We start from the raw sequence: 72,089 nt of genomic DNA, 5'->3' as shown, positions 1-72,089 counted from the left end.
CAAGTTATGGAGGTTCAAGAGTCTCTTCATTAAATTTAAAAAAAAAGTGTAACCTTAATTAGTTCCATAAGTTACAATAAAAAAAAGTTATTTCTTTTTATTAATTAGTTTAAAGTCTTCCATAACTTGTCCTCAAGTTATGGAACTTGAAGAGTTTTTTTTTTTAATTAAAACTACTTTAAACTCATAAGTTATGGAATTAATTAGTTTTGAATAGTTTCAAAACTTGCCCTCAAGTTTTGGAATTTGAAAAGTTTTCACTTATGAATACTTTAATTCCAAGTTAGCCCTTAGAATTTTAAAAGTTAAAATTCAACCCTTATACTTTATAATATTATAAGTTAATAATATTTATATATATGTATAACAGTAAAGTCAGTCTTACCGTTAGTAGGCCTCATTCACGAAGCCGGTCTATAAGGGGGGTATAAGGTTACTGCCTATAAAATGGCAGTTTAATGGGTGTCCACTCTCACCCACCGCTTCCTTGACTGGTGGAGGGTCGTTAGCCGAACGGGTAGGACAAGGACTATAATTCTCCTTTCATTAAAAGTATTAATGATAAATACTAAGTAACTAAACTCTTATTAATACCCAATCTTAGTTACTTAGGAAAATGTGAATTTGGTGCTAACCCATGAAATTACACTTTGCACTTTGCTTAAGTCGTTAGTGGAGCGTGTGTGGTTAACCGGCACACTAACCTGGACTTAACAAGGTAGGCAAAGGGTAACTTAATATTTATCATAGTATCGGTGGAGCGTGTGTGGTTAACCGGCACACTGATTAAGGGGTAAATATTAAGGGTACCAAGTATATTTGCATGGTTATTCACACCTTGTTTTGTGATCCTCGGCATCCCAGTCACAAAACCTGAAGGGCACACTCGAGATTCAAACATGTCTTTGAACAGTTCAATGAATCTTAAAGATCTAGGACTTTCAAATCCAATTAAAACCTAATAAATTATTTCGTTTTTCATGGTGGAAATTGGTGAATCGTCATTCACCTACCTTCAAATATTTTATAGCTTGGATTACGGCATCCCTCTTCTAAGTTATAAAATAGTTTGTTGGGTCCTAGCCTTAATATTTCATATTGGGTGTCATATTAAGGACTTTAAATCAACTATCTTGAATATCTCCCAAAAAGATGTATGGTCTAGACATTTATGATCTTCCCAAATCTCTTGAAACAAGCTTTCCTAAATGAAGATGATGTCCCATGGATATCATACTTCTTTCACCTCCTCCAATTATTCTCCCTAACCCACAAGTTCCTAAAAAGTTTAAGGTCACTCAAGCCCTATTGGCAAGGCAAGGTCTAGGTGTGATCACATCTTGGAGATGTAGTCACATATTGACAAGCCGGGAGAGTTGGGTGTCAAAGTCTTGAGAAAGTTGGTGGCTCAACTACTTTCTAAGTCACATAGTGAGTTCTTTTGGGAATCCTATGAAACAGACTAAGACAAGACCCTTAATGATCTTATCTATTTGCTAAGATCAACTTCCTAAAACGCTATGGACATTGACAATGATGACATTGGATATCCAGTAAAGCTCTCTCTTCCCAATGGAAAGGGATCGGCCATAGTCAACTCGGTTGACCCAATGGTAAAGAGAGAGGCGAAGTCTGAGATAGTCCCATTATCAAGGGTCCATAGGTAACTATTGCCAAAGGAAGGGGCATTGGTTACGAAGCTGCCAAATTTACCTAAGGATGTTAAAGTCAATAAGTTTGGCTCTACTTCAGGTAAAGTCCATTGTCTAACTCTATTAAGTACATGCTGATTCTGATCGCGAAGATGGATTTCAATCGCATGGTTCGGTGATCAGAATTTTGGGCTATTACTTAAGAGTTATGATATTTATATTGCTTAGGAATAGATAACAACAAGGTTTTCATATGGATTGTAAGGATAAGTTTTTCCGCAAAGTTTTAAAATAAAAGAAAAAGGTTTTGATTTTATTTATTTTAAGTATCCTTACAATGGCATTTGTGAAAAGTTGTTGCTTATAAGATTCCATTGATAGCAATATTGGAAAAATGGATTTGATTCTTTCGGTTGTGGCAGTGTCTAATATTACCAAATAAGGAAAGATTCTCATCACCCAAAGTTCAATTGGACCGAAACTTGGAATCATGCAAGTTGTATAGTATGATGAATGAGAACTTTCAGCTTGGAAAATTAAGACTAATTCCTTATGTGAATAAGGAAAGGACTAAGGGATCGAGTACACATTCTTGTGCACTGGTCAAGTCCACCACAAAAGATCAAGAAGACTATTCGTCATGATTTACTTAAGTTCAGTAAATATGGTTATACTTATAAGTTAAGTATAAGTCTGTAGCATTGGAGAAGTTTCAATGTGAGACAGAACGAATAAGAAGAATCAAAGTATGGCAGAAAGATAAAAGTTTCTCAAATCTGAAAAGATGGGAGAGTACTTTAGTATCATGTTTATGATCATCTTAATGATTAAGATACCATATCACAATTGGTCCTCTAAAGTCATCTTAGTGCATTCTTATGACTAAGAAGAGGAGTCATGAATTGTTGAAATGGTTAAATTAAAAAGATGAGTCATACTTCGTTCCAAAACAATTCTTAGAGTCATACTCCAAGATTGTAACTTGAGTGACATATCTTAAAGAGGGTTTGTTAACACTAGTCAAATGTAAGAGTAAAAGGTTATCTACTCTTGTACATTTGAAATTGGTAAGTTGTGATGTTTTGGATAAAACAGAGACCAACTTAGGCCAATTGTGTAAAGTGTTAGTCTTAATAAAGAATCCGCACTATCTCTTGAATATTTGACAAGGGAGTCTTATATGTCAAGAGGACAGTGGGAGTCTTAAAGCTCTTGAAAGTTTCAAGACTTAATCAAGAATAAAACCTAAAGTCCTTCAGTAGCACACGACTTGAGGTTTATAACCTATCGTGTTGAAATTTTTTGTGCCTATTCAAGTTGGCTTTGCATAGGAGTTCTGAGAGTTCTTAATTGGTTGCACAACTACTTGGAAGCAATGGCAGGCACCTGAGCTGCCAAATGACAAGAATTTAAGATTGCACAAGTTTAATCAATATGAGTTTGGATTTGTCACTAACCTTGTCTTGTGATTATGGTTTTGACAAATTCACATGGATAAGAACCCATACACTATTAAATCTAAGTGTCATAAGGTTTCTCTCCGATTCATGAAAATGATGGTGAGGAAACACTTTCACTAAGTAGATTTTAGCTAGATAGCAATTGTGATATTTGCATTCTCAAAGTCGTTAGTGGAGCGTGTGTGGTTTACCGGCACACTAACATGGACTTGTGAGAAGTGGCAAAGGTCTAAACAATTGAGACTATGATTACGGCATCCCTTTTCATAGTTCTAAAATTGTTTAGACACACATGTGAGCTATCTAAGAGAGGTGTATGATTTTGATAAAGTTTTATCAAAACAATCTAGTATCAGAAATCTGAACTTTGGTAAGAAAGTCAGCTGATTTCTGAGTATATGTCAAAGCTAGTGGGAGCATAAGTGTTATGCTAATAATCATCATGTTAGTGGGAGCATGATAATTATGACAAAGGTTGCAAGTTAGCAATGTTAATTATAGAAAACAAAAGTTTCAATTCGTGAGGTTGCAGGGGTTGAAAAAGTTGTTTTGCTATAATTAAGGGAGAGGAAATTATACTTCATTTCAATTCTAAAAGCTTAGATTGAGATTTTAATCGTATTTAATCAAGGATATATATATGAATTTCATGTTGGAATGGCTCAACATAAGGAAATTCTATATATGGGTCCATTATTTGCGTTCTAAAATTCGATTATGATTACGGCATCCCTTTTCATAATCTGAATTTTGAGAACTTGGCAAATTGAAATGGAAATATTATAGCAAAAGACTGGTTTAGTCTTTATGTGAGACATCATGAATCGTGTCCCATATGCTTCGGATATAGGATCGATTACATGTGCTATATTCATCCTTTCTAAACTTTTCCAAATGCCTGGGGCATTATGAAGGGAAAAGGTCTAGAATTGGATATGACTAAAATGATTAAGCAATTGTCGAGGACAATCTAAGGTTTACCAAAGATTGGTTGCTCAAGGACAGTTGGAAGTATAATGTTAATTCTGGAAGGACCATATTGACATAATCTGTAAGGAGGCAACTCTTGTTCAGAAGTGATAGTCAAAATGGAATATGGAAATGTTTCAAAGTTAGAAATTATTCAATCTGTGTAAGATTAGGAAACTTAATGAAAGAAGGATGTTTCCAAGGAGCTGATCTCCTTTGGAATGCTCTGTAATGATTGTTGTCAAGTCTTTCTGACTTCGTGCATAATCATTAAGAGGATCAATGCATATAAGTTTAGAATCTAACAGATTTCAGTAAATGGCATGAATTTGGGATTCTTGCATTTGCAGTAAGGATTTGGGACTGTGAAAAGATGATCATTGGAGTGATGTTCAATTGATCTATTTTACAAAGTAAAGATCATAGACAAACATAGTATGCATACTTGGTGTATGGCATGACTAGTGTTTAGAAAACATAGTGTACATGGTTGGAGCATGGGACAACTATTGTTTTAAATTCAAGTATAAAGTTGATAAAACCGAAACAATGAATAATGAGTAATCAGTATGGTGATAAATAAAAGTGTTTATTTATATTCATAGGGTTTGATACCATATTTGATTCATTTATTCTTGTGTTTCACTTTGCATGTTTTGACTTCCAGAATAACTAAGTCGCTCTTCCTAAATGATTAAGTTATTTAAACCATCCACAGTCGGTCATATGTTGGAAGTAGATATGAATCAAGACTGTCATGGGTTGGTTTGTAGAGGTCCAAGTTGGTGGACAAAGTGGTGCTACAACACTCATGAGTGCTCATAAGTTCTGAGTATTGGATTCAACCCGCGCTCATTTGAATCACTTCATGGATTTTATCACGAGTGATCATGAGACGATAATATCTTATATTCTTCAAACCTAGAGATATGAGTTGTTACTATGAGTTGGTTATACATTGATTGCACGAAAACGCATTGGTAACTCGATGTTATAAAACGTGCCTTTGTGTATGATTCAACAAGTAGTAGAACAAGCCATATGAGTCGAAGTTTATCCATTCCTTTTACCTTCGGGATAAAAGCGATATCTGTGGGCCCCTCGATGATTTAAAGATGATACATGTGAGTGCTTGGCCATGCCAGGACTGATTTGATTTGTTCAATCAGTCAGTCATCATGAATCGGAAATCGGGAAACAACAAATGGACAGAGAGAATGATTGATAATCCATGTCTCAGTCCATATGATATCTAGAATGGAGGAATATATGATCCCTTATCTAATGGACAAGTCATTGACAAAGGTCAGAGTTCATCGACAAGGTCAGAGTTCGACAGAAGCTTTTGAGAGCTACGATTGCTGATCGGTTCCTGAAGTCATACACAATAATAGTTTTAGACTTATCCAAGTGGGAGACTGTTGGATTAATGTCTAAGTCCATAACTATAATTGGTAAGACTTGACCCGACCCGGCATGGTCCATTTGGGTTGCATGGCATCATGCATTTGGATAGACTATAATGAGAGAAATAACACTTAAGGTTGGTTAATATATTATAAGTTCTAATATATTTAATTAGTATTGATCAAGAATTAATTTGGGATTAATTAAGTGATCAAAAGGAGACTAATTAAATATATGGGTTGATTGTGTAAATCATTCATTCTTATATATGTGGGCTTGTGATCCAAGATTCCTTATGTTGGACTAAGTCCATGGGGTGACCCATGGATACTCCATGGAGGTTAAAATCCATGGAGCATAAGGAATGGGTAAACTTATGAGTTACATGGTGTAACCCTAATAGCCACCGTATAAAAGAATCCCATGGCTCAAGAAATCGTGCACTAATGTGTGAGTGTGAGGGCTAGACGATTTCAAGGAGTGTTCAAGTTTCTCTCAAGTTATTCCAAGTGTATTTGGTGTTGTGTGAACCATTTGAGGTGTCACACTTGGGGCACTAGGCACTCAAGCTTCATGAAGACATTCTACATCAAAGAGGTATGTATTCTATCTTGTTATATTTATTATTTTGTATGCTAGATTAGGATAATACCTTGGATGTTCATAATTTTATGTATAATAGAGAAAACATAGATCCAAGGTATTTAGGGTTGCATGTACACTTAGGAGTGTTAGAATGCTCATAACCCAACAAATAGTTGATAGGTTGACAAAGTCCGCCCATTTCCTGCCAATAAAGGAGACATACAAGATGGAGCGACTGACAAGAATCTTAATCAACGAAATTGTGAGACTCCATGGAGTGCCAATATCTATCATCTCAGATCAGGATAGTAGGTTCACTTCACGCTTTTGGTAATCACTTCAAAAGGCTATGGGAACACAACTCGACATGAGCACTGCTTACCACCCACAGACGGACGGTCAAAGTGAGCGAACCATTCAAACGCTTGAAGATATGCTTCGAGCGTGTGTGATAGACTTTAGAAGGTCGTGGGATACCCACTTACCTCTAATTGAGTTTTTGTACAACAACAATTATTACACAAGCATCAAAGTTGCTCCTTTCGAAGCATTATATGGTCGTAAATGTAGATCACCGTTGTGTTGGGCTGAGGTAGGTGACACCCAGCTAGCAAGAGGACAGACACCAAACAATGCGTTAACAGGACCAGAAATCATACGTGAAACGACAGAGAAGATAGTTCAAATCAGAGCTCGACTTCAAGCATCACGAGACCGACAGAAGAGCTACGTTGATAAACGGCGAAAGCCATTGGAATTTCAAGTCAGGGATCGGGTGTTGTTAAAAGTCTCTCCCTGGAAAGGAGTGATTCGTTTCGGGAAACGGGGAAAATTAAACCCACGGTACATTGGGCCATTCAAGATTCTTGACCGAATCGGTCCAGTGGCCTACAAGTTGCAGCTACCTAGCGAGCTCAGCAGTGTACACCCCGTGTTCCATGTTTCCAATTTGAAGAAGTGCTTATCCGACGAAACTCTCGTCATCCCATTGGAAGAAATCGAAATCAACGAGAATCTCCTGTTCATCGAGGAACCAGTTGAAATCATGGACAGGGAAGTGAAGCGTACTAAGGAAAGTCGCATTCCGATTGTGAAAGTTCGGTGGAACGCCAAACGCGGACCAGAATTCACATGGGAACGCGAAGACCAGATGAAGCAAAAGTACCCTCACCTATTCTCGCATTCTCAAATCTAGCTCCAAAAAGAATTTCGGGACGAAATTCCCTCTAACGGGGGGATGATGTCACAACTAGCAAATTGGCTAGGAAGTCTATCTTTATGTAAGCATTATCAATAATTGTAACCATGACTTGAAAACATGATGTTTATTCAATAACAACAAAATTCCATCAAACACTCTATACAACACTTCAAATAGTCAACAAAAGATTGGAAACCCTAAAAATCCCGGTTTAAGTCCAATAAGGACTAGGATTTTCTTATTGGGCCTAATAGACCAATAAGTCTCCAATTTGACTAGTTTGGGCTTAGAACTTGTAATTGGGCTCTAATTCAACCCACTTTCATGAAACTTAACTTTTTGGGCCATAATGGGCCTAAAATGGATTGGTTTACCTTTAATGGGCCTTGTTGGGCCATAACAAATCTAATTAGCCCTAATGGGCCATAAACCCATTCTTTTATTCTTTTTGGGCCGTGAATGCTTCCAAGGGCCCAATGGGCCGAAAAATTCTATGTTTAGGATCCAAATATCCTAGCTAAGGTAAATGGACCAAATCTACTCTATCCTTTCTTCTTGGCCCAAAATCTCGGCCCATCATCCAATAAATAAAAAAATGAGAAATGAAATGGAAATAGAGGAGGGGAGTTGACTTGGAGATGTCACCTCCATTTTATACACCATGTATCCATGCAAGATCCTTCATGTATCCATGTTAGTCATTTCACCACCTCTCTCTTCCCTCTCTTCTTCTACTCGGTCGAGAGCCCCAAACACACACACACATATTACACCAAACTCTCTCCAAACATCTCTAAATCATCCTCCTTCTTCCTCCAAAAATTCTCAAGGTTTTTGCTTGTGCCTCAAGAGGATTTTTACAAGATAATCATCACTTTTGGTAAGTATTTACACATCCAAGCTTCATTACTTCACTCTCTTGTTAGATCATTCTTTTAAACAAAGTTTTTGGTGTTTATACTCCTAGAAATCTTCCTAAACTTGAGATATACATCAAAGGTGTGCTAAGACCAAAAATCCTTCCACTTCTTCTTCAAAACTGAAACAACAAAGCAAATGTGAGTTCATACCCCTTTGTTTTTGGTTTTTACATGATTTATGGGGGAGAATACAAGTAAAATGTGTAGATCCATGTGTTTTTGGTATGATATGTGTGATTTCTTGAATTTATTTGATGATTATGTGTTAGAAACTTGATCTATTCATGATTCTTAACCTTGTTAAGGAAATATGTGACCTAAGATATCTTATACATATTATTATCAAGGCAAAAGTATTATACAAGTTCAAACTAAGTAAAACAAAACACAAATTCTATTTATGAACCATTTTTGACAAATAAGCAAAAGATGGAGGAAATGATGTCATTTACGGTTTTTATAAGGGTCAAAAGGGCCAAATCACTTAAAATATGAGTTATTATGAAGATCACGGGTTTTAAAGGACTAAAAGTGTAAATTTTAGCCTAATGGGCTAAAGTTTGGGCTTTTCGGCTTTTAGGCCCAATTTGCGAAAAATATGAAACTTAAAGGACTAAAATTGCAATTTTATCAAAATATGAGTTAAAAACATAAATAAACAAATTTCAGGGGCTGAAAAATGTCTTTCTTACCAAATAGGACTAAAAATGCAAAGTTTTTGGATTTTGGGCTAAAATTGTAAAAATTGCGAAAATTTGGACTACAAGTGTAAATCTTTTTAATTAAAGGGCTGAAACTGTCCAAAACCTTATTTTGGGCTGAAATCATGATTTAAATGAGTGTTTGGGCCGAAAATGTCAAGAAACATAACCTAAGGACCTAAAATGTCATTTTTCATTAAAAAGGGGTAAAAATTTGTCATTTTTACTAGAAAAGGGGCTGAATTGACCAAACAATTATTTCTGGGTCAATTATGTTAATATTAAAATAATTGGGTCAAAACTACATAATTTTCAATAACTTATGGATTTAAATAGAAAAATATATATATTTTTTTTATATAAATCTGAATATCATTATAAAGCAACTTGGCGAATGTGGTGACTTTTCGATTAAACAATTCGTGTGAAACAAACCTTACGACATTAATACTATACAAAACAAGTAAACATTATATCGGTTGCGCTTTAATACTTCTAATCATGCTTATTGGGCCATCGTGACCCATTAACATGACTATTGGGCCCAACATAAATAATACATGTTTATTGGGCCTCAGGTGACCCAATTACATGTCTAATGGACCCTCAATGGCTTTTACATCCTATTGGGCCGTAGTGGCCCATTTGCATTGCTAGTAAGGTCCAAATCAATCATATGTGTGATGGGCTAACGTGTCCGTCGCATACTCGACACCCTATAATAACATGCGTGATTAGTGGGCCCCCGTAGTCCTGTTCTCTTCGTCTGTTAGGCTTACCTCTTATTCAAGTAAACATAAATCATGTCGTTAAACAAGGTTATTCAATTTCATTTGGATTTAGTGAGTAATAACGGGCGACACCAATAAGTGTCGGTCGTAGTCTGTAGTTATAATCAAAGTCTCCTGGAGGGAGAGCGAGAGTTTGTGTATAGATCTATACGGGGGTGATTCCCCCACACCTAAGTTGTTCGCTACAGTTAGACTCGGCCATTCTAGGGTGACAAAATCTTAATTTCAATACCGGCTTTCACTAGAATGCCAAGACAAACGAAATAGTCATTATTATGCATGGTTATAACGACTCACATAGAGATCCAAATACCCTCTAAGTAATCATGGGAAATCATATTTATTCGTTGTGATGATACAATAATACAAAACGATCATATTATTTATATCGGAAAACATCGGGTTTTCCGGGGAACAACATTAATCACTGTCACTTTCGATAACTATAATGCAAGAATTCATGCTACTTTTACACGTTTGAAATCATTCACGCATATACTTATGGATCATCACACCTATTTCGTAAACAATTGTCTTTTCAGAAAATATCGGATTTTCTGGGTTTTACAACTACACAAAACATTTTCATATCAAACCTGCTTATGAACTCACCAACATTATATATGTTGACCGTTTTCAAAATAACTTGTATTCTCAGGTAACAGATAAGCTGAAGAAAATTGCCAAGTGTGTTAGGATGTTATGTTTTGTGACTCTCAAACAATTTATGTTATGGATTATGTAATGTAAACAATGTACTGGATGTGAACAATGACGGTTGAAATGTATTAATGCATGGGGATGTTTATGTTATGTTTCATGTATATTCATTGTGATGATATTTCAATTTAAGTCACACGAGCCCTCAGACGTTTCCGCCGTCTGGTTCGGGGGTGTGACATTGGATCTCTAAGCTCCACTCTAAGGGATGAGTCTTCAATCTACTTCAACTACTTCAAAATGCACAAGAATACACCAAACTCAATCTACGTATGTCGTGCGTACTCCACGTACGGCCAACGTACGTCGTTTAGTTTCACGATCTGAAATGGCCTAGTACGCCAAGCGTACTCCCTTGTACACCCCACGTACAAGGCTAGCCTTAATCCCTGCCAACTTCCGAAGGGCATAAGTCCTTCGTTATAAGTCCGTTTTCGATGATCCTTATATGTACGAAGAGGTAACAAGAAGCTATACACTTTTATCAACTCATCATTGCCTTAAAACGTTCTGAACAAAAATCCAAAATTCATAAAAGGTCCAACTTCCACTTTACGATTATACCCTTGGGTTCCAAATCACAAACCGAATTCCCAAATCATCTATCCTATCTTATCCACACCCAAATGGGTCTAAATCTCCCTATCTCAAAGGCCATAGGCCTTATAATAACCAATCTTCGGGTCACGACCCCACATTAGGAAATGATTCAGAACAGGGTGTTACATATGTTATTTTACAACTAAAATCAACTGTCATAGTATTCTATTTGCGTTGCTTTTATAGATTTTGAATTACTTTGATCCGTAATTTCTAAGTAATGGCATCAAATTTAATTTTTCATAGGAATTCTTTGATTTTTCATAGGATTCAAAATGTGAACAGGATGTATTTTAGAACTACCCAGATGAAGAACCTATATGATTGCATGCCTAAGAATTATTATATTGTTCAACCGAAGAACACACATGATGAACACACACACACACACACACACCTGCAAATCACTATCGAACACACCCACACATAATGGTGCACACACATGCACACCTACAATCATTTGCATTTGGATCTTTGAGGAGTTCATGAAAAAAGAGACAGTAAAAGTGTTGATACGTTGGTGTTGGTTACTAAATCCAAACAAGAAATCAAAAACACCGGTGGTGGTCTCCGCCAAAACAAAACAAGAATTCAAATCAGTTTCCAATGATTCTGGTCACGCATGAAAATAATATGATTATGAAAGCCAAGAGTCCAGTTTTTTAATGCGCCTTTGAATCCTTACATGGTCGATATTGCATTTTTACACCAAATTCAACTGATTACCTTTGTTCGTCTCAATCTATACTTCGGTTCAATGATATGGCTTTGTCGTATCCAAACATGAGTACTTCATTCTCATCCAGTTCACTTACTGTTTGAATCAATGAAGACGGAACAACTGAAGACAGTCTCATGGAAATTATTGAATCGTTTGAGTCGGAGATGCAACAGGAAATCATAGTTGTTTTCGAAACTAATTATTTTCTTTCTCTTCAATATTATAATAAAAACAAAAACGGGTTGCGGGGTATAATTGTCTAGGCATTAAATTTTCAATGGATTAATAAAAACACTATGTGTAACACCCCATTTATTAAATAAATAAATTAATGAACGAATAGTAACCCTAAAATCAATAATTATATAATAAGGGTTGGTCTCGAGGAGTTAACTGTCACAGTTTTAGAAGTTAGGGGTTAAAAGTGTAAGTTCTAGGATTTACTTTGTAAAGATTTTTAGAACACAGGGGGGTGTTTGGTATCATTTGGACCTAATATGAAAGGATTTATGGAAGAAGGGGCTAAAGAGTAAATTCTGGACCTAAATTGAAAAGGATTGGTAGAGGTAGGGGCTGTTTGGTAAAATTCAGACTAAATTTGTAAAGGATTTCAGGAGGCAGGGTTTAAATGGTAAATTATGGGCTCCCTTTGAAATAAAATGGGAAGGGAGGGACTAAAGGCGTCATTATGGGAAAAAGACTTATGGGGCGGTGTATATAACCCTCAACCGTCCGTAACCCTAACCCTAAATTAGTTAGCAGCCGCCACCCTTATGCCTCCTTCGCCGGCGCCGTCATCACCCCGTTTCCGATAAGCCAACGACCACAGCAACCACCAGACTTCCACCGTTCTCCTCTTTCTCCTTCTTCATCTGCCACCTTACGAACCTCCAGCCGCCACCACTACCGGGAGCAGGAAGTGATGGTGTGGGTCGTGAACCACCGAACGTTGCTGCCCCTATTGCGTTGAAACGGTGGAAGACGTAGTCGTCAGCGCCATGTGTGACAACCCGAAATTTCCATTCGTACAAACTCTACTGTCAAGCACTTCAAATAGGAGTCAAATACTTTCTGCTAAATTTTGGCCGGTTTAAAGTCCGTTTGAGTGTTTTAAAGCTTAGTGCTTCAGGAGATAACTAGAGAGAGGATACCTTAGGTTTTATTGTGCATCAATAAAGTCCCAAAACTCCAAGAGTTTGGAGTTTACGGCCCAAACATGGTGTTTACGGCCGTAAACCCCAAGGAGTATAAATGTGACACTTAGTCATTTTTATCACTTTTTCCACCTTCAAGCTCAAGAACACTCCCTTTTCTCTCTCAAGTATCATCCGACTTTTCTTCAAGATCTTCCAAAATGTAAGTGTTTATTCCCTAGATTCGTTGATATAACACTTAATCTAGTGTTTATACACGATTTCATCCATGAAATCTTGTCTTTTTCATAGATCTTCAAGTGTTCTTCAAAACACCAAGAACACACACTAGTGTTCTTGGGCTCTAAACACTCTTTCAAGCTTCATATAAGTAAGTATACTCCTCCTATCTAGTTGTTTGCTTAGTATACTTGTTAAATCATGGAAGAACACCAAGAAAACCTCAAGAACACATGGGTTTACGGTCAAGGGATCTCCTTGAACCGTAAACACCATCAAGTGGTGTTTTTATGCCACTAACACCTTCTAGGGCTTGGATATTGGACTAGAACCTTGCATGCATGAGCTAGAAACCCCAAATCACGAAATGGTTGGAGAGACCATTAGTTTACGACCGTAAACTCATGGGTTTACGACCGTAAACTCAAGGGTTTACGACCGTAAACTCCCAAGGGTGGTCGAAGGACCGTAAACTCCAAAGATGAGCCATTTCGAGCCCTTGTCCCTTCCTAAGCCTTTGATACAAACCTAGAATACTTCCTTGAAGGGTATAAGACCTTAAAAAACACAAATGTACCAATTACCATGAGTTTACGGCCGTAAACTCATGGGGGAATTGACCAAAAACCGTAAACTCATGTATTGATGCCAAATGGGAAGTAAACTCCAAAGTGAGGCCATACTCTCTTTAGATGCAACCCTTTAGTACTACTAGCACTTGAAACAAAGTGTTTCCATGTATTAGGGTGTCCTTACTTGATTAATTAGTTGTTAAATGACTAATTAGATACATTTATGTATCACTACATGTTACATAGGATCCGTGTGTGTGTTCAAGTCCTCACTTGACACCTTGCATCCTACCCGGCACATCCATCCAAACCACTCACTGCAGGTGAGTTCATACCCCTTAATTAAACTTTTAAATGTTTTTAAATGCTTTTATGGGGGGGGATACAAGTTGAATCATGATAGTTATCATATCAATCACATATGATTGATAACTATCAAACTATGGATTTACTACATTTTTAGCTGTTTTATCAAGCAAACTACTTGAAAATGATTTCTCGAATGTTTTTACACGTTAAACTCTTTATCAAACTTGTTTCTAAACTACGCCTTTCCTTTCAAATCCTGTTATATCTATGTTTCAAACAAAGGTTTTCATGTACTTCAAACTGTGTTCCAAATAAGGGATTTCTTATACTTTAAACTGTTTATATCAAACCAACTGCTTTTAAATCGTTTTATAAATTGACACCAAGTCACTCATTTCTTATTATTAAACTTCTCAAATGTTTTACAAAACTTCCTTTAAACTTTTATATTATCAATTGCGTGCCTCTATATGTATAGTTATATAAGTAATGTTTAAAGGACTTAGGACTGCTAACTCGCCTTACTTCCTGTTCCTTGTTTGGTTGTGGACTTAGGGTACCCCGTTATTTGTCCGAAGGTCGTCTAAATATTAGTTATATATTATGTATACATATATAGACATAAAAGTTCTATCAGTCAGTTCAGTACCTTTGGGTAGCAAAGGCATCCTTCCACTTATTCATATACATATATTACTAGTAACTATAATGGGTATAGTTAGGAGATACTATTTACTATTATTAGTACAATAAATCACACAAGAGTCAGTTCATTCATGAGTCTATACGAATATATTATATACTATATAAAGACACACTTCATTCATATAGACTTTTCGAGGCGTATTGTTCATTCGATACCACCTGGAGTCTACACTTCATTTAGACTTTTCGAGGCGTATTGTTCATTCGATACCACCTGGAGTCTACACTTCATTTAGACTTTTCGAGGCGTATTGTTCATTCGATACCACCTGGAGTCTACACTTCATTTAGACTTTTCGAGGCGTATTGTTCATTCGATACCACCTAGAGTCTACACTTCATTTAGACTTTTTGAGGTGTATTGTTCATTCGATACCACCTGGAGTCTACACTTCATATAGACTTTTCGAGGCGTATTGTTCATTCGATACCACCTGGAGTCTACACTTCATTTAGACTTTTCGAGGCGTATTGTTCATTCGATAACACCTGGAGTCTACACTTCATTTAGACTTTTCGAGGCGTATTGTTCATTCGATACCACCTGGAGTCTACACTTCATTTAGACTTTTCGAGGCGTATTGTTCATTCGATACCACCTGGAGTCTACACTTCATTCATTTAGACTTTTCGAGGCGTATTGTTAATTCGATACCACCTGGAGTCTATGTTTCATTTACTTTATAGTCAGCAGTGTAACTGCTGAGGCAAAATATTATTTTCCCTATTACAATTACTTTGTGATTTTATCACATACACGTCTATGTATAGTTATATTTAGATAATAATAGTTATACTAGGGGAAAAACCTTCATTTTTTGCAGAGGTGCAAACCTTCAAAACAGTCGGGTCTTGATAGAAGATTGCTTTTATACTAATAGGAAATATGGGATTTTCTAGGGTTTTTCATACTCATATAAAGTTTTCATAAAACAATTACGAGTCTTTCTTTACAGTTTTACAAATCAATGACACAAAAATACTTATGATCTCACCAGCTTTAAAGCTGATACTCGCTTTCAAAATAACTTGTATTCTCAGGTCACCAGTAGACAGGTACGATGACCAGGTTTTGAGAAGACGGAGCGGTCAAGACTTGTCTTTTATTTTGATTTCTTATTATCATGGCGTATATTATGAAAGAACACACATGTATTAAAATTTTATTATTAATGCAATGGATGATGATGTTGCTTGTTTACTACTTTACACTGTTGTGATACTTTACATGACGTCCTCCGCCCCATAACGTTTCCGCCGTTCTTGGTTTTGGGGTGTGACAGATTGGTATCAGAACATTGTTGATAGTGAATCGAGTATATCAACCCATAAAAGATATACAGACTATAAATACAATGGGATTAAAATACTTTGACCAAGAGTTTATACTTTTAAATAATAAAATATTTAACTAAGTATACATGCCTGCATTCATATTAAAATCAGTATCACAATGACAAAAACAAAAGTATTACGATTGTTGAAATATCTCAAGTAAGCTCGGGGATGTATGGTCAGTCCTGGGAGTGGCATAGCCTGATCAACTATGCTGGTCCGAGGAGTGATTAGCATATGCCCAAGAATGGTTGTGATATGGCAAAAAGTCTAAAAACTTACCAACACTACCACAATGAAAACATTAGGAGCATTTTGTATTACTATAATTACTTATCTGAGAACTAAAAAGGCCTTTATTAGTAGGAAAATAGTTGCAGAATGGATACACTAAGGTTATATGTAACTAGGATGTCATAGACTTAGAATCTGTGATCTTTGCTTTACTTCATGTTCCTTGTTTGGTTGTGGGCTTAGAGTTAGGGTCACTTATTCGAAGGTCTATCCTGTCTTGGTTACATATGATTGGTATACACTACGCAAATGTTGAAGTAACTGATAAAGATCATCTTATAATTATTTAATTAGTACGCCTATTTAGTTATTTCTTATATCCCTTTTCTCGCATAGATATCATGGCTGGATTCCATCTTCCCGGAGACCCGTACTATCCCAACGAAGGCAATGCTGGATGGCTTAGAGAAGAGCCAGAAGATGATCACCCAATCTCTTTGGATGATCACGAAGCTGAAGGCTTTTCTGATGGTTCTGACTCAGAACCAGAAGTCAACAACCTACCCCCAGCTGCTCAAGACCCAAACCCGAACCCTCGTCCAACATTTCAAGGACCCACACCTCTGTGGGCCACAAACTTGAATAGATGGGGTCAGGAACAGGGTCAACCCATTCCCTACAATGGAGACAGAAGCTTCTACAACCTCACCGAGGGAGGTTCAGCTGACAGGGTCCTACCCATCATGGTTCGTAGGATTTCTCGGAACGCCGAGCAAGGTCGAGCAACTATCGACCGAGTCGTGGAGATTGACGCCAACTCTGGCGTTAACACAGTCCGCATTTGCCAGCTAGAGCCTGCACATGAAAGGACTCAGGTCTGCAATGCAGCTCTGCAGAGAGAACTTACTGAAACCCAAGCTGAAGTCAGAGAACTTCGAGCTCAGCAAGCAAGATCCGAAAGGCGTATGAGGGACATAGAACGTATTCTGTCGGAGTCAAGAACTCACTCTAGTAGTTCTCGTCGCTGATAGAGTCCTATCGACTACTCTTTTGAATATAACCTAGTTCATGTAAAAACCCTAGCCTAATTTCCTTTCTTTGTAAATCTTAAACCTGTTAGGTCTTGATTAGGTCGTAGTTCTGTCAAAAAATTTCCCATCTTGGTTGATGTAAGGCCTACAACAAGGTCAAATTTCCCAAACTTCTTTCATCATAATTTTCAATGATATGGACAGTCGGCTAATTTCTATGTCAACCTTTGTTCAAATACTTCCATCCTACTATCGTTAGAATTCTATCTGAAACGCACTCTAGTCAAGTTATTGAGCTATGGTAATTTAGCTCAGGGATCACTTCCGATTCTGGTCGAAGGTTGGATAACAATCGTCTTATAACCATACTATGAACTTACTTCTACTCTTTACTATGACTGCATCATAGGGATGTAGGTCAAACCCTCGAGAACTTACTCCTACTCTTTACATGAATGGTCGAAATACGTCTAGGTTCAACCATAATCACTCACGAACTCATCTTCTTGATGGGTTTTTGAGCATTCTAACACTTCCTAAGTGTACATGCAACCCTAATAACCTTGAATCTATGTTTTCTCTATATACATGCAAATTTCTTTTCAAGGTTATTTCCTAACTAGCATGGCATGGGGATTACATAGAACATAAAACTAGTAGAAATACATACCTTGTTGTTGCTTGGATTCCTTCAAGACTTTGTGAGCCTAGCACCCCAAATGTTGTGCCTCAAATGCTTCACACAACACCACAAGACTTGGAATAACTTGAGAGAATACTTCTAGCACTCAAAATCGGTTATGCCCTCTCTAGTCACACTAGGTCACGATTTTGCTAGCCATAGGGTTCCTTTTATAGTGTTGTCACAATTAGGGTTTACACATGAATGCCCTTAATTGTCATGACTCTTGATTTCTCATGACCCATGGGTTTGTAACTCCCATGGACTATCCATGGAGCTCCATATGGTTATAACCAAACCCATAAACCATGGATCATTAATCCACCATAAAAGAATTGATGATTGTCATAATCAACCCTATATATTTAATTAGTCTCACTTTGATCACCAAATTAATACTAGATTAATACTTGATCAATACTAATTAAATAATACTATTATTAATATATTAGAACTTATAATATATTAATAATCATAAGTGCCTTATTCTCTCATCTAGTCTATCCAAGTATTGCAATGCCATGCAACCCAAATGGACCATGCCGGGTCGGGTCAAGTACATACCAAATAAAGTTATGGACTTAGACACTATATCCAACAGTCTCCCACTTGGATAAGTCTAATAACTATATTTTCAAATATGACTTCAAAATCCGACTAGCAATCGTAGCTCTTTCAAAGTCTCTCGGAACTGAGATGATGATGATACGCCATTTAAGATAAGTGATCATATAATCCTCTGTTCTCATGATATCAGCCGGACAAACACATGGAACATGGTCTTACTTATTGTCCAGCATTTGTTTCTCGATCTCTGATTTGTTTCGACATAGAACTAAATTGAACACATCAATTAGGTTCTGACCGGGCCCGGTATATAGGTCAAAACCAAATCATCGAGGGGCCCATATATCGCTTCTATTTCTAGAAGGAACAGATAAACTTCGACTGATATGCTTGTACTAACTACTTGTTGAATTATTCACAAAGGCACGTTTTATGACATCGAGTTACCAATGCGTTTTCGTGCAATCAATGAATAACCAACTCATAGTCAACAACTCATATCTCTAGGTTTGAAGATTTATATGATATTACCGTCTCACGATCACTCGAGATAAATTCCATGAAGTGATGCAAGTGAGCGTGGGTTGGATCCAATACTCAGCCCTTATGAGTACTCATGAATGTTGTAGCAACCATTGCATTGTCCAAAGCACTTTTAGACCAATCATACAAGCCAAATTCATGACAGTCTTAAATCAATACTTACTTCCAAAGTTTGACTGACTGTGGATGGTTTGAATAATAACATAATTATTCTGGAAGTAAAAACATGCAAAATTGAAACATAGTAAACAATCAACACAAGATAGTAACACCTTACTCATAAATAAATAACAACTTTTATTTATCATCAAATGTCAATTACATTTTACAAGTTTCAGGAATCTAATTATTGAAACTAATATCATCCTTCAACCCAATGCGCCTCGCATGCTGTAAATGCTTAACCCTGCTCAGTCCCTTCGTGAGGGGATCTGTCGGGTTCTCATCTGATGATACCCTCTTAGCCACGAGGAGTCCTTCTTCTATTCGATGTCTGATGAAATGGTATTTTCTGTCAATATGCCTAGATCTCCCGTGATCTCTCGGTTCCTTAGCCAAAGCAACCGCACTTTCGCTGTCACAAAAAATTTCCATTGGCTCCTTTATAGCTGGTACAACTCCAAGGTCTCCGATGAAGTTCTTTAGCCATATCGCCTCCTTAGCTGCTTCACTTGCTGCTATGTACTCTGATTCACAAGTAGAATCAGCTACTGTCTCCTGCTTGGAACTTTTCCAAGTAATTGCCCCTCCATTTAGGATAAAGACCTAGCCTGACTGAGAGCGGAAATTATCCCTATCAGTCTGGAAGCTGGCATCGCTATATCCTTCCACTCTCAAGTCATCACTGCCTCCGAGGGTAAGGACCCAATCTTTAGTCCTCCGCAGATACTTGAGAATGTTCTTTACCGCTGTCCAGTGTGCTTTGCCAGGGTTCCCTTGATATCTACTGACCATGCTCAAAGCAAAGGCCACATCAGGGCGAGTACAAGTCATAGCATACATGATCGAGCCCACAGCGGAAGCATATGGTATATGACTCATCTCAGCTATCTCAGCCTCTGTACTCGGACTCTGAGTCTTACTCAGCTTGGCATTACTCTGGACGGGTAATTCCCCTTTCTTGGATTCTTGCATGCTGAAACTCTTCAGCACCTTATCCAAGTAAGTACTTTGACTAAGTCCAATTATTCTCTTACTCCTATCTCTCAATATCCTTATCCCTAGGATATAGGCAGCTTCCCCAAGGTCCTTCATAGCGAAACACTTCCCAAGCCAGGACTTAACCTCCTGCAAGGGTGGGACGTCGTTTCCTATGAGAAGTATGTCATCCACATACAACACCAAGAAGCTAACTATGCTCCCACTAGCCCTGACATACACACAAGACTCATCCTCACTCCTAGAAAAGCCACACTCTTTGACTTTCTCATCAAAGCAAAGATTCCATCTGCGAGATGCTTGTTTCAATCCATAAATGGATTTATCAAGCTTACACACTCTATTAGGGTATCTTGTATCGACAAAACCCTCTGGTTGAGCCATGTAAACATCCTCAGCCAACTTTCCATTAAGGAAAGCGGTTTTGACATCCATTTGCCATATTTCATAATCATGAAATGCAGCTATGGCTAACAATACTCTAATAGACTTAATCTTAGCTACTGGTGAGAAGGTCTCATCATAGTCAACTCCCGGAGTTTGAGTAAAGCCCTTTGCAACCCGTCGTGTTTTGTAAGTATGTACCTTCCCATCCATGTCGGTCTTCTTCTTGAAGATCCATTTGCACCCAACTGTCTTACGACCAGGTACATTGTCAACCAAGTTCCAAACTTGATTGTCATACATGGACTGAATCTCGCTGTCCATAGCCTCCTTCCATTTAGCAGACTCAGGGCCTGCCATGGCTTCCCTGTAGTTACTAGGTTCATCCAAATCTATTAGTGTACTATCACTAATAAATGTATCACCTTCAGTGGTGATGTGATAACCATAATAAAAATCAGGTGTGTTCCTCACCCTAGTGGAACGTCTTGGAGGTACAGACTCATCTATCGGATCAACAGGAGTTTCCTCCTCAGGTTGGTCGATAGCATTTGAGGTTCCTTCACCACTTGACTCTTAAAGCTCTTCAAGGTCAATTTGCCTCCCACTGTCCCCTTGGCTTATGAATTCTCTCTCACGAAAGACTCCTCTTCTTGCTACAAAAACCACATTATCAATGGGTCTGTAGAAGAGGTAACCAAAGGATCTCTGTGGGTAGCCGATGAAAATACACCTCTCACTTCGAGGTTCAAGCTTATCATGAGTCTCACGCCTCACGAAAGCTTCACAACCCCAAATCTTGATGTGGTCCAAATTGGGAACTTTCCCAGTCCACATCTCGTGGGGTGTTTTGGCAACCTTTTTAGTAGGGACTAGATTAAGGATATGGGCGGCAGTCTCTAAGGCATACCCCAAGAAAGAGATTGGTAACGAAGCTCAACTCATCATGGAACAAACCATATCCAGCAAGGTTCGATTGCGCCTCTCAGCTACACCATTCAACTGTGGTGTTCTGGGAGGTGTCAATTGTGAGACAATCCCACATTCCTTAAGATAGTCAAGGAACTCAATGCTAAGATACTCTCCTCCCCGATCGGATCGGAGCATCTTCATGTTCCTGCCCAATTGACTCTCCACTTCCTGCTTAAACTCTTTGAACTTTTCAAAGGTTTATGACTTATGCTTGATTAAGTAAATACATCCATATCTACTGTAATCATCAGTAAAAGTCACATAATAGCGATTAGCATCCCTTGTAGCAACTCTGAAGGGCCCACACACATCCGTGTGTACAAGGTCCAACAAACCTTCACCCCTATCACAAGTACCTGTGAAGGGTGACTTTGTCATTTTTCCAAGTAAACAAGACTCGCAACTATCATCTGACTTGAGGTCAAATGATTCCAAGACTCCAGCCTTTTGGAGTTGGCCTATGCGCTTCTTGTTAACATGTCCAAGACGACAATGCCACAAGGATGCTTTATCCACGCTATCTGAAGAATCAATATACAACACATTATTTCCTAGATTGTCTACAACATTCACGGCTTCATATACACCATCACAAGGTAATGCTTTAAAGTAAAATACATCATTGTAATAAACATTAATAGCACCATTTTTATTATCAAATGAAAATGAAAAACCTTGTTTGTACAAGCCATGAAAAGAAATAATATTTCTCGCCATTTCGGGCGAGTAACAACACTTATTCAAATCTAACATTAACCCATTATTAAGCAATAAAGAATAAACTCCTATCTTGGTAACAGGTGATGCTTTCTTGTTGCCCATGACTAAGTTTATCTTCCCGTGCTCCACTTGCTCACTTCTTCTTAGTGCCTGCAAATCAGTACAAATGTGAATACCACAACCTGTATCAAGCACACAAGAATTAGCATTAGATGAGTTATTAGACAATATTGTGTGAATACCTGCATGGGTGGGTTTAACCTTCCCATCCTTTACATCTTGCAGATATTTAGGGCAGCTTCGCTTGAAGTGTCCCTTATCCTGGCAATAGAAGCATTGTGCTTCCTTTGGGTTTGAAGAAGGAGTAATGGGACCTTTCTTTGTCCCTCTTGAAGAGGAACCATCAAGAGTCTTACCCTTGGTACCCTTCGAAGGGTTTTTCCTCTTCTTACCCTTTCCCTGCCCAATAGCCAGAACAGGGGCTTTTGAAGGAGTAGAAGTAGCAACCGCTTTACCCTTAAGGCCATTTTCAGCTGTCCTTAAGAGTCCTTGAAGTTTGCTAAGTGTGACTTCCTCCTTGTTCATATGATAAGTCATACGAAACTGATCATAACTTGGAGGTAAGGAATGGAGAATGATGTCAATCGCCATTTCCTCAGGAAAGTCAACATTTAGCTTCAGCAACCGGTCAACGAACCTTTGCATATTCTGCAAGTGACCGGTTATGGGTTCACCATCCTTCATCCTTGCGGTTATCATGGAGGAGATGATTTCATACCTCTCCTGACGCGCGCTCTGATGGTACCTTTCCATCAGATCCAGGTGCATCTCATAGGGGTAGAAATCTTCATAGGATTTTTGAAGTTCAGGAGTCATGGTGGCCATCATGATGCATGCTACTTTAGTAGCATCCTTTTCATGTGCAACAAACTCCGTAAACTCTTCAGGAGTAGCAGTGGCTTCACTCACAACCTTAAGCTCCCTATCGAGGACATATTCTTTGTCCTTATAGCGGGTAATCATTCTGATGTTTCTGATCCATTCATTGAAATTGGATCCATCAAAGATGACCTTACCACACAAGTTCATAAGGGAAAAGGAGCCTGTTGGGTTTGAGCCAGAAGCATTGTTGGAAGACATCTGAAAGGAAAGAAAGACAAGTTTCATTAGATTAGGAATCCTTAATAATTCACCCAAATGAAATATTAAGGCTAGGATCCAACAAACTATTTATAGTTGGAAGATGGATGCCGTAATCCATACTATAAAATATTTGAAGGTAGGTAAATGACGATTTACCAATTTCCACCATAAGAACGAAATATTTTATTATTAGGTTTTATTGGTTTTGAAACTCCTAGATCTTTTGAGATACATTGAACTTTTCAATGGCATGTTTGAATCTCGATTGTGCCCTCTCAAGTTTGTGACTGGGATGCCGAGGATCACAAACAAGGTGTGAATAACCATACAAATTGACTTGGTACCCTCAACAATATTACCTAATCGATGTGCCGGTTAACCACACACGCTCCACTGATCTATAATAAGGTCAAGTTACCCTTTGCCACTCTTACTAGTCCATGTTAGTGTGCCGGTTAACCACACACGCTCCACTAACGACTTGGTAAGGTACAAAGTGTAATTTTATGGGCTAGCACCAATTTCACATTTTCCTAAAGTAACTAAGATTAGGAATTTATAATGTATAGTTACTTTATAATTCATTATACTTTTAACGAGTATTTAAAGTCGTATCCTACCCGTTCGGCTAACGACCCTCCACCGATCAAGGAAGCGGTGGGTGAGAGTGGACACCCATTAAGTCACCATTTTATAGGCAACAACCTTATACCCCCCTTATAGACCGGCTTCGTGAATGAGGCCTACTAACGGTAAGAATGACATATTCTTATACATATCTATATAATAAAATTATAATAATAGTATAAGTGTTGATTTTTAAACTTTTTAAAAATCTAAGGTTTAATTTGGAATTAAAGTATTAAAGTGTAAGACTTTTCAAATTCCAAAACTTGAGGGCAAGATTTGAAACTATTCCAAGTCTCTTCAATCTCTTCAATTTGTAACTTATGAGTTTTAATGGTTCATAAAAAGAAGACTCTTCATTTTATGAAACCTCTTTAGTTCTTTAATCATAATTAAAAGAAGTGACTTTTGGTTATCCATAACTTGAGGACAAGTTATGGACACCATCATAGCCATTAAGATCATGAATTAAACACACATGGAGGTTACACATAATTCATATGATCTTCTAAACTCATATGAACACAAATTCATGTCAAGCAATTTCAAGAAAATCATATAAACATATACAATACTTGAAAATTGATAAAAGTCATGTAAAATGGGTTAACATAATCATTATCATTTTGAAAAACAGATTTTACAAGTCCAAAACAGATTGGGATAATGATCTTAATCCATTTCCAGCAATAAAACTCGAAAAAACTGCCCAGCACGCTCCTACTCGCCGAGTGCATTATTCTACTCGTCGAGTAGGATGAATTTCTTCATGGACTCGGCGAGTCCTCCCCATGGACTCGGCGAGTCCAGTCGTCAGAGTGCAGAATTTTCGATTTTTAAGCAGTTTTGCAACAAGTATACAGAAAACAATCCTAGTCTCTGATACCACTGATGGGTTTTTGAGCATTCTAACACTTCCTAAGTGTACATGCAACCCTAATAACCTTGAATCTATGTTTTCTCTATATATATGCAAATTTCTTTTCAAGGTTATTTCCTAACTAGAATGGCATGGGGATTACATAGAACATAAAACTAGTAGAAATACATACCTTGTTGTTGCTTGGATTCCTTCAAGACTTTGTGAGCCTAGCACCCCAAATGTTGTGCCTCAAATGCTTCACACAACACCACAAGACTTGGAATAACTTGAGAGAATACTTCTAGCACTCAAAATCGGTTATGCCCTCTCTAGTCACACTAGGTCACGATTTTGCTAGCCATAGGGTTCCTTTTATAGTGTTGTCACAATTAGGGTTTACACATGAATGCCCTTAATTGTCATGACTCTTGATTTCTCATGACCCATGGGTTTGTAACTCCCATGGACTATCCATGGAGCTCTATATGGTTATAACCAAACCCATAAACCATGGATCATTAATCCACCATAAAAGAATTGATGATTGTCATAATCAACCCTATATATTTAATTAGTCTCACTTTGATCACCAAATTAATACTAGATTAATACTTGATCAATACTAATTAAATAATACTATTATTAATATATTAGAACTTATAATATATTAATAATCATAAGTGCCTTATTCTCTCATCTAGTCTATCCAAGTATTGTAATGCCATGCAACCCAAATGGACCATGCCGGGTCGGGTCAAGTACATACCAAATAAAGTTATGGACTTAGACACTATATCCAACACTTCTTTTGTATAACAGAATCATGTCGTCACCCAGAAATAACCAGCCGAGCAACGAAACCCCTATCCTTCATATCGACACCGCTATCTTCCAAGCGGCGGTATCAGCTGCCGTGACAGCTGTCCTTGCACATCTCCACACTAGTAACGCAAGCAAGGCTGAAAAAGGTGTTGACAGTTCAAATTGTTGTAATCACCCGGGAAATCAACAAATGATAACTGTTGCGAACACCCAAAGCCACAACTCAGAGTTTAAGAAACGAAAGCGTCAAGCTCAAAAGGAACGCAAGCGGTTTCAAAGGATTTCCAGGCAACATCAACCAATGGCGACCCCTGCTACCCCAGCACCGGTCAAGCGATATGAGGGAACACTCCCGAAGTGTAACAAGTGTAGCTACCATCATAATGGATCTTGCCGGGTATTACAATGCATCAATTGCAACAAAATGGGACACACTGCTCGTTTCTGTAGAACCACCTCTACCACCGGAGCCAGCCAAGTTTGCTATAGTTGTGGTGAAGCAGGACACTATTACAGGGTTTGTCCAAAAAGGAAGATCAACAAAAACAACCGTGTCCACATAACTCCGACCCGACACTTCACTTCCACCACTAATGCTGGTACAAGCCAGATATGTCATTTATGTGGTGAGATTGGGCATCTCCAGAAGGATTGTCCAATAACAGAGAATTCTGGCGTAAACGGGAAGATACTAAGGATCACAGCCGCAGGAGAGACTACTCCGGACCCACGTTGAAATACTAGGGCGTTTCGTTATAATAGACTAGTAATCTATTAAACACTAGTGCAACTTGAGTCTTGTCTTTTGCGAGAACCCGCCAGTTAAGGGGCTCACGTGCTGCGTATACTTGCTTTTGTAGTATACCTTATTCGCAGCAGTAGTCTTGTGGTAAACTTGAGTACTGAAACTATGTAAAAGTTGCACAGTTGTGTGTAGTTGGTAGTACCTTTTTGAACTAAGTCTAATGCCTTTTATTCCGAGTAGTCCGACATTTTCATATAACTTGAGCAAATCCAACCCTCACAATACCAGTCTCACGCGTAAATTCTTTTCTCCAAAACCGCCTCTCTAGCGAAGCCGTCATTCCAGAACTCCGAGGTACTCATGCGGAGAGTATCTTATGTTTCGTATTCTTCCCGAAGACACCTCAGCAAACCTCCCCGGAGTACCACTCGTACAGTACGTCAAGTTCAACCCAAAGACCCATACGGTTGATCTATCGCTGGAGAAGGTATACGCAAGGGTGGTATATAATCAAGGTTCTACAGGTTTAGAATTGATGATTCTGCTTTAACTTCTTTTCTTTGTCTGGATGTGAGCTTAAAGAAGAATTATTTATTCGACTGCCTTTTCAGTCTTAATTATATATGACTCGTATACACGAAGCTGTGATTGATGAACCAAATATGACTTCTGATATGAACTTTAGGACGGAGACTGCCCAAGACTACGAGTGATTGTACTGCCATGCGGATAAACTTAGAATCCAATCCAATGCCTTCCCACCGATCGAGACAATAGATTAAATAGAACAGAAAACTCCCAGAATTACCCCCGAAACGTCAAATCGAACTTAGGATCGACTTAGTTCCAGGGGCTACCCCAGTAGCCAAACCGCCCTATCGTCTAGCACCTATATTGATGCAAGAACTGTCCGATCAACTTAACGAACTGCTCAGCAAGGGCTTTATAAGACCAAGCTTCTCACCCTGGCGAACTCCGGTGTGGTTCGTCGAAAAGAAAGACTGATCACTTCGTATATGCATCAATTACAGGAAGCTCAACATGCTAACCATCAAAAATCAGTACCCTTTGCCTATCATAGACGAATTATGAGATCAACTGAATAAGGGCGATCTTCTATTCAGAAGTCGATCCAAGATCCGGGTATCGCCGACTACGAGTGCTAGGGGAGGATGTCCCGAAGACAGCCTTCCGAACTCGTTATGGGCACTACGAATTCGTAGTGATGTCGTTCGGATTAACAAACGCACCTGTAATATTCATAGATTTAAATGGATAAGGTGTGTCGTCCTTACTAGGATCAGTTCTTCATCGTCTCCATCGATGGCATACTTATCTACTCTCGTGGTAAGGAGTAGCATAGTCAACAGCTTCAGCAGACCTTGGAAACATTTCGATCAGAACAGCTCTACGCTAAGTTCTCTAAATGCGAGTTGGATTCGAAGGGTCAAATCCCTGTGTCACATTGTTAGTGAAGAGGGAATTCAAGTAGACACTTCCAGATCCAAGGCTCAGTTGCATTTTGATGTAACGAGGTAAGGTCATTACCTAAGCCTCCCACCAGTTAGAACCTTAAAACTAGCTATGAAATTCACGATCTAGAGTTAGAGTGCATCGTTAGAGAAGATCGTTCAGATGAGTGGACGATTGAAAACCTCTAGCGACCGACAGAAAAGTTACACAAGGCTTTTCGAGATTATCGCTAGAATCGGCCCTGTAGCTTACAAACTTAACTTACCCGCGAACTCAGTAACGTACATTCTACTTTCCACGTCTCGAACTTGAAAAAGTGTCTGTCCGACGAGACTCTTGTAATCCCACTCGACGAAATCGAGATCAACAAGAGCCTCAACTTCGTGGAAGAACCTGTAGAGATCATGAACCGAGAGGTCAATCAAAGCAAAGCCAAATCCCGATAGTGAAGGTTCGCTGGAACGCCAAGCGAGGATCTGAATTCACTTAGGAGCGAGAGGATCAATGGAAACTGAAATATCCTCATCTTTTACTTAGTTATTTTGTAACTACTTATTTGCTTAAACTTTAATTTCAGGACGAAATTCCTTCTAACGGGGGGATGATGTGACAACCCGAAATTTCCATTCGTACAAACTCTACTGTCAAGCACTTCAAATAGGAGTCAAATACTTTTTGCTAAATTTTAGCCGGTTTAAAGTCCGTTTGAGTGTTTTAAAGCTTAGTGCTTCAGGAGATAACTGGAGAGAGGATACCCTAGGTTTTATTGTGCATCAATAAAGTCCCAAAACTCCAAGAGTTTGGAGTTTACGGCCCAAACATGGTGTTTACGGCCGTAAACCCCAAGGAGTATAAATGTGACACTTAGTCATTTTTATCACTTTTTCCACCTTCAAGCTCAAGAACACTCCCTTTTCTCTCTCAAGTATCATCCGACTTTTCTTCAAGATCTTCCAAAATGTAAGTGTTTCTTCCCTAGATTCGTTGATATAACACTTAATCTAGTGTTTATACACGATTTCATCCATGAAATCTTGTCTTTTTCATAGATCTTCAAGTGTTCTTCAAAACACCAAGAACACACACTAGTGTTCTTGGGCTCTAAACACTCTTTCAAGCTTCATATAAGAAAGTATACTCCTCCTATCTAGTTGTTTGCTTAGTATACTTGTTAAATCATGGAAGAACACCAAGAAAACCTCAAGAACACATGGGTTTACGGTCAAGGGATCTCCTTGAACCGTAAACACCATCAAGTGGTGTTTTTATGCCACTAACACCTTCTAGGGCTTGGATATTGGACTAGAACCTTGCATGCATGAGCTAGAAACCCCAAATCACGAAATGGTTGGAGAGACCATGAGTTTACAGCCGTAAACTCATGGGTTTACGACCGTAACTCAAGGGTTTACGATCGTAAACTCCCAAAGGTGGTCCAAGGACCGTAAACTCCAAAGATGAGCCATTTCGAGCCCTTGTCCCTTCCTAAGCCTTTGATACAAACCTAGAACACTTCCTTGAAGGGTATAAGACCTTAAAAAACACAAATGTACCAATTACCATGAGTTTACGGCCGTAAACTCATGGGGGAATTGACCAAAAACCGTAAACTCATGTATTGATGCCAAATGGGAAGTAAACTCCAAAGTGAGGCCATACTCTCTTTAGATGCAACCCTTTAGTACTACTAGCACTTGAAACAAAGTGTTTCCATGTATTAGGGTGTCCTTACTTGATTAATTAGTTGTTAAATGACTAATTAGATACATTTATGTATCACTACATGTTACATAGGATCCGTGTGTGTGTTCAAGTCCTCACTTGACACCTTGCATCCTACCCGGCACATCCATCCAAACCACTCACTGCAGGTGAGTTCATACCCCTTAATTAACCTTTTAAATGTTTTTAAATGTTTTTATGGGGGGGATACAAGTTAAATCATGATAGTTATCATATCAATCACATATGATTGATAACTATCAAACTATGGATTTACTACACTTTTAGCTGTTTTATCAAGCAAACTACTTGAAAATGATTTCTCGAATGTTTTTACACGTTAAACTCTTTATCAAACTTGTTTCTAAACTACGCCTTTCCTTTCAAATCATGTTATATCTATGTTTCAAACAAAGGTTTTCATGTACTTCAAACTGTGTTCCAAATAAGGGATTTCTTATACTTTAAACTGTTTATATCAAACCAACTGCTTTTAAATCGTTTTATAAATTGACACCAAGTCACTCATTTCTTATTATCAAACTTCTCAAATGTTTTACAAAACTTCCTTTAAACTTTTATATTATCAATTGCGTTCCTCTATATGTATAGTTATATAAGTAATGTTTAAAGGACTTAGGACTGCTAACTCGCCTTACTTCATGTTCCTTGTTTGGTTGTGGACTTAGGGTACCCCGTTATTTGTCCGAAGGTCGTCTAAATATTAGTTATATATTATGTATACATATATAGACATAAAAGTTCTATCAGTCAGTTCAGTACCTTTGGGTAGCAAAGGCATCCTTCCACTTATTCATATACATATATTACTAGTAACTATAATGGGTATAGTTAGGAGATACTATTTACTATTCTTAGTACAATAAATCACACAAGAGTCAGTTCATTCATGAGTCTATACGAATATATTATATACTATATAAAGATACACTTCATTCATATAGACTTTTCGAGGCGTATTGTTCATTCGATACCACCTGGAGTCTACACTTCATTTAGACTTTTCGAGGCGTATTGTTCATTCGATACCACCTAGAGTCTACACTTCATTTAGACTTTTCGAGGCGTATTGTTCATTCGATACCACCTGGAGTCTACACTTCATATAGACTTTTCGAGGCGTATTGTTCATTCGATACCACCTGGAGTCTACACTTCATTTAGACTTTTCGAGGCGTATTGTTCATTCGATACCACCTGGAGTCTACACTTCATTTAGACTTTTCGAGGCGTATTGTTCATTCGATACCACCTGGAGTCTACACTTCATTTAGACTTTTCGAGGCGTATTGTTCATTCGATACCACCTGGAGTCTACACTTCATTTAGACTTCTCGAGGCGTATTGTTCATTTGATACCACCTGGAGTCTACACTTCATTCATTTAGACTTTTCGAGGCGTATTGTTAATTCGATACCACCTGGAGTCTATGTTTCATTTACTTTATAGTCAGCAGTGTAACTGCTGAGGAAAAATATTATTTTCCCTATTACAATTACTTTGTGATTTTATCACATACACGTCTATGTATAGTTATATTTAGATAATAATAGTTATACTAGGGGAAAAACCTTCATTTTTGCAGAGGTGCAAACCTTCAAAACAGTCGGGTCTTGATAGAAGACTGCTTTTATACTAATAGGAAATATGGGATTTTCTAGGGTTTTTCATACTCATATAAAGTTTTCATAAAACAATTACGAGTCTTTCTTTACAGTTTTACAAATCAATGACACTAAAATACTTATGATCTCACCAGCTTTAAAGCTGATACTCGCTTTCAAAATAACTTGTATTCTCAGGTCACCAGTAGACAGGTACGATGACCAGGTTTTGAGAAGACGGAGCGGTCAAGACTTGTCTTTTATTTTGATTTCTTATTATCATGTCGTATATTATGAAAGAACACACATGTAATAAAATTCTATTATTAATGCAATGGACGATGTTGTTGCTTGTTTACTACTTTACACTGTTGTGATACTTTACATGACGTCCTCCGCCCCAGAACGTTTCCGCCGTTCTTGGTTTTGGGGTGTGACACCATGCCGCCATCTGACACCGCTGACGCTGATCCAAGCACCGCTATTACCGTCTTTAGCCACCATTGATGCCGCTGCCCGTGTTCGTTGACGACAAGCTGTCACCGCTGCCGTGTTCGTCGACGACAACCATCAAGCTTCCGCCGCCAACCAACGCTAGGTTAGGGGTAAAATGGTCCATTCACCCCAAGTGTAGATTTATGGTTATGCATTGGAACCCAATTATTAATTGGATGTCATTTTGATGTTGACAGTTCGGGAATCTGTCAACCAGCAATGGGAGTTTTATTCGCGGGACTTCAGCAGTGCCAGGTGAGTCTTCTCACCATACCAATAGGTCTAAGGCACCAAAGCCGACCCATTTATTTAGTTGTGATGATTATTGGGAAGGTGCTATCGATACATTATGTATTTATGTGAAGACCATGCGGGGTTTCCCATGGCAATTAGTCATATGTTGTATGCTAGTTGATTGTGTGATACTTGGTATGCTAGTCGTCTTTGTGATACTTGCATGGAAGACCTCGGGGGGTTCCCGGGGCACTTAGGTGTAAGACCTTGGAGGGTTTCCACGACATCCTAGGTAAAGACCTCGGGGGGTTCCCGAGGCACTAGAGTTTAATACCTTGGAGGGTTTCCATGGCATCCTTAGTTAAGACCATGTGGGGGTTCCCATGGCATTGGGCTAAGACCCTGGAGGGTTTCCAGGGCACCCGAAGTAAGACCCTGGAGGGTTTCCACGACACCCGAAGTAAGACCCTGGAGGGTTTCCAGGGCATCCCTATATGTTATATGCATGACTTGTATAGTTGATATGATTTATGTGATTATATGTATAAGACCTTGGAGGGTTTTCATGGCATCTTTATATGTGTACATGCATGGTTATGCGATTGATATGGTTTATGTGATTATGTGGGGTATGCTCTGGGGAACTCACTAAGCTTCGTGCTTACAGTTTTGTTTATGGTTTCATGTATCATTGTTTTGGAAAAGGAAGGTCTCAGCTTGATCGCAGCGTACACACCCATGTTTTCCGCAACGAATGATTTTGGGATGAACTCTGATAAATATTTTTAATTAACAATGTTTTGGAATGTTTGGAATGAATGATGTCTATGTTTGAGTTATATTAAAAATAAAATTTTTACCCCTGATTTTTGGGTCGTTACACTATGTGGAAAAATCAGTAGGCATATGATATATTACTTTTCCAAGTTGTAAACTCTTTTTCAACACGATATTACCTTTCCAAGTTGTTAACTCTTTTTTCAAGTTGCATTTATTCCTATTCTTTATACTCTCATTCATGCTTACAAGAAATTCATTTAACCCTGTTTGTTCTTTTTACAATATTATTGTTTTGGCTTCCGTATAACAAAAGGTTTTTTATTTTTTATTTATTTACTTACTAGTTGTAAGACCCATGTATTACATGAGTTAATTTAAAAAAAAACTAAATATAAATGTCAAAATATTTAAGAACTTTGAATTTATAAGAAAATAAAAAAAGTAATGAATTATTATAATGAAAATGTTTTTTTATATAAATTTAAACAAATAATTAAAATAAATAAAAGAAACTAATAAGCTTTAATTTTTGAATTTTTGAAATTAAAAGGTAAGTTTATTATGAAATTGATATCCATTTGTTACTACATTTATTGAAATTATTACATTAAAATATTATGTGGAATTTAATAAAATAGAAAAAACTCATAAAATGACATATGGAAGAAAAAAAATCAAAATAACTACAAAATGACATTTGACAAATTGAATAAGAATGTGACAAGTGGCAAAAAAAACTTTCATTTATTAGAGAGGACTATGTGTAAGACCCATGTATTACATGGGTTCATTTAAAAAGAAAATTAAATATAAAAATTCTAAACATTTGAAAAAGTTTTTATTTATAAGAAAAATTAGAAAAATATTGAATTATTAAATTTAAAGTGTTTTTTCTCTTTTAAATTTAAATAAATAATTTAGATAAATATACAAAGGAAACTAATGAAGTTTTAATTTAGAAATATTAAAATTACAAGGAAAGTCAATTATTGAAATTGATATACATTTATTATTACATTTATTGCAATTATTACATTTAAATATTATGTGGAATTTAATAAAATGGAAAAAAACCACAAAATGTCATATGGAAAAATTTTAATTGAAAATAACCACAAACTTACATGGGTTAATTTTTGTAAAAAAAAAAATTAAATATAATGATCAAAATGTTTGAGAACTTTGAATTTATAAGAAAATAAGAAAAAAAATGAATTATTATAATTGAAATGTTTTTATCTTTTAAAATTAAACAAATAATTTAAATAAATAAACAAAAGAAACTAATGAGCTTTAATTTGGGAATTTTAAAATTAAAAGGTAAGTTCATTAATGAAATTGATTTCTATTTATTACTACATTTATTGCAATGATTAAATTAATATATTATGTTGAATTTAATATAATAGAAAACCTCATAAAATGACAAATGTAAAAAAATTCAAAATAACCACGAAATGACATTTGACAAATTGAATGAGAGTATGACATTTGACAAAAAAAATATTTATTTATTAGAGTAGATTTACGAGTTCTTTTGTAACTTTAGTTTTTTTTTTTTTTTTTTTCTTTAATTGGGATTATAGTCTATTTTAAAATAGCCCTTTGGGTTACGAAATTCTCCTATTAAATTAATGCATTTGTTATAATTTGTAAACTTAATGTTCAGACTTCGATTAATATTTTCATAGTGGATTAATACAAATAACAGATATTGTTCTTCATAACATCGGTCATTCAGGTCTCTACCATTTAAACATCACATTCTTACTTTAAAAAATAATAAATAGTGACTAAAAACTATATATAAAACACTTAAAATAAATACATTTCGAGGCATAGGTTTATGTGGGGTGAGGTAGTGGGTTGGAGTTCTTAAAACATTAGGTAAGAGTTAGTAGTAAGTATGCACGAGATAGTCAAATATTCCATCTGCCACATAACCAATTCTATTAATTTATATTCAAGATTTTTAAAACTATATCCATGTTTCATTTGTGTCTATAAAATGCACCAATTCTTCCCCACTTTTGTCACCAGAACAACACTCCCATAAAATAATTTTACAAATAAAACCCAAACTATGCCAATGGTTGTATTATTTCTTGTTTCGATTTTAGCCATGGCCTCACCATCGGTCTTTGCAGTGCAACACATCGTTGGTGATAGTAGCGGCTGGACAAACTTCGGAGATTATACTACGTGGGCTGATAGTAAGACGTTCAATGTCGGAGACACACTTTGTAAGTTCTGTAACTACATAACGTTTATTTCTTATAAAAAAAATCTTATCTGAAAGTAAAACAAGCTAAGTGCAAAATATATCCCAACACGTTTGACAATCTGTAAGGAGATTGGAATCCATAAGTGTGATGTTAGGTTCAAGTTTGGGTATCACATTTTCTTGTTCCTGAGACATTGTTATCTTGTATGTTGCATGTAGGACCGATTGGTGAAATGTGCGTGCAAAGGTAACTTCCAAAAAAGGAAAAAAAAAATCATTGTTAATCCAAGTAATTTACTTTGCATACGACAAGTTTAATATTAGTATATGGAAATTTTGTAACACTATCAAGGTTAAACACTTCAAAAGGAAGTGAGCCCCAAGTTCAAATCCTAGAGATTCATTAGTAATGTGCTTTTACTTGATTTTTAATATGGTCACTTCATCTTAATTGACAAAACCACTAAACTTTCTAAAATTGATCATGTTAGGTAATTATATATAGAACAGCTATAACATATAAGATACTTTGGTTTTTATGATAGTTTTTTTTATAATTGGATTATTTATATAATAATTTACAAAAATTGTTAAATATTCAAATGACCAAATTAGCGAAATGATATGTTCCGTTGGGCAACAACTAAGCCTTTCGAATTATTTTCCATGGATAGTGTTCAACTACGGTGGTAGCCATGGAGTGGACATTGTATCTAAATCTGATTACGACAACTGTGTCACAAGCAACTCCATCAGCTCCTACAGTGGTGGCACAACCACCATTAACCTAACACAACCAGGTCCAATGTACTTCGCTTGTCCATCTTTTGGCCACTGCAGTTCAGGGATGAAACTTGCTATCAACGTGGTTTCTAAAAGCACCACCACACCAACCACACCTACTAGTGGCGACAACTCCTCACCTCCGTCATCAACCACTCCATCTACACCATCAACTACTTCAAACCCCACTCATGTTGCTGGTCCACCCAGTAACGCAAACATGGTGGTGGTTGGGATTTCTTTGATTTTGGGACCGTTGTTTGTGTTCATGTGCTAGGGAAGGGGCAGTGCTTAATTATTGTTTATGTTTCTATACTCAAGTGTTGTGTGCTTTTTTATAATTTATTTTTCTTTGGGGATTGAAATAAAAAAGTAAATAAACACAAAATGCATGTTGATTACGTTGATTATGTGGTGAAATTTATATAAACGTTGACACTATGGACCATAGGCAATTTAACTGATTCGTGATAATGTTAAAAAAAAAAAAAAAAAAAAAGTCTTTAAAGCCACGCCACAATGTACATTTCTTTCCATAAGAGATTATTGAACCTTGATTAGAAGATGATGACATTATCAACAACTACAATCTAGATTTTTAAATACGAGAGGAGGGAAAGAGAGCGGAGAAGTTGATCGTGAATTTGAACCAAAGAAAGAAGAGTTGGCAGTGATTTTGAATCTAAACGACATCATTCCATTTACTTTAAACCACCTAGGACTCCATTTACTTTGGACCACCTAGGACGCCATGTCATGCCACATGGAGCCACGTGGCAAGTTCCAACTGGGAAACCGAATGAAACTTGCGCGAATTATTAGATTTGACAAAAACGTTAAGATTAAATTTAGTTCATTTTGATATTCAATAACCAAATGATGACAAATTCAATATTTTCATGATAAATTTTATGAATAATCTTATTATTATTATCTGTAAAATAGAATCCCTTGTTTATTTTAGATGAGAAAAATGCTGCAATTTATTTTATCTATTGCTTTCGTAATGTACCTTTCTTTAATTTGTTTTCATTAGGAGGGCAATAAAATAGTAAGTTTGGGGGATTGTGTAATATTCATTTCCAATCCATTAACTAATGTATTGTAGCACGCATTTTTATTTTTGTTGTAATTTTATTACTTATATTATAGTTTAATCCTTCCTTTGGGGGGTTTTGGATGTATTTAAAGTCTATTTGAGATATATGCAAAATTTCATTCACAAAGCTACATCTGGAAGACAAAGACAAAGAAATATTGAGAGCAGAGCTGTAAACGAACCGAACGTTCGGCGAACCTTTCGTGAACTGTTCGACGAAAATTCGTTTATGTTTGCTTATTTAATAAATGAACGAACATGAACACAAATTCATGTTCGTTTGGTTAAACGAACAAACATGAACAATAGTATTGTTCCTTCATTTATGTTCGTGAACATTCTTTTATGTTGTTCGTTTAAGTTCGTTTATATTCGTTCGTTTAAGTTTATTTATGTTCATATATGTTCAATTGTTTTGTATTACATTACTATATTATATGTTTGTTTATATTTATATATGTCCAATTTTGTTTGTTTATCTTTGTTCATTCATGTTCGTTCGTTTATGTCCGTTTAACATGTTCATGAACATAAACAAACAAACATGAACAAAGTAATTTGTTAAACGAAAGAACATGAATAAGAAAACTCATTTGTGTCGTTCATTTGTTCGGCTAAGTTAAACGAACGAACATGAATAAGGCCTTGTTTGTGTTGATTTGGTTCGTTTACAACCCTAATTGATAGAGAAGATGAACGACAGTCTGCCTAAACGATGATAGATCAAAGAAAATGAATTCAATTATATAAATCTTTAATGAATAAATGAAAGCCCAAAAGAGGTGAGCCCAATAATTCAACAATTGAAAGTCCAACATATTATTTCACCCAAGTCGAAAGTTGAAGTCTTCGGTGCTGTTTCTTTTTCTGAAGCTAAAATGTCTGCAGTCTGCGGACCATATCTGCAAGTCTCTGCAGCAGAAGAGATAGATCAAATGTCTGCACTCCGCAGTCTGCAATAAGAAGTTTGTTTGTTTTTTAACGTCTGCAGATATTGAAATAAATTGATTTTTCAAACTTAATTTCATGTCATAAACATAAAAAAAGACATTTTCAGCAAAAAAAAAAAAAGATAGGCGGCGGAGAAAGGAAAAAAAAAAAGGTAGGCGACGTTTTTTTTTTTGTTTAGGTTAAAATGAGGCCTAAAGACCTTTGAAGACAGTGGCTCATGTCTGCGCCAGGAAGACCTCACGCAGACGTTTTTTGATCTGCGCACTTCCAAAAAACAAACACTGTCTCCGCGGCGCACACAAAAGTGGTTGCACTGATATGCACAAAAAAACAAACAACCCCTTCGTCTCTTTGAGTTAATTAAATGCAACCCAATATTAAAAAAGTTGGTTTAAATTGGGAAATCTTATTTGTTCGAATCTTCTTCTGCTTTTTCAATTTCTGGTATTCCATTGAATTTATATTGTTCGTAATATCTTAGATTAGGTCTAGATTGGGAATAAAAGCTATTTTTTTAGATTTCGAATTGTTATATCAGAGAAAAATTTTGGTCCGTCTATTCCTTTACATATTCTTTTAATTTTGCGAATTAGATTTCCATTGCTTATTAATGATGATGTGATTTATTTAGGATTTTACATGTTAAAGTTTTAGTTGTAGAAAGAAATCGATATTTTTATTTTGAGGTTTTATGATATAAGATGAAAAGAAATATGAATTATTTAGCATTTACATAATAACCGATATTGAATATATTATGAGGATTCAATTAACTTAAAATAGAAATTGTCATATGAATTTTTATTATACAAAGTATATGCAATGATTTGTAGAGATATTCAAGAAACATATTTTAATAAATACAAATATAATCTCCAAATATTATTAAAAGAGAAACCTTATGACATCATCTAAAAAAGTCGGGGCCGTTGATTATGTTTTCTTTATAGGTTTTACACCCTTAGATCAAGTTGCTTACGTCACCTTGATCAAACAAGAAGTCAACCCGTTTGTTTTGAAGTCTTACACGGTTCCTTAATGATTCTAAAGTTTCCAAAATCAGATTCCGTTACCAATATTAATTTTCATCCGTTATATTAGGAAATTAAATGCAGGAATTGAATAAGAATGATACTTGAATTCTTTCCAAACTTACAACTATAAAATTGATTCCTTATTAATGTAAACCTTAAATTTAGGCTATATTTTCATTCAAAAATGCTTTCCAAATATATTATATGTTGAAATCTCGGAAACCATTAATTTCAAACTTCAAAAATTTCGAATATTATTATGAACCAATACATTTTCAGGCATGATATCTTCTATTTTAAGTTTAAATGAGATTTCAATTGATTACCTGCTAATTTTCACCATATTGACTTGTATATATATTTCAAACCTTATTAATAATCGATTTACACAAACATTTTGTCGTAATTCCTATGCAAAAAACAAAAGCAAAAAAGCTTCAACCTTCATTAGTCGAATAAGTGTATGTACTTCTTCCTTAAATCTTTTTAATCCCTTTTAATATTTAAGTCTAATATTGTTTTCAAATTTATATGTTTTTACTCATTCGTATGGTTCTTTGTTGAATACTTATAATTTGGATGTATAATGCTGTTTTTGAATTTATATATATTTTTTTAATGTTGTGTTGGTTTCTTGGTTCCATCTTTTTAATCTGTAACTATGATCCTATTTCCGAAAATAGTAAACTCAATGTTAAACTTGGATGATATATATAATGAAATTATGATGTTACAAGTGTGTGTATACCTTTATAAAAAATCAATAGACAAGACAATAGAGGACATGTCATAATATAACAGACGGGTTGTACAAAAGACATGAACGCTCTCATTAAAGTTAAATATAAGCATGTTGTCTGTTAGGCGTGTCAAACCCAACAAATAATAGGGGTAGGATATACTCCTAAGAACACTACTATATTGCACTAAAAGGTATTACAAGGCAAGTAGGGTCGATCCATAGAGACACGGGACAATCGGTCTAATACCTCTTTGCGTAAGGTACTTGTTCACAAAAGATTAAAGAGGGGGGGGGGGAGGGGGGGTTGAATGCAATGATTAAACAAACAAATTAAAAACACAAGTAATCAGCTAAATGAGTGAATTAAATTCAGATTTTGTAAGGACTCCAACTTCATGTATGACAACTTAGCAATGTGATTCAAAGATGACACAATATTCGTTCAGTTCTATCTAAGTTGGTACTTGAAAGTGTTAACAAGCTCTAACACTTCCCATTCACCACATTAATTAACCAAAACAAGCTCTTTGATTAACCCCAACCTTACTAACCTAATCTAAACAAGCTCTTAGAATTAGATTAAAAGATTGCATGAAGCTTTATGTGAATGTTCCCAACAACACTCAATACTCCTCACAAGCTCGGGAGTGTAAGAGTGTATGAATAAGATTTACACTAAATTCATTCAATAGAGATCAATTTAATGCTTGTTACTTGTTCAATTTCACAAAACAATTACGGATTTTGTAAAAGAGATAACTTGAATGACCTAACCCTAATTCAAATGGCCAATAAGAATCATAATTAGAATCAAACATTCGATTAAAACAAAATCAAATTCACTAGATAGAAATTAAGAACAAACATCAAGTCATATGATTGAAGTCACTACCAAGAAGCAAAACATGAAATTGGAGAAACTAGGGTTCTAGCCACACATGGCTAGAGCAAGATCACAAATTTAAAAGATGGAAATAATGTGCAATTACAACTTACAAATACTAGAAATAATGTTTCCAAATGATTACTGATCAAACCCTTGCAAAAACCTTCGAAATCCCCTCACAAAATGTGCTCTCACATGTTGTGTGTGTCCCCCCATGACCCAAATCCCGAGATATGAAAAATAGGAAAAACTGCCAAAAGGCAGTTTTTTTGGGTCGAACACGGCCCGTGTCAAAATAGAGCAAATCAACACGGGTCGTGTTGAGTAAAATTTGGTCTTCAATCCTCGATTCCAACCCCAAAGTTCGATGCTCAAAACTGCTCAGCTGGGCCAACACGACCCTTGTTAAAATAGACTAAATTGACACGGGTCGTGTTCAATGAAGTTAACAGCTCCCAATATGGTCAACACGGCCCGTGCCCATTCTGCAGTGTAAATCCAACACGGGTCGTGTACTCCTCTGTCACCGGTTCCAAACTTGATTTTTTTCGACTTTTCCGTTCTTCGCCCATCATCCCGAAATCCTCACCAATGCTTCCCGGCACCTCCCAAAGCGCGTTCCAACCTCCGGTTTACCTGAAAAAAACATGAAAGTGTGCAAATAAGGTTTTTCTAGAGACTAACATGAACATGATGAAATGCAAGACAAATGAAGAACAATTATGCTAAATAGATGCATACAAAGGGACTAAAAGATGTGCAAAAAGGGTGCACAAAATGCACCTAACAAATCTCCCCAAGCTTAGACCTTTCTTGTCCTCAAGAAAGAACAAGAATCAGACGAAACGGGACGATTTCTAGATGGCAAAAAGAAACATAGAGCAAAAAGGGACAGAAAGATCCTAAAGGCTAGGAATGAATGCATGCAATGAAAACCATGAAAAAGAAAAATATGTACAAAAGCACTAAAGAAACAAAATGAACCAAAAAGAAATTTAAGACACATGTAAATCATCTATATAAGTACGATCATACTTTACATCAATGTGGCTCCAATCATTAATACCTAGGCAACCATCATGCTTCCTTCCACATATCACAGACTCCCAAAGCGAGGAGGACCCGAAACGGTGTAACCCAATAATCCAACCATAGTTTTATTTAAACTTCATACCTTAATTAGCTTTATGGGCGAAAATAACACAGTCCGGATCTCATGTCCTTAAGACTAGATAGCCAAGAATCAGAATCGACGCATCCTTAAGAACTCGTCACGGCGAATCAGCTTTCGCTGAAACAGCGAGCCCACCCGAAGGGGCCCAGCTCCTATGCTTTCACTTTTTCGAGAGCCACAAGTATCATATCACACAGTTCTTCATTCGCCAGATTTTACTTTGAGGCGGCTTTTGATTTCGATTGAACTTGGAGTTGTATCTTCATTTTGAGCTTGAGTTCTTCAATCAACTTTTGAATTTCTGATAATTTCTTCGTTTTGGCACTTGAAATTATGATTTGGGTACTGGATATGACAGTTGTACCCTTTCTTCTTTCTTGACTGTGTGGATCTGATACTTAAGCTCTCTGTTACTGTAAGGGTAACGCGTGTCAACAAATAGGTCCGTGTTCTGTGGGTCCAGAGTTGTCGATAAAGATTCTTTTTAAACATTCAGAAGCAAATCATCCTAAAGCTGTTATTACCGCCCACAAAACGTTTCAGTATGCAATTTTTTTTATTTTCTAAGGCTGGGGTCTCGAATTACATTGTTTGGGCCCCCTGGTTATGACGGCTGATTCTACACTTCCGGTAACTATCCGGTCGTCTCGGTATTTTTTTTTTCATTTGAGTTCTCGTTTTCCTACTTCATGGAGCTATTGCATGTAAAGAATGTCATCATCTCGTACATTTTTTTTCAATGATGATGATGATGCCTGAAAATGATGGAATGCAAAAACTTGAAATAAAAATATTTTTGGGTTTTATAAATGCACAATGCAAGGAAAATGAAAATAAGAAAGGTAATTTCTTTTTTTTTGAAAATGCATGCATGAATATGAATATGAACATGAAAATGCACCTAATGTAGATAAGCATCGTCCCCGATGCTCGGAGAGGGCAGAACAACCTATTGCGGAGGAGGAGGAGGAGGAGGATAGTAGCTGGGATTTCGGGTCCAAGCCCAAAATTCCTCATGTTTGTGCTGACGCTCTTGATCCCGAGCGTATTGAGTGGTGAAGGTGGAAAAACTGTGGGTTAGGTTCATGACATCTTGATGGTAAGTGTCGAGGTGGGTATGGATCGATTGGAATTGATCTGTATATTGCTGGTGGTATGATAGGTGTCCAGCATTATGGGATGAGCTGGCACCACCCATGGGAGGAGAATTTTGCGGTGCTGCCCCGCCACTCCATCACTTTCTACACCTTCCTTATCTTCCTCCTCGGAGAAGGAGTCGGGGAAAAGATATGGCGTGATTTGCCAATCGGTGAAGTTAGTAGGTCGCCTGAGGTCAAGGATGTTCCGGTTTTCGGGAGTGATGAGGAGTCTTGGGTCGTGGTTTTGGCCCACGGTCCAATTGTGGTTCCCGTCCTCCGTCCGAAACATCCTCATGCTTTCGAGCACTGCCATGGTAAGGTAGGGGTCACCGGGAAAAGGTTGGTGAATTCCGGGAAATGGGGCCCGGACTGGAGCACTTTTTGCAAACAAACCGACAATACCGGCACAATAGATTTTTCCGGACCATGATGTGCTGAGGCGGATGAGCTTGTTGCAAAGGAATGAGCCATAGTGAGGAATGAGGTTATCGTCCGGGTGGGCCATCGCATAGAGTATTTTGAGCTCAAGAGCGCTAATGGTGCTTCTTTCTTCTCTAGGAACGACAAGTGAAGCAATAAGCTTGTGGGCCACTTTCATCACAGGGTGGATGAGAGATGAGGCCTTAGCAGAACTTGAGACATAGGGGTGTTGATGTGTAAGGTCAGTCCACCATGTAAGATCATTGTATCTTGGGATTGGGTCATTGGGGCCAAAGGTGTTTTCTGTGGGGACCCCAACTATGGCATTGATTTGGTCTAGGGAAAAGGCATGATCTTCGTTCATAAGCCGGAAATGTAGGACACCGTGGTCAAAATAGAGTGAAGATAAGAACTCGGCTGTCGGGACTTTGTAACTGAGCTCGTGGACCTGCAACAACCTTTGCCATCCAATGTTCCGGAACAAGGTGTGGACTTGTTTATAGATGTGCAACTCACAGAGAGATGACACATGCACAAATTTCTGAATGGTATGATTGCGTTGGAGAAAGGCCTCAAGTTTAGCAACTTGAATTGGGCCGGAACAAACCACACCACCATGTACCGGGTTGGGTGGAGGTGATGGGGACCTAGGCGGTGGTGATAGAGACCTACGATGGCGAGCCGACAACTTAGTGTGTCTAGTTCGTTTAGAATGCTCGCCTTCCATATGCAAAATTTGGGGCAAAGTCAAAAACTCAACTGGTCAACGTGTCAAAATGTCAACTGTTGACGGGTCCAGTCAACACGATTTTGACCACCAAAATTTCGCCTGGAAACTCGGTTCTTAGTGATTTCCAAGTGATTGTGAAGTCCAATATGACCACAAATGCATGCAATTTGACCTTACAAACACAAAATCCACAAGTGAAGAGTTGGAAAGATTTTACCGAATCGTTAGTGGAAATGCGTTGTTGTTGGTGAGAAAGACCTTCTTCAACCTCCCGAAGCTTGCCTACATGAAGATTTAAGCACAAAAACACCAAAATTCTTAGAAATTTTCGGACCTAGGGTTTGTCAAAACCCCCCAAATCCACCATGAAAGTGCAAGAAAATGGTGTATTAGATGTAGGAGATGAAGTGTAGAAGATGAAGATCAAACCTCTTTGAAGATTCAAGCCAAAATCGTGGAGAAATCAAGGGATTTGAAGAAAAATTGGACCTTGGGGTTTCTTGGGAGAGAGGGGCTGTTTTGGAAAGAGTTTGTGGGTGAATGAGGCAAAAAAACCCGATTTTATGCATTAAAAACCATCAGGTCTGTTGCGCGAACACGACCCGTGTTCCCACAGGCCAAATTCACACGACCTGTGTTGGGGTTAAAATTCCTGGGAAATGCTGAACACGACCCGTGTTCAGTATAAGGCAAAAATGAACACGGGACGTGTACCCTTCTGTTTGCCAAAATTTTCTTTTCGATTGAACACGACCCGTGTTCGATTTAAGGCAAAAATGAACACAGGCCGTGTACGGCTCTATTTGCCACTTCCCACTTTTTGAACCCAAAAATCCTCTGTCATTCAAACAAAATGTTTTTGCATCCCGAGGTCCATTTGATGATTTAAAATCATGTTTAAATGCATTTGGAACATTAAAAATCAAAAATTTCAAAGAAATGAAAATGTTTTTAAAGAAAAAGACAGAAATACCCCCGGGTTGCCTCCCGGTTAGCTGCCCTTGTTTTAAGTCGTTGGCTCGACTTTGCCCCCGAATATGCTTTAGTCTTGGTACGTTGGGTTCCCAACAACTTCTATCTCATCATTCTTCACCTCGAATCCTTCGTAAAACGGCTTCAATCTATGACCATTGACTTTGAATGTTTTTCCAGTTTGTTGGCTTGTGATTTCCACCGCACCATGGTCGAATACCTTTGTGACCACGAAAGGACCAACCCATCTTGCTCTTAATTTCCCTGAAATCAACTTGAACCTTGAGTGATAAAGAAGCACTTTTTGTCCTTGTGCAAAAGTCTTCCGAGATATCATTTTGTCATGGTACGCCTTTGTCTTCTCTTTGTAAATCATGTCACTTTCATACGTATCATTTCGGATCTCCTCTAACTCTTGGATGTCTAGTTTCCTTTTGTTTCCCGCCTCATCTTCATTCAAGTTGAATTTATTTATGGCCCAAAAAGCTTTGTGTTTGAGCTTAACCGGGAGGTGACATGTTTTTCCAAACACTAGCCTATATGGGGACATACCAATGGGGGTTTTGAAAGCAGTACGGTATGCCCATAAGGCATCATCCAGCCTTATGCTCCAGTCTTTGCGGTTTGGATTGACTATTTTCTCCAAAATGCTTTTGATTTGCCTATTGGAGACCTCCGCTTGCCCATTGGTTTGGGGGTGATAGGTTGTTGAGACTTTATGAGTCACCTCATATTTCTTCAGGACAGCTTCAAGCATCCGGTTGCAAAAATGAGTCCCACGGTCACTTATGAGAGCCTTTGGAGTGCCAAATCGGGAGAAAATTTGTGCCTTAAGAAAATCCACCACAACTTTGGAATCATTAGTACGGGTGGCTTTGGGCTCCACCCATTTGGACACATAGTCCACCGCCAACAAGATATACGAGCAACCAAAAGAGGGCGAAAATGGTCCCATAAAGTCAATACCCCATACATCAAAGATCTCACATACTAAAATGGGGGTAAGGGGCATTTGATTCCTAGAGCTTAAGGACCCGGATCTTTGTCACTTATCACAATGTGCACATAACACATAAGAATCGTGAAAAATGGTAGGCCAAAAAAATCCACTATCTAAGACTTTTCTAGCTGTCCTTTGGGGTCCAAAGTGACCTCCGAAAGCATAGGAATGACAAAAGTTAAGTATGGATTGTACCTCTTTTTGCTCAACACACCTTCAGATCATTTGGTCTGCACAATACTTCCAAAGGTAAGACTCATCCAATACGTATCGCTTGGCCTCTTTCTTGATTTTATCCTTTTGCCAACGGGTGGAATCCGGGGGAAATTGATTTGTGACCAAGTAATTGACGATATATGCATACCATGGTGCTTCTTTGGCTACAAATAAGTGCTCGTCTGGAAATGTGTCACAGATTGATATACCATCTTCGGGTGATACAATGTGGCTTAGATGATCCGCAACTAAATTCTCCTTCCCACTTTTGTCCTTGATCTCAATATCGAACTCTTGCAAAAGTAACATCCACCGTATTAACCTTGGCTTCAAATCTTTCTTGATAAGTAAATGCTTTATAGCTGCATGGTCCGAATATGATCATTTTGGTTCCAAGGAGGTAATACCATAACTTCTCTAATGCAAAGACAATAGCAAGCAACTCTTTCTCTGTTGTGGTGTAATTGCTTTGTGCACTATCAAGGGTCTTGGATGCATAGTAAATGACATGATGAGTGTTGGGTTTTGAGCATTCTAACACTCCTAAGTGTACATGCAACCCTAGAAAACCTTGGATCTATGTTTGTCTAAAAATACATGCAAAATACTTATTCCAAGGTTCATAATCCTATCTAGCATACATGGGGAACTTTAATATAGAAGATGTCTAGAATTACATACCTTGTAGTTGATTTGATTCCTTGAAAACCTTGAGAGCCTAGCACCCCAAGTGTGATGCCTCAAATGTCTCACACAACACCAAATGCACTTGGAATAAACTTTGAGAGAGAATGTCACACTTAGAAATCGGCTTGCCCTCTTGCAACTCCTTATGTAGCCGATTTTGGTAGATAACATATCCTTTATATAGTGTGTTACAATTAGGGTTACACCATGTAAACCCTAATGTAACATGGCTCTTCATTTCCATGAACCATGGGTTTGTAACTCCCATGGAGCATCCATGGAGCATCCTATGGACCTTAGCCTAACTTGATAATCCATGGAGCCTTTAGCCCACTATACAAGTTATGGATGATTTACATAATCAGCCCATATATTTAATTAGTCATCTTTTGATCACTTAATTAATACTAGATTAATTATTGATCAATACTAGCTAAATAATATTATTAATATATTAGAACTTATAATATACTAATAAACCATAAGTGTTATTTCTCTCATTTTAGTTTATCCAAATGCATGATGCCATGCAACCCAAATGGACCATGCCAGGTCGGTTCAAGTACAACCCAGAAATAGTTATGAACTTAGACACCTAATCCAACAGTCTCCCACTTGGATAAGTCTAATAACTATAACTGCAAGTATGACTTCAGGAACCGACCAGCAATCGTAGCTCTTTTCAAGGTTTCTCGGAACTGAGAAGATGATGATACGCCATTTAAGATAAGTGATCATATAATCCTCTGTTCTAGATATCAGCCGGACAAATACATGGAACAATGTCTTACTTATTGTCCAACAGTTTGTTTCCCGATTTCCGATTTGTTTGACATAGAACTTAAGTGAACAGATCAACTTAGTTCTGACCGGGCCCGATACATAGGTCAAAACAAAATCATCTAGGGGCCCAGATATCGCTTCTAATCCAAGAAGGAACAGATAAACTTCGACTCATATGCTTGTTCTACTACTTGTTGAATCATACACAAAGGCACGTTTTATAACATCGAGTTACCAATGCGTTTTCGTACGATCAATATATAACCAATTCATAGGCAACAAGTCATATCTCTAGGTTTGAAGACTTATATGATATTACCGGCTAACGATCACTCGAGATAAAATTCCATTAAGTGATACCAGTGAGCGTGGGTTGAATCCAATACTCAGAACTTATGAGCACTCATGAGTGTTGTAGCACCACTTTGTCCAACATCTTAGACCTCTACAATCCAACCCATGACAGTCTTGATTCATATCTACTTCCAACATATGACCGACTGTGGATGGTTTGAATAACTTAGTCATTCAGGAAGAGCGACTTAGTTATTCTAGAAGCCGAAACATGCAAAGTGAAACACAAGAATAATCGAATCAACTAGGGTCTCAGAACTTATGAATATAAATAAAAACACCTCTTATTTATCACCATATTGATTGCACATTATTCATTGTATATTGTTTCAAACTATCAACTTTATACTTGAATTAAAAACAATAGTTGTCCCATGCTCCGAGCATGTACACTATGTTTTCTAAACACTAGTCATGCCATACACCAAGTATGCACACTATGTTTGTCTCAACATTAGTTATGCAATACATCAAGTATGCACACTAAGTTTGTCTATGCTCTTTACTCTGTGAAATAGATCGATTGAACATACTTCCAATGATTCTCATTTCACAATCCCAAATCCATACTGCAAATGCACGTATCCCAGATTCCTGGCATTTGCTTAAATCTGTTAGATTCTAAACTTATATGCAGTGGTCCTCTTGTAATGATTATGCACAAAGTCACAAAGACTTGTCAACAGACACTACAGAGTATTCCAATGGAGATCAATTCCATGGAAACAAAGTCTCATATTCAGTGCTTTGAACATTCTTCTTGCAATTAGTTTCCTAATCTTACACAGATTTAATGAATAGCTTCCACCTATGGGAATATTTCCATATTCCCTTTTGACTATTACTCTTGAACAAGAGTTGCCTCTTTTCAGAATATGTCAATATGGTCCTTCCATAATTAACATTATTCTTCCAACTGTCCCTGAGCAACCAATCTTTGGTAAACCTTAGATTGTCCTCGACAATTGCTTAATCAAATTAGTCATATCCAGTTCTACTACTTTCCCCTCTTAATGCTCTAGGCATTTTGGAAAAATTTAGAACAGATGAATATTATAGCACATGCAATCGATCCTATATCCGAAGCATATGGGACACGATTCATAAAGACATGATACTAGACCAATCTTTTGCTATAATATTTCTATTTCTATTTGCCATGTTCTCATAATTCAGATTATGAAGAGGGATGCCGTAATCATAATCGAATTTTAGAACGCAAATACTAGACCCATATATGGAATTTCCTTATGTTGAGCCATTCCAACATGAAATTCATATATATATCCTTGACTAAATATGATTAAAACCTCAATCTAAGCTTTTAGAGTTGAAGTGAAGTATAATTTCCTCTCCCTTAATTATAGCAAAACAACTTTTCCCAATTGAAACCCTTTTGTTTTCTATAATTAACATGGCTAACTTGCAACACTTATCATAATTATCATGCTCCCACTAACATGATGATTATTAGCAGAACACTTATGCTCCCACTAGCTTTGACGTGTACTCAGACATCAGCTGGACTTCTAGAAAAAACAATACTTTATTGACTTTCTTACCAAAGTTCAGATTTCTGATACTAGATTGCTTTGATAAGACTTTATCAATATCATACACCTTATCTAAGATAGCTCACAGGTGTGTCTAAACAATTTAAGAACTATGAAGAGGGATGCCGTAGTCATAGTCTTAATTGTTTAGATGTTTTCATTTGTCATAAGTCCATGTTAGTGTGCCGGTTAACCACGCATGCTCCACTAACGACTTTGAGACTGCACAGATCACAATTGCTATCTTACTTAAAATCTACTTGGTGGAAGTGTTTCCTCACCATCATTTTCATGAATCGGAGAGAAACCTTATGACCCTTAGATTTTATGGTGTATGTGTTCTTATCCACGTGAATTTGTCAAAACCATAATCATAAGATAAGGTTAAAGACAAATTCCAACTCATATGGACTGAACTTATGCAATCTTAACTTCTTGCCACCTGGCAGTACATGGCCTGCCATTGCTTCCACGTAGTTATGCAACCAATTGAGAACTCTCAGAACTCCTATGCAAAGCCAACTTTAACTGGAATGGGCATAGAAGTAAGAGTATGTCAACAAGATATGTTATAAACCTCAAGTCGTGTGCTAGTGATAAACTATAGGTTTCTTCTTCTTGATTAGATCTAAAGGCTTTTCCAAGATCTTTAAGACTCCCACTGTCCTCTTGACATATAAGACTCACTTGCCAAATATTCAAGAGATAGTGCAGATTCTTTATCAAGAGAAACACTTCGCACAATTGGCCTTAGTTGGTCTTTGTTTTATCCAAAACATCACAACTTACCAGTTTCAAATGTACAAGAGTAGGACACTTTTACTCTTACATTTGACAAGTGTTATAAACCTTTCTTTAAGATATGTCACTCAACTTACAGTCTTTGAGTATGACTCTAAGACTTGTTTTGGAACGAAGTATGGCTCATCTTCTTGATTCAATGATTTCATCAATTCTTGATTCCTCTTCTTAGCCATAGGAATGCACTAAGATGTCCTTAGAGGACCAATTGTGATATGATTTCTAAATCATTAAGATGATCACAAAACATGATACTAAAGTGCTCTCCCATCTTTTCAGATTTGAGAAACTTTTATCTTCCTGCCTAATTTGATTCTTCGTATTCGTTCTGCCATACATCGAATTTTTCCAATGCTGCAGAATTATACTTAAACTGTTAAGTATAACCATATTTACTCAACCTTAGTAAATCATGACGAATAGTCTTGACGATCTTTTGTGGTGGACCTTAGCAAGTGCACAAGACTGTGTACTGTATACCTTAGTCCTTCACTTGACTCACATATACATGTGATCAAGGAATTAGTCTTAATTTTCCAAAGATGAAAATTCTCAATCATCATACCATACAACTTGCATGATTCCAAGTTTCAGTCCAACTGAAACCTTGGGTGATGAGAATCTTTCCTTATTTGGTAAATTTAGACACTACCACAAATGAAAGAATCAAATTCACATTTCCATTATTGCTAGAAACATACAAACATCAATTTTTTTTTCATAAAATGTCATTGTAAGGAGATATAATTAACATAAAACAAAATTTTATTTATTTATAAATGCGGAAAAAACTTCCCTTACAATGCAACTTGAAATGAAAACTATGCTATTACATATTTTTCTAGCAATATATCATATCTCCTAAGTAGTAGCTCAAAAATCCGATCTTCAACCATGCGATAGAAATCCATCTTCGCGATCAGATTCAGCATACTTTTACTTTAAGTTTTCCTTCCCTTTGCTTGATCCTGCCAAACATCAAAATGCAACTTAGTCAAATTATGTAATAACAATCAGCAATTAGGAACTTAACAGAGTTAGATAGTGGGCTTACCTGAACCAGAGTCAAACTTTTGATTCTTCTTTTCTTCCAGATCCTTCAGGTAGCTAGGGCAGTTTCGCTTCCAATGCTCTTTTCCTTCACAATGAAAACATATAGACTCTTCGGGAATGGTACAACAAGCTATTCCAGACTTAAACTTTCTCTTTACCTTCCGGTCAACCGGGTTGACCAAGGATGAGATATTTCCATTGCGAAGAGAAAGTTTTTCTGGACTTCTAATGTTACCATTGTCCATGTCCATGGAAGTTTGAGAAGTAGATCTTCCACCCATAGTTGCTTGATTATTGCGCCAAATCATTTCTGATTCAGCAGCAATCAGCAAATAAGAAAGATCTATTAGGGTCATGTCAAGATCTGTCATATAGTAATCTTTAATAAAATCACTATATGACTCAGGAAGTGACTGAAGAACCTAGTCAATAGCAAACTTCCTTGAAATAACAGCACCCAACATTCTCAAGCTGTCAATGTGTGACTTCATTCTTAAGACATGAGTGCACACAGGTCTTCCATCTTTATGTTTCATTTCTAGTAGAGCTTGAGTGACATTGAACCTTTCAAGTCTTCAGGCTTGTGGGTCAGGGAGAACAATTGGAGGAGGAGGAGGAAGAGAAATATGATTTCCATGAGCCAAACTCAGGAAGTCATCTTCATAAAGAAAGCTTGTTCCATTAGATTTGGGAAGATCATTGTTGTCTAAACCAGACATCTACAATGGGAGAAATTCAAGTTAGTTGATTAAAATCCTTAATATAACACCCAATTTGAAATATTAAGGCTAGGACCCAACACAATATTTTATAACTTGGAAGAGGGATGCCATAATCCAAGCTATAGAATATTTGAAGGTAGACGAATGACGATTCACCAATTTCCACCATAGAATGAAATATAAACTATTAGGTTTTAATTAGTCTTTAGAAATTCCTAGATTCTTTTGAGATGCAATGAACTTTTCAAAGGCATGTTTCAATCTCGAGTGTGCCCTCCAAGTTTTGTGACTGGGATACCGAGGATCACAAAACGAGGTGTGAAGTAACCATGCAAATTACTTGGTACCCTTAATGTTTATCACTCAATCGATGTGCCGGTTAACCACACACGCTCCACCGACCTATGATAAACCTTAAGTCACCCTTTACCTACCTTGTTAAGTCCAGGTTAGTGTGCCGGTTAACCACACACGCTCCACTAACGACTTTGACAAAGTGCAAAGTGTAATTTCATGGGATAGCACCTTATTCACATTTTCCTAAAGTAACTAAGATTGGGAATTTAATAAAACATTTAGTTACTTTATAATAACCATTATACTTTTAATGAGAATTTTATAAGTCCTTGTCCTACCCGTTCGGCTAACGACCCTCCACCAGTCAAGGAAGCGGTGGGTGATAGTGGACACCCATTAAGCTGCCATTTTATAGGCAACAACCTTATACCCCCCTTATAGACCGGCTTCGTGAATGAGGCCTACTAATGGTAAGACGACTTGATCTTATATATATATATATATATATATATATATATATATATATATATATATATATATTATTAACTTATAATATTATAAAGTATAAGGGTTGAATTTTAACTTTTTAAAATTCTAAGGGTTGGAACTGAAGTTTTTATGATGACTTTACATGTTCCAAAACTTTAGGGCAAGTTTTGTAACTTTACAAAACTCTTCAATTCATAACTTATGAGATTAATGGGTTTATTAAAGTGAGTGTCTCTTCATTTTTATGTAACCTATGTGATTTTAATGAACTTTAAAAGATAAAGACTTTTGGTAATCCATAACTTGAGGACAAATTATGGATTCCATTAAAACACATAATGATCAAGAATTAAAACTAACAAGAAGTTACAAATAATTCCTATGATCATCTAATCTCATAAGAACATGAATATGAATATCAAAACTTCAAGAACACATAAAATCATGGAATTTTGATATTAGCCATTGTAAATGGATTAGAACAACCATTACACCAACTAAAACAAGTTTTAAAACACCAAAACAGTTTAGGGTAATGTTTCTAGTCCATTTCCAGCAGCAAAAGTCGGAAATCTGCACCCTGGGGCTCCTACTCGTCGAGTGCAAGAACCTACTCAACGAGTAGGATGAGTTTTGCATCAAGTATCAACAAACAAGCCTAGGATCTGATACGACTGTTGGGATTTGAGCATTCTAACACTCCTAAGTGTACATGTAACCCTAGAAAACCTTGGATCTATGTTTGTCTAAAAATACATGCAAAATACTTTTTCCAAGGTTCATAATCCTATCTAGCATACATGGGGAACTTTAACATAAAAGATGGCTAGAATTACATACCTTGTAGTTGATTTGATTCCTTGAAAACCTTGAGAGCCTAGCACCCCAAGTGTGATGCCTCAAATGTCTCACACAACACCAAATGCACTTGGAATAAACTTTGAGAGAGAATGTCACACTTAGAAATCGGCTTGCCCTCTTGCAACTCCTTATGTAGCCGATTTTGGTAGATAACATATCCTTTATATAGTGTGTTACAATTAGGGTTACACCATGTAAACCCTAATGTAACATGGCTCTTCATTTCCATGACCCATGGGTTTGTAACTCCCATGGAGCATCCATGGAGCATCCTATGGACCTTAGCCCAACTTGATAATCCATGGAGCCTTTAGCCCACTATACAAGTTATGGATGATTTACATAATCAACCCATATATTTAATTAGTCATCTTTTGATCACTTAATTAATACTAGATTAATTCTTGATCAATACTAATTAAATAATATTATTAATATATTAGAACTTATAATATACTAATAAACCATCAGTTTTATTTCTCCCATTTTAGTTTATCCAAATGCATGATGCCATGCAACCCAAATGGACCATGCCGGGTCGGGTCAAGTACAACCCAGAAATAGTTATGAACTTAGACACCTAATCCAACAATGAGCTCGGTCCACCTTTTTTCCTAAAACCGCCCCAACCGCGGTATTGTTAGCATCGCACATGATCTCGAATGGAAGATCCCAATTTGGCGGTTGAATGATGGGGGCGGATGTCAACAGGTCCTTCAAACGATCAAATGCACTTTTACATGCATCACCAAACTCAAAATCGGCCTCCTTTTGTAAAAGTTGACACATCGGCACCGTGATTTTGGAAAAATCCTTGATGAACCGGCAATAGAAACCTGCATGACCAAGAAAAGAACGCACTTCCCGAACATTTTTCGGGCATGGTAAGCTCTTAATAACATCAATTTTGGCCTTGTCAACTTCTAACCTTTTTTGTGACACCACATGTCTAAGTATCAAGCCCTTGTCAACCATAAAGTGACATTTTTCATAATTAAGGACTAGGTTCGTGTCAATGCACCTTTGTAAGATTTTGGTGAGATTTTGCAAACATTCATCAAAAGAATTTACATAAACAGTAAAATCGTCCATGAAAACCTCTATGATATTTTCGACATATTCTGAAAATATGCTCACCATACTATCAGAAATGGGATAGATTACACCTGCATTCAAGAGCTTCATGATCTCCTTTTTCACCACCTTCATCATAGGTGGATTCAATCTCCTTTGTGCTTCACAGGTTGGCTTAAAGTCCTCTTCCATCAATATTTTATGCATGCATAATGATGGACTCAACCCCTTTTATGTCCGCAATGGTCCAACCAATAGTCTCCTTGTACTTTTTCAAAATTCCAACCAACTCTTTTTCGTCTTCTTTTGCTAGCTTGGTTGAAATTATCACCAGTAATGTCTCTTCCTCTCCAAGAGAGGCATACTTGAGATGGTCGGGAAGAGTCTTCAAGTCAAGACTCAGTGGTTGTACTATGGATGGAAGGACTTTCAGATCGGACTTTTTGAGCTTCATGCGGGGTGGTTCAACTCTCATAGGTTGTGCTTTTTCTAAGGCATTGATTGCTTCAATCAACTCATCCTCCAAAGTGTACTTATCAGCCAGATTCTTGATCCCTGTCTCATCAAAATGCTTGCTCAAGATGGTGGTTAGCATATCTTGGCTTGGCAACTCAAAACAATCATTAGTACATGAATCAATAACATCTATGAAGTTTAAAGAATGAATATCACTAGGATAACACATAACTTCAAAGATATTAAAGTTGATCACCTCACCATCGAACTCCATAGACAAAGTACCATTTGCTACATATATTTTTGTTTTTGTGGTACTCATAAAAGGTCTCCCCAAAAGGATGGAGCTCGATTGTGGGATGTTTTCATCACCCATATCCAAAACATAAAAATCAGCGGGAAATACAAGTTCATTGACTTGCACTAACACGTCCTCCAATACACCTTTTGGGTGTACCAAAGACCGGTCGGCAAGTTGAATGATGACTCCAGTTTTTGATAAAGGTCCAATTTCCATTGTGTTATAGCTTGAATAGGGTAAGACATTAATTGATGCCCCTAGGTCTAGCATGGCACGTGGCACAAAAAGGTTACCCATTTTACAAGGAACCGTGAATACACCCGGATCCTTGCATTTTTTTGGTAGCCGTTTTTGTAACACGGCTGAAACGTTTTCCCCAACTTTCACAGTTTGATTTCCTTTAAGCTTTTTCTTAGATGTGCAAAGTTCCTTAAGAAACTTAGCATATCTAGGAATCTGTGTAATAGCATCTAAAAGAAGGATATTGATTTCAACCTTTCGGAACATTGCCATGATTTCGTCATCTTCCCGTTCTCTCTTTGTGTTTGTTAGCCTTGAAGGAAATGGAGCTGGTGTGACTTCACTTCGGTCTCTATTGGCTTCTTTGACTTTGAAGTATTTTTTCTTTCCTCTTCTTTGACAGCTTCTTCTACCTCAATCTCTTTCTCTTCCTCTTCTTCATCCGGCATCCTTGGACCTTCATAGCTTTTCCCACCTCTTAAGGTAATGGCACATGCATTGTGTTTCGGGTTCTTCTTGGCTTGAGATGGTAGTTTGCCTTGTGATTCCATCTTACTCACGGATTGAGCCAGTTGTGACACTTGTCACTCCAAGATTTTTATGCTTGCCTTGGTTTCTTGTTGGAAGCTTTGAGTGCTAGTGGCAAGGCTTTTGACAATATCTTCTAGTGACATGCTTGATGAACCCGCTTGTGGAGGTGGTTGTGGTGGATGCCTTGGCTGGAAAATTTTGAGGTTGAAAAGGTGGTCTTTGTTGATTTTGAGGAAATGGTGGTCTTTGTTGGTATTAATGTGGTTGATTTGGTTGATAATTTCCTTGTTGATTTCCTCCCCAACCTTGATTGTTGTTCCATCTTTGGTCAGCCCGTGGCTGCTCAAATCCCCTTTGGTTTGACCCGGAATATCCTTCTAAAGCATTTGCTTCCGCATAATCCTCGTCTTGAAGTTGTCGGCGCATATCGGTTGGATGCCCCACTTGAGTGCAAATACCACAAGGGCGGGGTGTGGGCTGCACACATTTGTCTTTGGCTAGCATCATTACCACTTTCGTAAGCTCGGATAATTGAGCTTCAATTTGAGGATTTTGGACCTTTTTTACACCTTGGGGTGCATCCGTGTACCATTCTTCATCATGGCTTGAATGTTTAGAATCTTCAGCCATGTTCTTGATTAGGTTGCGGATTTCGGTTGGAGTCTTGTCGGGTAAAGATCCACCACTTGAAGCATTAAGAAGCCTTCTTTCCATTGGAGTCATTGCTTCAATGAAATATTAGAGAAGTTGGTACTCAGTAATTCTGTGCTTAAGACAACGGGCACACAGTTTCTTGAATCTCTCCAATATGTGTGGAAAGCTTCTTTTTTATGTTGCTTGATTCCAATGATTTCCCTCCGTAGGGCTAAAGCTTTCATCTCGGGAAAGTATTTATCCAAAAACAACCTCGCAAGATCTACCCAAGTAGTTACCGTCCCCGGTGGGAGGTCATAGAGCCAGTCTTTAGCTGCATCTGGCACTGCGAAGGGGAATGCCTTAAGCTTTATTTGATCCTCTGTGACATTGTGTGGTTTCATGCCCACACACACGACATGGAACTCAGTGAGAAACTTGTGAGGATCTTCATTTTCTAGGCCTCTAAAGGTAGGGAGTAAGTGGATGAGCCCGAATTTTAGTTCCAAGTTGGTGGCAACTGGATATGTGATGCAAAGAGGTTGTTGTGTAACCTCTTGCCTCACCCATTGGCGAAGGGTTTGCTCCGGTGGTGGTTTTGGAGGTGGATTCCCTCCATGGTGTGAGTAGTGGTTGAAGTTTCTGTGGGTGTAGTGTTTGGGATATTATAAGTAGGTGAAGATGGTGGAGTGGTATTTTTTGGTGAGGATGGTTGAGATGAGAGTGATAGGCTTTCTGTTTCGGATGTGGACACACTTGAGAGAGGTATGTCCTCCCAAATGTTGATTATTGGAGGGTTAGAAGATGAAGAAGTCCCGGAGCCCGGTTTCTTCTTACGAAGCTTGGCTTGCTTCCTTAACTTCTTTGCAGTTTTCTCTATCTCCGAATCAATTGGCAATGGTGTACCTGTACGAAAAGATCTAGGCATAAACAATTCGTAACACCGTGTCCCCGACAACGGCGCCAGTTTGTTAGGCGTATCAAATCCAACAAATAATAGGGGTAGGATATACTCCTAAGAACACTACTATATTACACTAAAAGGTAGTACAAGGCAAGTAGGGTCGATCCACAGAGACACGGGACAATCGGTCTAATACCTCTTTGCGCAAGGTACTTGTTCACAAAAGATTATAGAGGGGGTGGGGGGGGAGGTTGAATGCAATGAGTAAACAAACAAATTAAAAACACAAGTAATCAGCTAAATGAGTGAATTAAATTCAGATTTTGTAAGGACTCCAACTTCATGTATAACAACTTAGCAATGTGATTCAAAGATGACACAATATTCGTTCAGTTCTATCTAAGTTGGTACTTGAAAGTGTTAACAAGCTCTAACACTTCTCATTCACCACATTAATTAACCAAAACAAGCTCTTTGATTAACCCCAACCTTACTAACCTAATCTAAACAAGCTCTTAGAATTAGATTAAAAGATTGCATGAAGCTTTATGTGAATGTTCCCAACAACATTCAATACTCCTCACAAGCTCGGGAGTGTAAGAGTGTATGAATAAGATTTACACTAAATTCATTCAATAGAGATCAATTTAATGCTTGTTACGTGTTCAATTTCACAAAACAATTACGAATTTAGTAAAAGAGATAACTTGAATGACCTAACCCTAATTCAAATGGCCAATAAGAATCATAATTAGAATCAAACATTCGATTAAAACAAAATCAAATTCACTAGATAGAAATTAAGAACAAACATCAGGTCATATGATTGAAGTCACTACCAAGAAGTCAAAACATGAAATTGGAGAAACTAGGGTTCTAGCCACACATGGCTAGAGCAAGATCACAAGTTTAAAAGATGGAAATAATGTGCAATTACAACTTACAAATACTAGAAATAATGTTTCCAAATGATTACTGATCAAACCCTTGCAAAAACCTTCGAAATCCCCTCACAAAATGTGCTCTCAGATGTTGTGTGTGTCCCTCCATGACCCAAATCCCGAGATATGAAAAATAGGAAAATTTGCCAAAAGGCAGTTTTTTTGGGTCGAACACGACTCGTGTCAAAATAGAGCAAATCAACACGGGTCGTGTTGAGTAAAATTTGGTCTTTAATCCTCGATTCCAACCCCAAAGTTCGATGCTCAAAACTGCTCAGCTAGGCCAACACGACCCGTGTCAAAATAGACTAAACTGACAAGGGTCGTGTTCAATGAAGTCAACAACTCCCAACCTGGTCAACACGGCCCGTGCCCATTCTGCAGTGTAAATCCAACACGGGTCGTGTACTCCTCTGTCACCGGTTCTAAACTTGATTTTTTTCGACTTTTCCGTTCTTCGCCCCATCATCCCGAAATTCTCACCAATGCTTCCCGACACCTCCCAAAGCGCGTTCCAACCTCCGGTTTACCTGAAAAGACATGAAAGTTTGCAAATAAGGTTGTTCAAGGGACTAACAAGAACATGATGAAATGCAAGACAAATGAAGAACAATTATGCTAAATAGATGCATACAAAGGGACTAAAAGATGTGTAAAAAGAGTGCACAAAATGCATCTAACATTGTCAAAAATATACCTTCTCAACAACTGATATGAGCTTTAAAGTTAAATATAAGCATGTTGTCAAAGATGAAAAGAGGCTCCCGTATTCTTTGTTCAAAAAGAATAGGTACCATACATGGGCAGGTAAGAATGTGCTGTATAACAGAAGTGTATACTCCACTAGAGTCGGCATTTGACCCTGAAATACCAAAAACGCCACTTAGAACCTTCTGAAAAAAAATCAGGTATACTCAAGGACCAAAAATGTAATATACTCTAAACCTTAAGTAAATAAATAAATAAAACAGAAAAATATAAACTTTGTCGTTGTGCTATACTTTTTTTTAGTTTTGGTCTAAGGACAAAATGGTCATTTTGAAAAAACTAACAGCTAGGCTGTTAACTTAGGCAATCATAAAAGTTTTATGAAACAGTGAAACAAGGTCCAAAAACTGCAACCTGATTCTTTCAGGGACCAAAATCAAAAAAAAAATCAACTAAACACAGGGACCAAATATGTAATTTACTAAAAATAAATGAAAAAGCTTTGGTTCACTTTTGGCTCTAATTTGTTCTTTGCTTTGTAGTAAAGAATGTTCTTTATTACCACTGGATCGTTTCTTGCACGTTTTGGATCCATTGATATAATCTTTGTTGTATTTCAAATTCAATAACAAAAACTCTAATTAATTAATTTCTCATTGAAGTTAATAAATTATAAATTTATCTTACTTCTTGCTCATCCAGGTTTTCTCATTGCTACAACATCACGAAGTTGATCGTCTCGCATATTTTCCTAAATAAGAAACAATAATATCAACAAAAGAAGCTATTTAATTTCTTAATAAAGTTAAATTAAAAAATAAATAAATAAATAAGAAGAAGAAGAACCTTGTATTGCTACCATATTTTCTGTTTGACCTCATCATCATATTCAAATCCTCCCATAAATTGAGGCATTGTGATTAACCAAAATGCAACAATGCTTGGATCTTTCCTGCTATCAATAATATGTTGAAACACAAAAACAGATGTTTTGAAGTTTTGAAGTAAGATAATTGTTACAAGAGGAAAATGGGTAGAATCGTAATTGGCATTTACCTCATAAGGGTAGTCTGTTTTTTTCATTATGGTGTTAGCTTTGCATGGAGGCTCGATAATTTGCAAAGTAAATAAAACTAAGGGGGGTGTTTCTTTTTTCCTTCATTAAGCCATGTAGTGAATGACTATATGGATAAAGTGTTCTATACATAAAGATTGTAGATAAAGATGAAAAATAAAAAGCAATGGCTTATGAGAAATCGGGAAAAAAAAGAACCAAACCTAGGAACCAACAACGAACAAAAACCCTACTTTCTTTACTTCAAAAAACTCAACGTACCTGCACATACTCAAAACCGTAGAATGAATTTCACAAAAAAATGTTATTTTATAAAAAAAAAGAGCCTGAAAAAAAATGATGGTAAACCGAAGAAGGCATATCAAAATCAACAAAAAAACGAAGATATAAACATAAATGATGCACATGATAAATGATTTCTGTCATATTATCCCTAAAATAAAAAAGAAGCCATCAATGAATCTTAACATTGTCGATGATAGTGACAGTAACTTAGATTAGGGAAAAAAAGACCTGATACGAGAGACGAAGTGGAGGGAGATGATTAGCTTCGTTGCAGATTAATTTGTGATCCATTATAAATGCGTTCGAAGAATATATGAAATCCATAGAAGACGTAGTGTATCCGATTTAGTTGTCGTGGCTTAGCAACTTCCACATGGTAATTAGGTACTCCTTTATTAGGATAGAATATTTAAACTTTAAACACCAAAATAAGATGATGGAAAGGGCATATCATATTATTACCTTTAAGGTTTAATGCTTACGTAGAATATCATTAGACTTGTACATGAAAGTAGTAATATAAATTGTAACAAAGACCTATAAATGATTATGCAAAAAATTATAAAATTACTAACAAAACTTCTATTTTTGTAAATGAATATTTTTTTTCCAAATATATGATTACTTAAAATAATGAATCATATTATTAAACAAAATATGTTGCTATTACGGGTCTCACACCTAACAGCCATTAAAGTTCTGCCATTTGTTTGAATCATTTTTTTCTGCGACATTTGTGAATATTTCACACCTATTACCTCCTATTTTACTTATTACTTGTCAATTCGACTTATCAGAGCATTTCAATTCATATGTGCTAGATGGAGTACACTTCATTCAATAAAAGTAATGTTGCACAAGATCACTCATCCATCGTACGTTACTAAATTCTATTTACTTCATTAGTATTGTTATGCAAAGGTTTTTGATGAATATGTTACATGTTTTATTTTATACAGTTTCTTGTCTATATTTGTTTTTAAAAAATGTTAAATCTCGATTTAATGAATGTAGGTAGCAGTTTGTAAAGGTGCAAGAAGAGCAAATTATTAAATATGGGATGATCATGGCTATGTCAAGCCAAAATAAAATTCTAAAATAACAAATGCTAAATTCAAAAGGTAAGCACTTGTAATGCAGAATACATATTATACTTCCCAAATAAATAACCAAAAACTAATCTCATCCCAAATAAATTACATTTTAACTAACATCAATAAATTATGATTACACTGTCTTGATTTTTCATTATACATTATAGAGAGTCGGGTAAGTAATGCAAAAGTTGCTACAACTAGTCTATGTCTGATAGTCGGAGGTACATGTTATACTAATTTGACAAATTTCATTCCTTCAAAAAACATTCAATTCTGTTCCTTACAGTTGACACTTCTTTCCATTAACCTTTTATGATCGTTTACTGTTGTATTCAATTATCTTCTCAGTAGGTGATTTCCATCTTAAATCCTTTAATAGATCCCCTATTCATCCAATTGTAGGTTATCGACACCTCCATATTTTTAACACTCCCATTTTATTAATCTCTATTTGAAAATTTTAAGTTTTTTGATCTGTTTAGGGTTATCCATTGAACCCATTGAGTCGGTGATGAAGGAATTCAAGCTTTTAACTGCATGCCCTGGTATGTCTCTACCTTATCACATGTTTAAGAAATAGAACCTCGATAATACTTTGGAAGTAGGCTATGAGGTTAGACTGTCATGAATTGGCTTGTAGATTGTCTAAGATGTTTAGACATAGCAAAAGTTTGCTACAACGTTCATGAGTGCTCCTGAAATAAGATTTGAGTATTGGATTAAACCCACGCTCACATGAATCACTTCATGGAATTTTATCACGAGTGATTGTGAGACGATGATATCATATAATCTTCAAACCAAGATACATGAGTTGTTGATTACGAGTTGGTTGTATATTGATAGTGCGTAAACGCATCAGTAACTTGATATTATAAAACGTGTTGTGTGTATAATTTAACCAATAATTAGTACAAGCATATAAGTCGAAGTTTATCTGTTCCTTTTATCCTAAGAGAAATAAAAGCGATATCTTGGGCCCCTCGATGATTTTGTTTTGACTTATGTGATGGGCCCGGTCAGGACTCAATTGATGTGTTCAATTAAGTTATATGTCAAACAAATCAGAAACCGGGAAACAAACTGTTGGACAATGAGTATGAATTCATTCCATGTCTTTGTCCACACGATATCTTGAAGAACAGAGGATTATATGATCCCTTATCTAAAGGATGTGTTATTGATCAGAGTTGACAACGGTTTTTGAGAGCTACGATTGCTAGTCGGTTTTTGTAGTCGTACTTGCAGTTATAGTTATTACTTATCCAAGTGGGAGAATGTTGGATTAGGTGTCTAAGCCCATAAGTATAATTGGTATGTACTTGACCCGATAGTAGCATGGTCCATATGGGTTGCATTCACCGGAGCAATTTGATAGGAAGGATATTTGAGAAAAAGGTTTTTGTGATTTATTAATATATTATAAGAATAATATATTAATTGAGAAATCATATTATTTAATTGGTATTGATCAAGAGTTAATTTGGAGTTAATTTAGTGATCAAAAGAGACTGATTAAATTAACAGGGGCTGATTATGTAAATCAGTGATGCATATAGTTTGGGCTAATGATCCATGATTTATTAGTGGTGGACTAAGCTTATGTGAGAGTCCATGAAGTGTTAGTCCAAATGAATTATTGGATCAAAAGCCTAATTGAATGGATTAGGTTTTACATTGACCCTTGGAATTCTACACTATATATGTAGCCCTAAGCCCTAAAATCGATACACAAGTATTCTAAGAAGAGTATAGACGATTTTGGTGCCTCCTAAACCTCTCTCATAATCCTCCATGTAACACCCTATTTGAAAGTACTCGGTTGGGGTCTTGGAAGCCAAAGGGTAGGGGCGATTCGGTCTTTTATGGGTCCCGGGTTTTATCTGGAAGGTTTTAGGCTTGGAGGTGTCGATGGGAGCGTAGGGCTTCCCGCCAGCTTTTCGTGGATATAAAGTTCGTCGGAAACGGATTTAGAATGAAGGAGTTATGACACTTTGAAATTATTGTCAAATTTAGCCCCTAATGGAAATTAGTGACAAGAAGATCCCATTCATGCAAGGTGGCTAGCACAAGAGTACGCCCATCGTAAGCTAGGGTACGCCCAGCGTAGATGGAGTAAATAGTCGCGGGTGATTGGAGACGTATGCCCAACGTACGCTCAGAGTCACTAAACCTTAATTTTTAGGGTGTGACACTATATAAAGAACATTACACCCTTTAGGGTCAGCCTCTTTCTCATCCTTTAACCCCTCTTCGAAACCCTAACCCTAATTGTGAGAGTGTGAGCTTGCAAGGCCACCTTGGAGTGCATCTTAGTGTTCTTGAAGAGGAGTGATCATCTTGGAGTCTCACTAATCAGGGAAGAGCTTGTGGATCCAGGTTCTCCAGGTCATTTGCAAGTCTCAGAAGGTATAAAGTTTCTACCTTGTTATTTTATAGCTTGAGATCTAGGTTGGAGCATGTTTGGTGTTTCTTATGAGCTTATGGACTATCTCTTGGGAGTTGAGCAACTCCAGAGCTTAGGAAGAGTAGATCTGAGGTCCTTTGGTCCATCTACTTCATAAAAATGCGATCTTGATGAGTATTCTAACCTCATGCATGGATCACGACCCTTGGAAAGGTCTTAATGGGTTGTTGGGAGCATATGAAGCATAAAAAGGCATAAAGTTGCCAACTTTATGCCTTAAGACGTCTTAATGGACTTAGATCTGAAGTTTGATGTTGAAATCCCGAGTATTAAGCACTTAATGGAAAAGTAGCTTAACAGAGGAGTACGTTGGGCGTACATACAGGTACACGCAGCGTACACCACCTTCAGTCAGTACGCTTAGCGTACATAGAAGTACGCCCCGCGTACTCATCAGTTTTGGGCTTATAGTATTTTGGGCCTTGGGTTGGGCCAAGCAGTGAACTTTGGGTCTTTGGGCCTTAGTGGGCCATCAGCAGTCAGATGATTTGGGCCAGGAATATGTTTGGGCTTAGGGTAAGGCCTATTAGATGGATTGGGCCCAATTGAGCAAATTGGGCCATTAGTGGACCATTAGTGGGCTTGGAAAGGCTACTTAGTGTTGGGTTTTGTTTTGGGATCCGGGCCTTAGTTTTGGATCATACTGGGCCAGGGGTAGAATAGTCATTTTACCCCCATGCATGGATTAAGGATCATGGTATGGGACCCAACTGCTAATTGGGTATATTGATCGGTATTGATGGTTTAGGAAGTGGACAGGGCAACAACTAAGGATTTCTTCAAGAAGCTTCTGCATTTTAGGTGAGTCTTATCACCATACCAAAAGGTCTAAGGCACCAAGGACGACCCATTTTATGATAGTTGGTATACTTACTATGTAGAGGTGTGTGGCATTGTTATGCATTGATATGTGGTAGATATAGCTTTACAGTTGGTTGTATAGATAGCCTTCAGGGCTAATGGTAGAGATAGCCTTTTATGGCTAGTGGTAGAGATGTCCTTCAGGGCTAATGGTAAAGATAGCCTTTATGGCTAAGGGTAGAGATAGCCTTTGTGGCTAGTGGTAGAGATAGCTTTATAGCTAGCTGATATGTATTATGTGGTAGAGGTAGCTTGTATAGCTAATTGATATGCATTATGTGGTAGAGGTAGCTTTATAGCTAATTGATATGTGTTATGTGGTAGAGGTAGCTTTTATAGCTGACATGTTATGTGGATTGTGTGGGGTATGCTCTGGGGAACTCACTAAGCTTCGTGCTTACAGGTTTGTTTATGGTTTCAGGTACTTCAGATCCCAAGGGCAAGGCGTGATGGCGCGGAATGCACTCTTTAGCAGACACTTTATGGGACACTTTGATGTTTGGAATAAATGTTGTATTGACTTATGTTTTGAAAACAATTATAACTGGATTTCTTAATGTATGAGAATATGTTTGCTTATTCTAAAATGAAAATTTCACTTTGAAAACTGGATCGTTACAAGTTGGTATTAGAGCCTTGGTTTGAGGGATCCGGGCATACTCTCGGGTGTGTCAGGACTCAAACTAAGGAAATGATCAAATTGTTTTCAAAAATGACATAAAAAGCTTTTGAAAGAAAGGAATAGATGAGAGTGCAACGCCCGTGATCAGCCGAGCCAAGTAAGTAGTTCCCCAATGTGTTAGCCATGTTATTCTGATATTGGAGCTTTGATGATCATATGGAACTTGCTATGTGTATGCTTTTAAAATTATATACGGTTAGGAGCTTATAGCTTTAGAATGATTGATTTGGCCTTGTTTCATGTTCCTTGTCTGGTTTTGGTTCTAGGGTAGAATCTTTTATTCGAAAGTATATTTGATCCTTTTCTGTGTATAATTTGCATGCATAAAGGCAACCTGTTATGATTGGTCTGATTGATATAAGTAGAGCAAATCTTTGGACAGCCTGAGATTGATGTATGTGGTTGTTTGTGGGATATGGTTTGGTCTTGGTACGAATTGGAGTTATCAGGTAGAGCATTGGGGAAAGGTATAGGTAGGTGTGGAAGGTAGTATTGGGCCCGTACTACTGAAAGCACAGGACCTGTACCCGAACCAATGTTAGATTTGACAACTTCAAGGAGGACCGGTGTGGGAATATCCCTTATATGGAAATCCTGATCGTTGTGATTTATGACATTTCAGTTCAGCATGGTGATGACACGATTTGGAGGAGGGGGATCAGGATCGGGGTCTGGATCCGGGGCAGGGTCAGGCGACACTACCGATGTGATTGATGAGAGGTTGTACGAGCTTATTGCAGCTGAGGTTACCAGGGGCATCCTTGACGCTACCCCAATCATTTTTGGGACGGTCAAGGAGGACATGCTTGAGATCATAGAGGAGAGATTCAGGGCATTCAGGGCTGAGATTGCTGCGGGTCAGGTTGGGGCCCGAACTCCCTCGTTCCGGGAGTTCAAGGCGTGTGGGGCGCCAGAGTTTTTCGGGGCCAGGGACCCCATTGTTAACCGACGCTGGGTGGCGGATATCGAGAACGCCCATCGCATGAGTTCTTGCCCGGATGCGGTAAAGGTGGGATTTGCTTCTTGTATGCTGAGAGACAGGGCCTGGGATTGGTGGGGCGAGGTTACGAGTCAGGTGGGAGCAGCCGGTGTGGCTGAGATGACCTGGGCCGAGTTTGTTCAGCGATTCGACTTGGAGTTTGCACCAGCTATTGAGGTGCAACGACTTATGAGGGAGTTTCATGACTTACAGCAGACCACCGAGACTGTGGCGGAGATCACCGCCAAGTTTCGAGAGCGAGCGTTGTTGATTCCATAGTATGCCACCGATGAGGAGATGCGGAGGATGAGGTTTCATTCCATGCTGAGGGATGATATCCGGGAATTTGTGAGCTTTACATGGTGCAAAACCCTAAATGAGATGGTAGAGAAGGCCCGGGAACGGGAGATGGAGTTGGACTTCCACACCAAGCAGAAGCCGGAGCAGACGCAGGTAGCGGGGGGTCAGGCTAAGAAGCCTAAGACCTCAGACACTTCCAACAGGGGTCAGTAGGGTCAGGGCCGGTGTGCCAAGTACAGTAGGGTGCATGGTGGAGCTTTTCGTATCACATGCACGGGATGCTATGCATGTGGCCAGCAGGGCCACTTGAGCAGGGATTGCCCCACAAAGGGCTTGATTTGTTTTCACTGCAACCAGACCGGCCATAAGCGGGTCAACTGTCTGAGGTTGCAAGGACGAGGAGGATCGGTGGCGGCGCCCGCTCTCACCATGTTGAGGATTACCGATGGCCGCCCTGCAAAGGCGGATACTCCAGCGGTGAAGAGCTGCGCATTTAAGTTGATCACTGAGGAGGCTCAGGCAGCGCCAGACGTTGTAGCTGGTATGTGTCTATCACTCTCTGCTCTTTATTATTCGTATGACTTTTGTGTACTTTATGTTGGTATAAGGACCTTTTTGGTCAATGGTATGTCGGTACATGTTTTGTTTGATTCGGGTGCTACCCGATCGTTCGTATCTCTTGCGCATTGCAAGAAGTTCCGGGACGCAGCGGGAACTCTGGATTTCCGCACGAGGTAGAGATTGCAGATGACTGCACGGCGAGTACCGCGAGAGTGGTATTAGGTTGAGCAGCTAGAGTCATTGGCATTGTTGGGATTCGAGAAGTGTTAGCTGGTTTTTAGGAGTCATGATTGTTTGGAAGGGTTATTCGTGGTGCTCTAGCTCTGTTAGACACCGACCGTCAGCGGATTGTCAATTGGGACGGAAGAGGGTTTGGGAAAATTCTTCAATTCTCGTGTGCCGAGCGGACTTAGTTGAATCTAAGTGGGGGAGAATCTTTCAGATATCCAGGATGGAAGCGAGTGTGAGACGAGGATGCGTTTCATATCCCCATAGGGGAGGAAAGGCGACCTTAGGGGCTGACTGAACATAGCATATCAAGGGATGGGAGTCCGGGAAACTCCCCAACGTTTGGATCGCGTCTTCTTGACGCCATATAACAGAATTTGGAGGAGGGAACCAGGTAGAGTTCCAGTCAGTGTTTGATTTCAGTTGGGAGGATAGACCGCGTGGGAGCTCAATGCTAAGATGCGTTCGGATTGATAGATGAGCGATAGAACTATGGTCAGTGATCATGTTTGTGCGGGAAGTGTCCTAAGTCTACAGGTGTAGTTGTAGCATTCACGGATTCGTTCAGATGGCTTAGACCAGTTCGCAAGGTCATGGGGAATCCACAGCTTAAGTGGAATCAGGGCTGGAGATGATTATTTGATTGGATACCTGTGGGAGAGCCCAGGTGGTTATGAGAATTCAGAATGGAATGGGTAGAGACTGTTGAGACAAGGGTTGGGAACTCGAGTTGCAGGATCTTATGGATAAGCGGTACATGACGCAGGAGAGCTACGGCTGGGTGGTCCTGATATTTGATCTCTTGGGAACCTGGTGGTTGGACCGGGTGCAAGACTGGTAATCTCGGGGATCGGCTAAGGATGTCTACTTACCGGTCAGGTAAGGGTAATTGGATGTTATGATGCATAATGGATCTCGATGTAGTGACAGAGTATCGACCCGTTTCGGAGAGGACTCTGAATCGGGGTTCGCGTAGATTCTGTACATGATTTTGATTACGTGAGATGGGATACGGGAGCATAAGGATGCCAAGGGCATCAAATGCAGTATACCAGGGTAATGAATGGGTTTTGGTTCGATGGTAGCTCAATCCATCACGATGTACCTCGAGTGGTTCTATCAGTGATGGGACCGCGACACGTTGAAACCAGGAAAAGACGAGTCAAAGGAGGTCGGGTATGATGTAAGACTATAGTTGTTCTGGTAGCATTCATCTTTGTGTCGTGTTCAGTGGCTACGGGTTGTCAGCCTGTCATGATCGGATGGATCAAGGATTGAAGGAGTCGAGAGAAGAGGTATTTCCAGGGCAGTTATTGTCAGACGAGGTGTCCTTCGGAAGTCATGTGGGACTGCTGAGCGTGTGTCTCTGGCTCAGCAGTCGGGAAGGTGTCCGGTGTTTCGATAGTTGGTAGGCGAGTTGGGACCAGGAAGGTCCCGGCCGTTCTTCAGGAAGGCAGCCATGTGGCAGCAAGATGAGTAGGAGTGACTTCAGTGGTTTGGAGTCTGTGTATGGAATTGCGAGTTTTTAGGTAGTCGCAGTTGGTCGGTGACTTTTGTTATTTAAGAAGCCTCAAGGTATTACGTGTGGGAAGAATTCTATCTAGGAAGGTCTCTTGTGGAATCGGTTTGAGGATGATTCGATGTGAGCAGTCTGTCAGGGAGACAGACCATCTCGAGACTTTAGGTTTCAGATGGAGCAGATGTGATCAGGTTGCAAGGAAATCATTCATCTTTGGAATCTAGAACCCTACGAGGGTTGGTTATGATTGCCTTGGGAAGATTGGGGTATTCCCAGGTTTGTGGCCGTGGTGCTCAGGTAGTTTGGTATGTCGGGGATGGTGATGCATGACTTCGAGGACGAAGTCTAGTTTAAGCAGGGGAGAGTTGTAACACCTTATTTGAAAGTACTCGGTTGGGGTCTTGGAAGCCAAAGGGTAGGGGAGATTCGGTCTTTTATGGGTCTCGGGTTTTATCTGGAAGGTTTTAGGCTTGGAGGTGTCGATGGGAGCATAGGGCTTCCCGCCACTTTTTCGTGGATAATAAAGTTCGTCGGAAACGGACTTAGAATGAAGGAGTTATGACACTTTGAAATTATTGTCAATTTTAGCCCCTAATGGAAGTTAGTGACAAAAAGATCCCATTCATTCAAGGTGGCCAACACAAGAGTACGCCCAGCGTAAGCTGGGGTACGCCCAACGTAGATGGAGTAAATGGTCGCGGGTGATTGGAGACGTATGCCCAGCGTACGCTCAGAGTCACTAAACCCTAATTTTCAGGGTGTGATACTATATAAAGAACATTACACCCTCTAGGGTCAGCCTCCTTATCTTCCTTTAACCCCTCTTCGAAACCCTAACCCTAATTGTGAGAGTGTGAGCTTGAAAGGCTACCTTGGAGTGCATCTTAGTGTTCTTGAAGAGGAGTGATCATCTTGGAGTCTCACTAATCAGGGAAGAGCTTTTGGATCCAGGTTCTCCAGCTCATTTGCAAGTCTCGGAAGGTATAAAGTTTCTACCTTGTTATTTTATAGCTTGAGCTCTAGGTTAGGGCTTGTTTTGTGTTTCTTATGAGCTTATGGGCTATCTCTTGGGAGTTAAGCAACTCCAGAGCTTAGGAAGAGTAGATTTTAGGTCCTTTGGTCCATCTACTTCATACAAATGCAATCTTGATGAGTATTCTAACCTCATGCATGGATCAAGACCCTTGGAAAGGTCTTAATGGGTTGTTGGGAGCATATGAAGCATGCAAAGGCATAAAGTTTCCAACTTTATGCCTTAAGACGTCTTAATGGACTTAGATCTAAAGTTTGATGTTGAGATCCCGAGTATTAAGCACTTAATGGAAAAGTAGCTTAACAGAGGAGTACGTTGGGCGTACATGTAGGTACGTGCAGCGTACACCACCTTCAATCAGTACGCTTAGCGTACATAGAAGTACGCCCCGCGTACTCATCAGTTTTGGGCTTGTAGTATTTTGTGCCTTGGGTTGGGCCAAGCAGTGGACTTTGGGTCTTTGGGGCTCAATGGGCCATCAGGAGTCAGATGATTTGGGCCAGGAATATGTTTGGGCTTAGGGTAAGGCCCATTAGAGAGATTGGGCCCAATTGAGCAAATTGGGCCATTAGTGGACCATTAGTGGGCTTGGAAAGCCTACTTAGTGTTGGGTTTTGTTTTGGGATTCGGGCCTTAGTTTTGGATCATACTGGGTCAGGGGTAGAATAGTCATTTTACCCCCATGCATGGATTAAGGATCATGGTATGCGACCCAACTGCTAATTGGGTATATTGATCGGTATTGATGGTTCAGGAAGTGGACAGGGCAGCAGCTAAGGATTTCTTCAGGAATCTTCTGCATTTGAGGTGAGTCTTCTCACCATACCAAAGGGTCTAAGGCACCAAGGCCGACCCATTTTATGATAGTTGGTATACTTACTATGTAGAGGTGTGTGGCATTGTTATGCATTGATATGTGGTAGAGATAGCTTTACAGTTGATTGTAGAGATAGCCTTCAGGGGTAATGGTAGAGATAGCCTTCAGGGCTAATGGTAGAGATAGCGTTTATGGCTAAGGGTAGAGATAGCCTTTGTGGCTAATGGTAGAGATAGCTTTATAGCTAACTGATATGTATTATGTGGTAGAGGTAGCTTGTATAGCTAATTGATATGTATTATATGGTAGAGGTAGCTTTATAGCTAATTGATATGTGTTATGTGGTAGAGGTAGCTTTTATAGATGACATGTTATGTGGATTGTGTGGGGTATGCTCTGGAGAACTCACTAAGCTTCGTGTTTACATGTTTGTTTATGGTTTTAGGTACTTCAGATCCCAAGGGCAAGGCGTGATGGTGCGGCGTGCACTCTCTCGCAGACACTTTACGGGACACTCTGATGTTTGGAATAAAAGTTGTATTGACTTATGTTTTGAAAACAATTATAACTAGATTTCTTAATGTAT

At 38.0% G+C, this 72,089-nt stretch overlaps 3 protein-coding genes across 3 annotated transcripts; 1 reads left to right on the top strand and 2 right to left on the bottom strand.

Annotated features, from left to right (window-relative positions):
* Positions 1 to 34,859: 34,859 nt before the first annotated feature.
* Positions 34,860 to 36,249, top strand: LOC145123771 (mavicyanin-like). The gene is made up of 2 exons (XM_079058979.1): positions 34,860 to 35,084; positions 35,740 to 36,249. The coding sequence occupies exons 1-2, from the start codon at positions 34,925 to 34,927 to the stop codon at positions 36,123 to 36,125; spliced, it is 546 nt and encodes a 181-aa protein (XP_078915105.1). The 5' UTR covers positions 34,860 to 34,924; the 3' UTR covers positions 36,126 to 36,249.
* A 15,081-nt stretch (positions 36,250 to 51,330) lies between these two features.
* LOC145126469 (putative mitochondrial protein AtMg00860) lies at positions 51,331 to 55,077 on the bottom strand. The gene is made up of 2 exons (XM_079061832.1): positions 54,418 to 55,077; positions 51,331 to 51,357 (listed from the first exon to the last, which is right to left on the bottom strand). Exons 1-2 carry the CDS (start codon positions 55,075 to 55,077, stop codon positions 51,331 to 51,333), a joined length of 687 nt encoding a protein of 228 aa, XP_078917958.1.
* Positions 55,078 to 55,084: 7 nt separating this feature from the next.
* On the bottom strand, positions 55,085 to 56,155 carry LOC145126468 (uncharacterized). Its single transcript, XM_079061831.1, has one exon. It carries the CDS (start codon positions 56,153 to 56,155, stop codon positions 55,085 to 55,087), a length of 1,071 nt encoding a protein of 356 aa, XP_078917957.1.
* Between the last annotated feature and the right edge of the window lie 15,934 nt (positions 56,156 to 72,089).

The sequence above is a fragment of the Lactuca virosa genome, chromosome 7, assembly GCF_052849685.1.
Source record: "Lactuca virosa cultivar CGN04683 chromosome 7, Lactuca_virosa_CGN04683_v6, whole genome shotgun sequence".
NCBI classification, from domain to species: domain Eukaryota; kingdom Viridiplantae; phylum Streptophyta; class Magnoliopsida; order Asterales; family Asteraceae; genus Lactuca; species Lactuca virosa.
This window is presented reverse-complemented; position numbering and strand designations above follow the sequence as displayed.

Bases quoted from the DNA above. Each gene is read 5' to 3' on its own strand.
- LOC145126468 (XM_079061831.1), bottom strand. From the start codon at position 56,155: ATGGCAATGTTCCGAAAGGTTGAAATCAATATCCTTCTTTTAGATGCT.
- LOC145126469 (XM_079061832.1), bottom strand. From the start codon at position 55,077: ATGGAAGAGGACTTTAAGCCAACCTGTGAAGCACAAAGGAGATTGAAT. The intron at 51,358-54,417 runs GTGGACCGAGCT...GATGTTTGGCAG, and splicing joins GGGCGGTTTTAGGAAAAAAG to GATCAAGCAAAGGGAAGGAA.
- LOC145123771 (XM_079058979.1), top strand. From the start codon at position 34,925: ATGCCAATGGTTGTATTATTTCTTGTTTCGATTTTAGCCATGGCCTCA. The intron at 35,085-35,739 runs GTAAGTTCTGTA...TTCCATGGATAG, and splicing joins CAATGTCGGAGACACACTTT to TGTTCAACTACGGTGGTAGC.